This window comes from Diadema setosum, chromosome 3, assembly GCF_964275005.1.
Source record: "Diadema setosum chromosome 3, eeDiaSeto1, whole genome shotgun sequence".
Taxonomy (NCBI): Eukaryota; Metazoa; Echinodermata; class Echinoidea; order Diadematoida; family Diadematidae; genus Diadema; species Diadema setosum.
The window spans coordinates 34,955,861-35,027,949 of record NC_092687.1 but is presented as its reverse complement, the minus strand read 5'-3'; the positions used below and the strand labels follow the sequence as shown (position 1 = coordinate 35,027,949).

The 72,089-nt window shown below is 38.1% G+C and overlaps 2 protein-coding genes and 1 long non-coding RNA gene across 3 annotated transcripts; 1 reads left to right on the top strand and 2 right to left on the bottom strand.

The window, feature by feature from the left end:
• Positions 1 to 27,720: 27,720 nt before the first annotated feature.
• Positions 27,721 to 34,744, bottom strand: LOC140226352 (uncharacterized). The gene is made up of 4 exons (XR_011900939.1): positions 34,469 to 34,744; positions 33,440 to 33,515; positions 28,811 to 29,004; positions 27,721 to 28,224 (listed from the first exon to the last, which is right to left on the bottom strand). It is a non-coding gene; the product is annotated as an uncharacterized lncRNA (long non-coding RNA).
• A 55-nt stretch (positions 34,745 to 34,799) lies between these two features.
• Positions 34,800 to 61,676, bottom strand: LOC140246813 (uncharacterized). Its single transcript, XM_072326144.1, has 35 exons — positions 61,598 to 61,676; positions 60,426 to 60,713; positions 59,772 to 60,050; positions 59,139 to 59,441; positions 58,487 to 58,789; positions 57,835 to 58,137; positions 57,212 to 57,490; positions 56,560 to 56,862; positions 55,924 to 56,202; positions 55,272 to 55,574; positions 54,636 to 54,914; positions 53,984 to 54,286; positions 53,350 to 53,628; positions 52,698 to 53,000; positions 52,065 to 52,343; positions 51,413 to 51,715; positions 50,780 to 51,058; positions 50,128 to 50,430; positions 49,513 to 49,809; positions 48,861 to 49,163; positions 48,198 to 48,500; positions 47,578 to 47,880; positions 46,926 to 47,204; positions 46,311 to 46,613; positions 45,659 to 45,961; positions 45,045 to 45,328; positions 44,453 to 44,744; positions 42,719 to 42,994; positions 41,848 to 42,150; positions 41,033 to 41,308; positions 40,163 to 40,465; positions 39,341 to 39,616; positions 38,472 to 38,774; positions 36,957 to 37,067; positions 34,800 to 35,062 (listed from the first exon to the last, which is right to left on the bottom strand). The coding sequence occupies exons 1-35, from the start codon at positions 61,674 to 61,676 to the stop codon at positions 34,800 to 34,802; spliced, it is 9,825 nt and encodes a 3,274-aa protein (XP_072182245.1).
• A 2,445-nt stretch (positions 61,677 to 64,121) lies between these two features.
• Positions 64,122 to 64,679, top strand: LOC140246812 (uncharacterized). The gene has a single exon (XM_072326143.1). The coding sequence runs from the start codon at positions 64,122 to 64,124 to the stop codon at positions 64,677 to 64,679; it is 558 nt and encodes a 185-aa protein (XP_072182244.1).
• Positions 64,680 to 72,089: the final 7,410 nt, after the last annotated feature.

Sequence of the window (72,089 nt, the reverse complement as noted above, 5' to 3'; positions counted from 1 at the left end):
GGCGTCTATTTGGGTAAAACATATCACTGGAGGTCCGAAGGTCATAATCATGTCAGGAGGTGATGTGATAAGCCAAAAATTGAACGTTCGATTCTTTCAAAGGAATAGTCTTATTAGTCTGATCTGTGAGAGTACCCATGCGCACAGTGTATACACGTTTGTAACTGTTCTTTCGTGTGTGTGTGTGTGTGCTGTGTGTGTGTGCGCTCGCGCCCGCGCGTCGGTGTTGTGACACCTATTTCAGACGCGGTATTCGCAGGAACCCCCCCCCCCCCTCCTTCGCCGTACATTATACACTCCGATTGAAAATGACTCGACACGCACGTCCGACAAGGCTGACTTGTTTATGCGCGATCGCTGAACCGACTCCAGGACATGTTTGTCACGTTTGTTGCTGTTGTATCCTCTTTTTTCTTTACTTAGTCATGCTTATGTGAAACTGGAAAAAAAAAAAGTCGTATCTTTAATGACAAGCAGACATTAGTAAAGATTGCCTGTAAAGGTGTTTCCTGTTTACGCGTATAGGTGATGCTGCTGCTGTGCATTGAGTGCTATTTTCTTGCTCAGCGTAAGGATATGTATTGTCATGATTGCTTCAACTTTGAACGGGATAATGGCGGGGGTAGCAGGAGATTTCCGAAAAGAAAAAAAAAAAAGAACAAGTCCTTTTTTTTTTCTTTTTCTTTTTTTTTTACCGACAACTTCCTGATATGCACTACATAGCCATTCCCACAATGCAGGTAGCAGGTTCGGATCAATCAAAGTTATCAACCCTGAACAGCTATTAATGCTTTAAATCCAAGCTATTTTGACCTCCTTCCAGGCCCTTCAGCCCCCTATATAGCTTCATTTGATGAAATATCACTGTCATCCTTGGCACATGGTTAGATCAACTTATACTCTACATGACACAGCATTTGACATAACTCTCCAGGTTACCCATGAAGGGCGTTTTTCACCAAAATAATAAAAGGAAAATACACAGGAAAGGTCAGTATGATTTTGTCATAGGTCTATGAATTTCCTTACATCCCGTATATATGTTTTTGACCAATTACTATTTAATTTGCTAGAAAAATTATGCGAGTCAAATGTCATTATTTTGTTGCGATCAATTTGTTTCAAGGTCAACACATAGAGACGCTATTCGTAACAATATAGAGAAATATTATGACAGCTATGATGCATTGCTTTGGACATGTCCATAATGTAGTTGTTACCTTTCATATTTACATTATTTTAGAATTTTGAGTTTGGAGATCGATAATAAGATGAATGAAATATATTAGAGTCATAACTTTTGTGAAAGATTCAAAATGACACAACAGAAGGCAGTCTTCGAGCATACTGTATTTTCAATTGCGTATCTGAATATAAGAACGACCCAAGTCCATGGAAGAGCATTTCGTGTGATGGACTTTTGTCGTTCTTTGAATCATATACATGACATTCTGCTATAGAGATGAGAGGATGACAGAGGGCGCTGTAATATGAATGTAAGAATGACCCAAGTCCTTCATTCTTACATTCATATAACATTTAACTCATTCATTTCAGGCACTTCCGGGGGTAATTAGGATTTAGCATTTATACACAAGATGAGTCCATGCATACGCTACAATTTCCCATGTCAAACATAATTTGGTCAAAAATTGGACTTGGGTCGTTCTTATATTCAGGTCTTCAATTATTTTCTCTTTGGTACCTATTGTTACATGCCTATGTCACACGAAAAATGAAGTGAATGATAAGACCACCATTTCGAGGTCAATCGCAACCGCAATTACTTAATATATGGTTCTTCAGCAAATTACGACCAGGAATATCTTATTTTCCAAACTACATACATATATGAAATTGGACTGAAAAAAAAAATACACAAAACATTATGCTTGAAAAAGTTATAAGTTTGTGGTTGCATCGGGCATAATTAGATATGTCAAAATGTTCGCGATCAAAAAAACAAAACAAAACAAAACAAAAACGGAAAAGTCACCACCAGACTTCTTTGAAAAGAAGTGGTACAATAGAAAAGTGACCGTGCAGCACAAAACCAACAAAAAGTAGCAAGCTTTAATTTTGTGAGAGGACTGAACATAGGTGAAGTCAGTCAACCTAGTCAATCTTTCATGATAATGAGAAAGTCTTCTTCGACATTATATGCTCAAGGTTAGGATCCTAAAAATGAACAACAAATTGCTTTTAGTACTTTTTCTCGAACACTTTTTTTTTTCGTAGAATAGTGTGATTGGGTGTTTTATTTTTTCATAACCCCTTTTACACTCTCGTCAGGTTCAACTCTAATAACTTGAAGAAGGATGATGCTACTGCTTTAAAAGTTAGCATTAATCATGGAAAGAATTTGTAATAAAGCATGCTTAATTCCACCTTAATCCAATAACCCCTTCATTGCTGTTTCTCCAGTGGTTTACATTTTTTTCTTGTCCTATCATTACATAAGTATAGCTCGGCTCTATATGGAAAGATTAAGCCCTTGAAAAGACTTTGTACTTCAGAGCATTTTTTCTAACTTTACACTTTTTGCGGAATGTGTGCATTCTTCCAAATATTTAGATAGGTTAGGATATTCCATTTGAATTGAATTATATATCATTTTAAAACTTATAGTCTGTTCTTTCATAATCTGCCAAAAACTAAAATTCCACGTCTGCCGACTTTTTGTTGGTTTTGTGATGCAGGATTATAGGTAGTATAATGTGTCCCACCCCCTTTGGGTTGCGTATGGTTAAACCCCAAACACCGCCTTCCCAATATTATAGATTGTAACAAGTGTAGCTCCTTGTTTGTTTGTTTGTTTGTTTGTTTGTTTGTTTTTGTTGTTGTTGTTGTTTTTTGTGTTTTTTTTGGGGGGGGGGGGAATATCGATGATCAGCAACAGTTGTATACAAATTTACGGATTTTTTTTTTTTTTTTAGATTCCTTTTTGTTTTGCTTCTTCTTATGTGACCAAATCTTGAGATGTGGAAAGAGTTGAAAGAACAATATAAATAATAATAACATTGATAATTCGATATTTCATATTTTCATATAAAAAACAATGTATGATTATTATACTAGTAATAACAGTAATGTTAATACTACTACTACTACTACTACTAATAATAATAAGATTTAAAATATGATAATATCATAACTCTGTTTCCATAAATAGAAAAGGGAAACGTAAAGAGGACAACTTTTAAACTTCATTTACTTTCAATTTTCAATTGAAGTTCTATTGAGGTACCATGCATTAATGATATTGGCTTTTGTCATATATTAGTTTTAACAAATTATTACAGGTAAGTATAATTAATTGAAGTTCAATATCTTTGTACTTACGTGGTGTGTCGATGTTCCGGATTTTCAGTTCAGATAACGCCTGTCCATCATCTGATTTTGATCACGAAAATATGCGACTGTTTATATGCGAAGTACAAGTATGTATTGGTTAACTTAATGTCTCCAGCTAGAAGGTAAACTAATAGATTTCCAGGCTATCCCCACTTTAGACGTAATTACGATTGAAAACGAAGTGTACGGACTTTTAGCATATTTCATCCGTTCTATAAAGTGCCTGATACATGTAAGGAACACAATTCTATGGCATATATGTACCATACAACTTTCGGGAATGATTCTCTTTCATGAAAGAAAACTCCTCTCCTTGCTTGAATTTGGCTTCTTTTCCTTCAAGTTTGCGGAAAGAAAATGTTGAACATAAATTGTTGTCGTGAAGAGAGGCACATCCTTATAAATAAACGCAGGAGTACTGTGACACGGTACGCAGCAGAAACGGGCATTTTATCACGAATGTTGACAACGTGTTACATTGATATGTAGCTTTTATTCGAGTTTTTTTGAGGTGAGGTTAGAATTGATTATTCTAAAGCTCGTTAATCACACAATAAATTACGGTTCGCTGTTCCAAATATACGTCAACCCGAAAATGAAATGCAGTTCGTTTTCCGACGGTTCGTTAAACTCGAAAATAAAAACAAAAATAAAGTTTATTTCCGTAAGGTTCGTGAATATTAAACGAAACGAGGAAGGCCTACTTATTTATTTCGCATATTTCTCAGTATATCTATATTCAACTCTTCAAATGAAGAAAAAAAAATGAAACTCTGAATATGATGTAAAAAAGCAACAAGATTAAGACTAGAAGTCAATGGTAAACATATGCTATAGTATTACAAAAGAGACCGAGTATAAGGAGCATAATTATGATATAATTCAAATGAAAATTCAGAGATTAACACTTTGCAATCAGTCAATCTAAAATGTACTAAGACTAACGGAAAAGGACCGAACGGAGGAGGGGGCATCACCCTCCCATGCGAGAGAAATGTTGCATTTGTAAAATTGAAATTCAACAGTAAGGAACTCACTTTAGGTGAAATATTTGGACATTTTTTTTTTATCAAAAAAGGCAAGTAAATTTGCACTTTTCTGGAGTTATGAAGAGGGAGGGATAAATAATATGTTGAATATCTATATTATCATGTGGGGTGGGGAGGCAATACCTCTTGCCCCGAGGGAGGGGGTTACCCTCTTCAAGAGAGATTTTGTTTGTTTGTTTGTTTGTTTTTTCAGATCTGGCATTTAGAGATCTTGTACACACATTTTTTCTCTATCAAAAATAAGCAAAATAATTATTTACAGATATGTAAAGTATAAGTGTACGAATGATGACGGGGGAGGGGGGTTGAGGACTAGTTTTTGAGAGGCATAGTCCACTTCCACACGACGGAATCTTTGCAGTTTTAGACTAAAATAGAAATACGACGATCGGATGCACACTTTTGTGGAATGTTAAGAAAATTGTCAATCCCGAAGTGGTGTAAGGTTTAATCATATGAATAGAAACGGAGTAGGGAAATGGTAAATTTAAATAGAACGAGGAAACATTTGAATTTATTAGAATTTACGTTACAGATTACTGATGCACACTTTTTGATGAAATATCACCTGTTGCCCAACTCTCCAAAGTGTATTCGGCGACGAAATTGAGGGAGGATGTGGGAAGGAGTATTCACCTACCACGCGAGGAAAAACAAAATGCATTTTCAGAATTGAAAGACAAGGATCTGGAAAATGATATGGGTGAAATATTTGGACAGTTTTCTATTCAAAAAGCACGAAAATTTTCCTGATTTTGGGAATAATTGGGGGCAAAATGACATGTGACGTCGCCTAGCCTTCCAAGATGGACATGACTGCGTACGAGGAAGCTTTTGTATTTTTAGAATTAAGATAACAATATTTCGTAAGCTCATTTATGATGGCATCTGGGAAAATTTCAATCCATGAAGTGTACTAAATCTATGGGGGGGGGGGACCCTCCGTTGATTGAAAATATCTATAGATAATAGTAATTACCTTCCCCATCCACCCGACGGACCTTTTGCAATTTTTGACCGACCTGACCTGCTGCAGAGTTTAGATGAAACATTTCAAAATTTGCCTATCCCCCTCTCATTCGAGGGAGATTTTGTATTTTCAGAATTGAAATTCAGCCAGTTTGCTATAGAAAAATAGAAAATGTCACATATCGTTAATTACAAGGAAGAGTAAAATGAATTGCTTCCTCCCAATACTTGTTGGTTTGGTTTTTTTTTTTTCTTATGGGGAAACCATCGTCCACCCCCCCCCCCCATCGATGCCTCTGTATATGAGGGAACTTTTGCAAGTGAAAAATGTCTTGTACACTCTTTGATAACACATATTAGGAAATACCAGTACGTCGATCTCAAAAGTGTACAAATTCTATTGAAAGGTACCGTCTGGAGGAGGTTTTGCATAATATATGATGAGAAACATCTTATGAAATATGAAAGACCATGTATTTCTATGAGGAATTCAACATCTATTTGTGAAAATTGGTTTTGAAATGGCTGAAATATCCGAAAAAGAGCGATTGTAATAAAGTGTGGGACCCACACTTTATTGCGATCGCTCTGTTTTACTTTGTTTTTGGATGTTTCAGTCATTCCAAACCCGATTTTCATCAAATAAGCTTTGAATTCCTCTTAAAATATTATGCTCTGTACTATATCATAAGTGTTTTCTTGGCATATCGCAAAATGTTAAAAGCCCAATTCTCATCTTCACCAATACTGTATCATCCCTTTAAGCTTGTCCTCTTAACCTGCATGTAATAGTAGACGACTGAAGATTTAACCACATTCTTTTATTTCTGTAAAAATATTACTCCTTCGTTTACAGAAACTCAATACTTCGAAGTCTTAATTCACTATCCCGTACTTTCAATCTAACTCCCTAATAATAAGATGCTTTTTAAGAGGTATCTGACCTTGGTGGTCTCTATAACCCAATAAACATAGCATAGCTTTCATCACGGAGGTTCGTATATAGCTCATAGGCGTTCTCAAGAAACAAGATATTTAACAATGCAGTTCTGTGGCTCTGGAAACGCATTCTTTTCAAAACAAACATCAGGTCGACAGCAAACTCCTCTGCAAAAGTCCTTAATGATTATTAGCAATTCTCACTTCTAAAAGCTTTTATCTTTTTTTTAACGGTGAGTATTCAAAGAAAACACTTTTCACTTCCTTCTAGATGGACGTACGAACGTACGTGTAATCTCAGTGACGTAGATGAAGATACCTCGAACCATTTGCGAGATATGGAGAAGAACATGAATTTTCAACCTTTTTTTTTTTACAAAATTACCTGTGACCTTTGACCTTTGACCCCGTGACCCTAAAATCCAAACAAAGTATTATCCCCCAGGATATACCCTCATACCAAGTTTGATGTAAAACCACCACACGGTTCTTGAGATATCGACAAAAACAAAACGGGACGGACGGACGGACGGACGGACGGACGACCCGAAAACATAATGCCTCCGGCCGTTGGCGGAGGCATAAAAAGGAAAAATTGTCCTCACACATAGCTTTCATTTAATACCATCACACAAATAAAGTAGATGGTGATTTTGACATGATTAATTATGAATCGAGATTATGTCTTAAGTGAAGATCCATTATTAACCCATGTGAGAATGAAAAAAAGACATAAAAACCAGACCACATTCAGATTTCACTGATTTCAAAAATGTAACGCTCCCATGTAATCGCGATACAGTGCGCGTTCTTGGCAAGGAAGATTGTTATGAGAATTTCGTACTCACGAAATAGAGATCCATGTCCCAAATTGTTTAAAGCTAAAATTAGAAAAGGTGACGCATGAGACGTACATTAAAAGTCAGAGAACCATTGACGTGACGGCTATCGGGCTATACAGTTTTTACATCATCTTGGAGCTTCCACCTCTTGGCCAATTCTGTACCTGTGCACTTCACTTCACATGTAAACTAAGCTCCCATCAATATGCCAAGAGATCTAAGGCCAAGAGTAAGCCTTCTTCTTATTATGTTTGCTTCATGTTGCTAGACATTTGACACCACTTTCTTCATTTTGGCCCAATGTAACTTCACAAATTTCACCTTTTCTAGATTTTGTTCCTAATTGATTTTTTTTTCAGATGTTCTTTATAATGATTAACAGCCGGAGGAACGTTGATTTTCTCAAGTAAAGGTACATGATTATTGAACTCTGCCATTGTATTTGAAGAATCTGAAGTCATAGAACACTATTTTGACTGCATTCGGAATATCAATATCAGCAATACATTTTCAAGATGGGACATTGACTCAAGGTTTGAAGCAGTGTCTATTTTCTCTCAAACAGCTTCTGCGATACATCAAATCAAATTCATCACAGTCACATGACAGTACCGTGACTCATTTAAATTTCCTAATGCTATTCGAACCTTGACGTCATGGGTTTTGATTTTGATAGCTTCTACTCATTGTCTCATTGTCAACTCAAAGTGCACGCATAACTTTTAACCTGTGAATATCCAACAGTTTATCTCAGCCGATGTCCAGTTATATCGAACATACTTCACTGCCCCATGATAGCGAATCTGATTAAGGTTGCCCTGTTTACTTGTAAAACCTACAACTCGTGTATTATAGATGATGATAACTATGCATGCTTCCATAAATTTCGTTCAGATCTCTGCACTTCCTCAGTATTTACCACTATCTTACAACAGCCATGATAGTACACTAAAGGAAAATCTTGCTCGTCCGAAAGACTTGTTATCCTGTCACAGAGAGGTGAGAAGTCCCCCCCCCCCAAGAAGATGATGGTCGTTCCGACCGTGAAACATATGACGCATTTTGCTTTTTTTTTTCTGATGTGCCTCTTACATTTTCACCTGAAACACGACATTTCCATGCTAAGTTCAGGAGACTAATAGCAAAGTAGTTAGAATTTTTCAGAATTCAATATGGAACAGGCAAAGATGCATTCTAGTGGACAATCCACGAGTAGCCTCTGGATTTGTACCTCCTTATTTTGATGGTAACGTTACCATAGACAGTCCTGATGTGACTCGTGGTAGCATCTGAAGGACATTCAAATACTAATTCAAGCTGTCTTTTAAATCGGGGTAACTTTATTTTCCCGGTGAAACAGTTACATTACTGGCAGGAACTGTAATGTCGTTTTGTTCTGAATATAAAAAAAACAATGCTAACTCTGTACTTTCTAGTTTCTTTTTCAATCAAAAGTTTTGTATTTTTTTATTCTACGTAAACGAGAAAAGGTCCTAAAGCAATGGCATATTTTAGAGCACAAAAATGATAAATCTAACTTGTTTTTTTTTTTAATAATACATTTCTGCATTAGTACACGAGCCAACAGTTTATGAGTATGTAATTGTTCCGCGCAATCTGTGTGCGCCACTGCAAGGTAACTGAACTTCAGTTACTGAAGAAACATACCTCAAGAGAGTCATTTTTTTACGGCGGTTTATACGTCTTTCTCCAGTGTTGTGACGCCTATCTGTTAAACGTTACATTGTGTTTCGTCACCGGAAAACGTCCGAATAATGTCCAGCCAAAGTACATTTCACAAGGGGTATACCACTCAGCCTGCCAGTTTGCATTCCGATTTGAAATGTCTCGACACAATAGTCATACCAGACAAGTAGGGGGGGTCTTGAATAATGGAGACACATACAATAAAATGCCTCCAGCGCATTTTCTTTCTTTATGAGTATGTTTATGAGTATGTAATTGTTCCGCGCAATCTGTGTGCGCCACTGCAAGGTAACTGAACTTCAGTTACTGAAGAAACATACCTCAAGAGAGTCATTTTTTTACGGCGGTTTATACGTCTTTCTCCAGTGTTGTGACGCCTATCTGTTAAACGTTACATTGTGTTTCGTCACCGGAAAACGTCCGAATAATGTCCAGCCAAAGTACATTTCACAAGGGGTATACCACTCAGCCTGCCAGTTTGCATTCCGATTTGAAATGTCTCGACACAATAGTCATACCAGACAAGTAGGGGGTGTCTTGAATAATGGAGACACATACAATAAAATGCCTCCAGCGCATTTTCTTTCTTTTTCGCGTTGCTTTAGTTTGCTTGTCGTCAATGCTTGACTGAACTTGAAAAAAACAAATTGTATCAGCAGTACCAACGCAGACATCGAAAAAGATAGCATAATTTGTTTTGATATTAATTCTGTTAACGAGTGGGAACTGCTGCTGTGCATTGAGTGTTATTTTCTGTTTAACATAATGATTCGTGTTGTCATGATTATTTGGCATTATTATGATGGATTTTTAGTCAAGGGCAGATCCTGAAAGGGAAGACTCTGTACTTTAAAATGATGTATAACTCAGATCAAATGGACACCCCTAAGCTATCTAAATATTGGAAAGAAAGCACACACTCTGAAAACGTATGAACTGAGAATAGAGACTCTGAAGTACATGGTCTATTCGAGCGCTTAATCTTTACCAAGGTTGCTGGCTGCACAATGAATGTGAAAAAAAAACCAACAGGATATCAACCATCGGAACAACAACAATGATGGAATAATCAGATTAAGTTGAAATTGACCATGCTTATGTTACTCTCTTTGTCCATGATTACTGCCAACTTTCAAAACAGTAGCATTACCTTTTCTTAAGTTATTAAAGTAGAAATTTAATAATGCGGAAAGGGTTTTGGAGAAATGAAAAGGGACTTTTAAAGACACACCTTATCACAGTACTCTACAAAAAAGTGCTCAAGAAAAACTGCTAGAATATTTTTTTTTGTCTGTTGTATGATCTCAAAGTAAAGCACAATAAATGAGAAGATTTGCTCCTTCAGAATATATGAAAAACTCAAAATTGGCTAGGTTGACCCATTTCACCTATTTTCAGTTCTCACAAAATATCAGCACGTGCGACTTTTTGTTCGTTTTATAATGCTCGGTCACATAATATCTATATACGAGACCGTGCACGGCAAAACGAACAAAAAGTCGAAGACAGTGAGTTTGTGTGAGGATTGAAAATAGGTGAAATAGGTCAACCTCACCAATCTTGAGTTTTTTCATATTTTCTGAAAGAGCAAGTCTTTTTCTATATTATATTAAAATTTGGAATCAAAAAAACAAACAGGTACTTGCGTCTTCAGCAGTTTTTCTCGAACACTTTTTGGTGGAATAGTATGATTATTTGTTTTTCATAGAACCCTCTTCCCATTTCTAAAAAAAAAAAAAAAAAAAATTCCATTCACTTCACTTTCAAGTCCAATAACTTTGGAGAGAATAAAGCTACTGCATTAAAAGTTGGTATTAATCATGTACAGAATGTGTTTTTGAGGCATGCTTAATTTCAGCTTAATTTGATAATCTCTTCATTGTTGTTGCTCCAGTGGTCAACATCCTGTTTTTGTTCAATTCATCCCACAGCTGTCATAGCGTGGTAAAGATTAAGCGCTTGAATACACTCTGCACTACAGAGCCTGTTTTCTCAGTTCTCACTTTCCAGAGCGTGTCCTTTCTTTCCAATATTTAGAAAGGTTAGGAGGGTTCATTTTAATTGAGTTATACATCATTTTTAAGCTTTGATTCTGCTCTTTCAGAATCTACTCTTACCTAAAAATCCATGTCTGGCGACTTTTTGTTTGTTTTGTGATGCAGGGGTTTCATATTTACCGGGTGTCCCAAAAAAGCGGAACGGTGGATTTTCAGTATCTTGCGTTCTAACAGTGATATATTTTTTGACATCATTAGAAAGAACATCTTCTACAGAAGAAAATGATACCCAAATCATTGAATTTGGTTTTGTACTTTTTATTCTATGTCAATTTCTGTAAATGCAGTCATTTTCAAATTTCGCCGGATTTTTGCGACTTATCAGATAATAATTTGGGTGCGACACGCGATCCATACGGTAATAAATATTGTGTAAGTTCGCTGATCCATGTCAACAAAAGATACAGCTTCCACATTGGCCGCGCACACAGACACACACGCACATACACACACACACACACACACTTTTTTTTTCCTGGCCCGCGCCCAATGTGAAAGCTGTATCTTTTGTTGACATGGATCACAGAGCTTACACAATGTTCACTGTATGGATCGGTTGTCGCGCCCAAATTATTATCTTATAAGTCGCAAAATCCGGCGAAATTTGAAAGTGACTGCATTTACAGAAATTGGCATAGAATAAAAAGTAATGAACCAAATTTCATGATTTTGGTATCATTGTCTTCTGCGAAAGATGTTCTTTCTAATGATGTCAAAAATACATCACTTATAGAATGCAAGGTACTGAAAATCCGCCGTTCCGCTTCTTTTGGGGACACCCGGTATATATATATATATATATATATATATATATATATATATACCATATCGAAGGTGGTAGCAATATTCATTACAGGGATTTTTTTTTTCTTTTCAACTGGCAACCGACGCTAAAACGGTTTTCTCCTTTCAAGGCTATGTTCAAATGACCGATCCCCCATGATTTGTTCTTTTTTGGAACAACAAGTACTGTACAAGCGGATGATCTTAAACATCTGTGAGAATTATAAAATGTCAGCAAATAAACATTGTACTCTGGAGCAGATCCGTGTATGCAATATAGAAAAAACAGTAATAATTGAAATACAAAGCGAGATTCAACGGATATCCAATGCAATGACGACACAACAGGGGGGGGGATATGAGTATTTCTTCTGGTACGGTTAACAATACGAGCTGCTGAATTTTTGCTGAAATCTTTGCTGCTGACGATATCAGAACATGAACTATTTTTGTGTGTGTGTGTGACTGAGCGAATTAAATACTTGCGAATAATGCCTAAATTGCGTAACCGATACCTCACGAATTTAAAGACAGCAGAGATCTGAACAGACATGGACATTGTAGAATCAATAATACTCAATGATTTCTACGTGATTTAGATAGATCAATAACCACATCATTGTCAACTGTTAGAGAAGGAAGACTGGCCTTGTCAAGTAGAACTTTGGAACTGATGAATAACAACTCTTACTTTTCCTGATTTAACTTCAATGAATGAGAGCTCATCCACTTTTTGACATCATGGATACAAGCCTCAAGTGTCTGAATGATGTCAACGATATTGGTTTAGGTAGGTAGAAATGATGTATTATATCATATTTGGATATAATCAGCATAACAATGATAGTTAAAAGAGTGACAGTGAAGAATCTCTTTCAAACCAGTCGGATAAATGGAGAAATGAGTTGGGCCAGATCCTTGTGGGCAGGATCAGATTTTGGATTATTAACACAAAAAAACCTGAAACCTTTCAGATAAGTACAACTCCAACCACTCAAGAGCTTTACCATCAACACCTAATGACTTCAAAGTATTCACCAGAATCATTTTATGATTAACAGTATCAAATGCTTTCACTTTATGATATGGTCGATTTGTTTTCCACCTTATTCAATCCGGTCTATATATTGTCAGGCTATCGCTACTGGAACAGAGAAAATGGCGCACACACCGGGTGCTTCCCGCCTATGACCATACACGCAGCTGGCCCACTTGGTATGGTGATCGTATTGCTTCCTTGCTCACCTTTTGCTTGGCTTTCGCTTTCCTCGCTTTATGTCAATCATAGGAAAATGTGATTTCGGAAATATTTAAAACTCTGACCGCTCTGGCAGTCTCGGTAGTGTGTATACTGTGAGAAATCCTTGCGAAACATATTTACCTACAAGCTGTTCCATTTAGGGTTCTAGGGAGGGGGTGGGGTCAGTGATGTTGTTTTTGTGTTTTTATCTGCATCCCCTAGTAGTTATGGTTTATCCCTGTGCACTTAATACCAGACATACATTCTCTTTCCATCCCCCTGAAGCATGAAATATATACGCTGCCGTGACAGCATTTTTTATTTTTTTGGGTTGAAGGCCAAGGAGGAATCGTGTATGGAATGTAGTTTAAGTGAGAACCATCTTTACAGTTCGGAAAGTGTGCCCCGGGCTGGTACGGGAACGAAATCCCTTCGGTTACCAACAACTTTGAGATTGCGTTTTGTCTGTGTTCTGATATTATAGATGCGTATCTCCACGGTGCTGAAGGTTGTTTTCTTAGTCACTTAGTAATGATTTGATACTGTGACTAAAATTTATTTCATAATTGAAGGGGTCGGTGCAATATAGTACTAACCCACACTGTTGGGGAAATGAGATACATGCATTTACTCCAATCTGAATCACTGCTGTGCAGTTCATAATAATGCCATCTTGAAATTCAATCAATACGTGGGTCTACTAATGCAGGCACCTTTTTGCCCTGAAAAATGATCACATCTTATAAGCAGGAGTATAGTGCCAAGTCATGGCGACAACCATGGTAGCAGACAGAAAGGTTCCTAAAAAAAAAGAAGAACTAATTGAGAACAGTGAGCAGACCTTTTTCATCTAATAAATGAGCGATTCTGATTCCTCATAATTATAACCCCAGGCTTTCAGGTGATCCTACTTTTCCTTTTTTCCTTTCTTGTTAATGTTTGCCCCTATTTTTCCTATATTTTTGTGCTTAAAATCCTACTTTTACTACTTTTTTGGTTTGAAAACTTCACAAAAACAACGTGCAAGGCCAGTTGAATAGTTAATATTCAGAAATAATGAGTAGACTCTAGTTGAAGGATCCTACTGAAGAGGGATAACACAGAGCATCTACCGTAAGACTGACGCCAGCGTCAGCTTTTCCTCCTGTGCAGATGTGATTGATCCCACTGATATTACAGCCTATGCGATTACCTGGAATAATGTTCAACCAGCTCGCATCATCGCTCAAAATTACAAGGTATAAGCTTGCCATACTCTTAAAAGAAAAATTTGATATGTAACTTCCAGTGAATACAACTGAGGAAAAAATCCCGCCTACAGCCAATTTTACTGAATTAAGAGTTTAAGCATATCATGTCCATTGCATTTGCGGGCATGCAAATCCTCAGAAGCCAGAAATTTCCTTTGCTCAAATATATTTTATAAAAGGGTCATATCAAAGCAAAAAATAACACCTTCAGATCCCCATTGCCTGAAACCCTTCAATTGTTTTTGATAATGATAAACAATGATTTCAAAGTGTCAAACGTAATGTGAAAGTAAGTTTTTCCTCACAGAAAGTATATCTTGTTGATGTGAAGATGAATAATGCCAAGGAAAGCATGGATTTTAGGGACCCATTTGAATGAAACTTGCATATTACTGAGGCTAAATGGCAAGCACTTGGGTTACATCAGGGTTTGTTTGTTTGTTTGTTTGTTTGTTTGTTTGTTTTGGCAAGAGTTCCAGAAAAGAAAAGGTAAGTTACCAAATTTGTCATAAGTTAAAACTTTGAAAACTCATTAGATTTGACGTGAGGCATATGGGTTGTGAGATCCATTTCATGGGATGGTAGTAGATATGACTACTAGAAATCTTCCTTAATCCATTTGAAGTTAAAAAATCAATGAAAGTTCGTTGCGAAAAAATCAGGAGGACAAGAAGAAATGTTTTCTTAAAGTATGTGAACGAGAAAAAAAAGGACGATATTCATATACAAGGTGATTTATACATTTCTGGAAAGCTTAAGTCTCTAGGAATATGAATAATTATTTTGTCAGAAGGTAAAAACGTCTCCAGCACGATGGCGATATGGTGTTTTGAGACCCTTTTGAATCCACCTGAACCCGATCTGTAGGCGAAATTTTGGTGACCAAAATTATGACGTCACGAAATATGCGCACTCCATCCACACAGTGGGCTCCGTCTATGGAGGGCCGTTGCGGATGTGGTTCGTGTGGGGCATACGTATGGAGAGGCAGTTTCTTTATTAATACGTATGCTCGTTTCCATATATGCCCTCAGCGGCCTTCCATATCCGCCGCCTCTCCCTCGCTTCTTCCACCACCCCGATTTGTCACTGTCACTATCAGTGTCATTGTCACTGTCATCACTCAATTCACTCTCGATGTCAAACTCAAAGTCTTTCCGTACAATATAAGGTAAAAATTGAACGCTTTAATGTCGCAGCCGAGGAAGCAGATGCAACTAAAGACAGGCCAGATATTGCATCCGCTCACCAAGAAATACGTGCTTTATGAATGGTGGCCTCAATATTCCGTTGCACTCGTAAAGGGTTTTGTTTATTTCGTGACGTCATATTTTAGGGCTCGAAAAAGACGGCTGTTTCGGAGCGAATATCGGTGAAGCAAATCAGTCAGTTTTAGCTCACGATTTCTAAGTGGCGCGAATATCTTTTAACAAGTCACATTCAAAATCTGTTTTAGGAGACATTTCCCTCTGCTTTGACACCTTCTTTTATATGATTTTCTTGATTTTAATGCCTCGTTCACCATACTTTAACAGATCCCTAAATTGTTAACAAGGTGTGAGAACAGCAGTAATTACTTAGCCACGTTTAAAGATAAAGGCTCATAGGAGAGCGGAACCTTAACTTCTAATGGGCAATCTTAAACGTTCATGGCTTATTACATCTGGCAATTATTGTTTAGAATAGAATGTGTCTTGATATGAAAATGTTGAACTCATTATAATTATATTCTGTACGTGGTTTAGGAACAAAAAGGGGAGTGTTTGCAGCATATCTTGTATCATAATAATTATATCGGTCTATTGGAAATGACTTTCCTTATAATTTTAAACATCATTATACAAAATTGAATTTAATTCGTTGTTCACCTGATTGCCAATTAAGTGACCTTAACAAAATGTCAGTAGGTGTATATCTATCAGTATTTAATATCCTTCTAGCGTATTCTGTTCTTAGCACGTTGTTATCCCATTACATTACATTACATTACATTACATTACATTACATTACATTACATTACAATACATTACATTACATTGTGTCGTATTACCCCAGATAATTCTACAGTAATCCAAATGAGGAACAAAGATAGTACAATATTAATCATATTCTTCTGATTCACATATGGCTTAATTCTACGTTTATTTACTGTTATCCAGGAAGTTTACTTGCAAGGTTATCAGCATGTTTTGTCCAATTCATATCAGGATAAGAAACAACCCCAAAAAATTACAAAAAGTGACTTCAAGAATCCCTTTTAGATTATTTTTATGCTGAACAGCACTATCCGTAATCACAAAACAAGAAATTCTGTAGACTGTCATCTATACCACATGGGCACATCATTTCTTAAAAATTCAACTATATATCAGGGTCCTTATACATGGTATTCTATCCCTAGAGAAATTAAAACATTAAAATCTATAAATAATTTCAAAATTAAATATAAACAATCTTTATTGAAAACTTACGCACAAAGCTAATTCAAGGCGTATTTTGTTGTTGCTGTTTTCTCTGTTTTTATCGTCCATACTTCCGTAGTTTTGTTTTGTAATGATTGCATTTTTTTTGGCTTGTTTTGTTTTGTGAACTTAATAGACATTTTTGGGTTAATCTGTCAAAGATATGTCTGTTAAAGTACATGGGTCATCTACTCACAAGGGCTTTTTCCTTTCTTGCTGCTTCCCCTACCAGTGGCATTGTCTTTGCGTGTTTGCATACCGCCACATATTTCTAATTGTATGTTGTATGTCCTATGAATTTTCTCTAATTGTATCTCATTTTGAACTTTCATGTTTTTTTTTTTTTATTCTCTGTATGTTTTTAAGGCTTGGTGCAAAAAAAAATTAAACTAAACTAAACTGAAACTCCCAAATATTTTATTTTGTCTACAATTCCCAATTTCAAATTATTACATATGATATCAATGTCACAATTTCTTACTTTTTTTAATACAGTCAAATATCCTACCCTTCGTGTTGTCCACATTGATATACATTTGTGTCCCGCTACAACAAAAGGATCCTAAGGTCGCTGACGGGTGAGCCGAGCATGGCCCAGAAAAAAAAAAAAAAAGCTATTTTCAGGCCTTTCCTTTGATCATTTAGCTTCGAAATTTCGGCAGATGATAGAAGATACATTAGACTACAAAATTATGTTAAAACAGAAATCCGAACGTTTTGACAGATTTTGGTGATCTGACTTCAAACTCGATTTTCTCGGCTCACCCGTCAACGACTTTAGGATCCTTTTGTTGTAGCGGGTCACATTTCATTTCTATCCATGCAATCAACTATCATATCAAACTGAGATTGTAATAGTCTGTAATTCTTCCTTGGTTTTTGCCTTGAAAAAAAAAAGATGCAGTATATCAACATTTATTGTGAGTTTGGTCAATGGTTTATACTTCATTTTACAGATATCATCAACATTCATACTAAAAATTAATGGCCCAAGGGTGGAACCTTGTGCGATTCCTGTTTTCACGACAAATGACTCACTCAAAATACCTTCGACTGAAACACACTTAGATTTGCCTGTAATATGTGACTCGAACCATCCATACTTTGTACCCTTTATACCATATAACCACATTTTCTTTAACAGTTTATCAAGTGGTAGGAAATCAAAAGCTTTCTGAAGATCGAAAGATAGGCTATCTGTTATATATTTTGAATTCATGTTTTCTAAAATATGTTCAGTTATATTAGAAATGCAAGAATTTGTATAATGTAAAGGTCGAAACCCGTTTTGATTTTTGGCAAGTAACGAATGTTCATTCATTATCCATAGAACTGTTTATAAATTTCTTTTTCTAAAATGTTACTTACTATTTACAAAATAGATATAGGTCTATAATTCAAATGTTATGTTTTATCACGGCTATTATATTTAGGAATTATTTTGTCAAATTTAAGATCTTTTAGAATACTTCCCGTTTTAAGGGAACAATTGAATATATAAGTAAGTGGTTTTACAACACTTTCCGCAGCTACTTTGAGTAATAATGGGTGCACTCCGCCAAGGCCGGGTGTTTTACATACGTCAATACTCTTCACTTCTTTTAGTACAAATTTTTCTGTGATATCCGTAAAAGATAAAATGCCGTCAGTTACAGGTACATCTTGAAGACAGCTGTCCTCGTCATATTGATTTCGGTTTCGTGTGGTTAATCTATTCATTCTATTCATCTATTCAATTGCATATACCAAATAAGAATTAATCTCACATCCGCATCTTGGAATATACACCCTACAAGCAATGCTTCTATGTAGATTCCTCATATTTCACATGTTTTATTGTCTTATAAGCTGTACTTGACGATTCATCCATGCTTTTGTATTGTGATGTTAATGTTTTATGTATTAGTTGAAATATTGAATATGGAACAATAAAAAAGAACAAAACAAAAAATTCTATCCGATACTGTGTTGAATATCTGATGAAAAATATTACTAATGTCATATTTGTTGTCTATTACTTTTCCTTCATATTCTAGCTTTCTCCGCAAGGTTGATGTCAAGCTTCTCCTGGACGACCTTTTCGTTCGCCTGCTGTGGGATTTAATAGAATCGGAGACAATTTATCCGGCTGTAGTGTTCCTTCGTTTCACACGTACTCTTCGTCCTCTCACTTTCTATAGTTGAGATCATTTACTTTTTTTTTGAGTGAAGTAACTTCATCCTCTCGTTGGTCTAGATCAAGCCGTACTGCTTCGTACACCGATTATGTAACACTTTCCAAGATGACTTCAACAATAGCTTCAACTAGCCTTTTGTGTGTGTGTGTGTGTGTGTGTGTGTGTGTGTCCATCGCAGAGAGTTTGTACAATAGACTTTGGAGGAAGAAGATCCGGGGACATTGAACCTCCTTTGCCTAGGACTGATGAGTCACTCGGGTGACAAACATTATTAATTATTATTTTTTCTTCTGACGGTACATGAGAATCCAGGTCCCCTGCTCCGTCCCACGAAGAATTTGGGTTTCTTCTGATGTACCTGGACAGTTTGCTCCTGGTGTGTACCATCCTTGCTCGAATATCTGTTGAAATACTTGCCAGTTCGGATAAAAAATGAGTCTGATGTCAGACAAGTGGTGGTAGAAGTGCTTTTTCTATGTGATGCTAGAACGCAGAGTTCTTTTTCAGAATTCAATTCAAGTTTCAGGTGAATTTGGAATTGATTTTAGGAAGCGTAGCAAATATGTTTTTGCTTTTCGCTTCTTTGTTTTTATTTTGAGAGACTGATTCTGGATCACCTTGTCCGTACACACACTACGTGACGCACATTTACTATTGGTGAGAGGATTTGTGACAGAGTAATCGAAGTATATTAAAGACAATCCCAAGCCACGAGTAATTAGGTAACAGTAAGACATAACAAAGAAAAAAAGAATAATCATATGTCCAAAAGTACTTATTAGCATTTTTTTATTAAGTATAATGGTTATAGGCCTAATTGCGTGTTGAGTGATGAAGTGATGATAAAAGTAGCACGAGGCTGAGATCAATGTGAATAACGCAGATATACTCAGGAAATAAAAACAACAAAATCCTGATGACAAATCTGTAATTTCTGTTATGTTTGTTTGTTGGTGTTTTTTTTTTCTAATATGGGGAGGTTAACATCTCAGTGCATATATTTTTACACAAGACACACGTGAGATTCTTGGGAGATGTTTCACGTGTGAAATATAATCTCATTCTCTTTTCCACTTTCTTTTTCTCAATTTTTGGTTTCTTTTGAAGGTATAACTCAGTTGACTCAGTCATCATACTCGGCAAGCTTGAGGTTGGAAAGTGGTACTATATTTAAAGTATGGTGAACGAGAGAAAAAGGACGATATTCATAAACAAGGTGATTTATACATTTCTGGAAAGCTTAAGTCTCTAGGAATATGAATAATTTACTTTCAGTAGGTAAAAACATCTCCAGAACGACGAAGAGGTGGTGTTTTGAGACCATTTTTAGACCACCAGAATCCGATCTGACGGCGAAATTTTGGTGACCAAAATTATGACGTCACGAAATGTGCGCTGTGCTACCACTCCATCCACACAGTGGGCTCCGTCTATGGAGGGCCGTTGCGGACGTCGTTCGTTTGGGGCATACGTATGGAGAGGCAGTGTGCTCATTTCCATGTATGCCCCAAACGAGTTGTGTCCGCAGCGGCCTTCCATATCCGTCGCCTCTCCCTCGCTTCTTCTACCACTCCGACTTTGCCACTGTCACTATCAGTGTCATTGTCACTGTCATCACTCAATTCACTCTCGATGTCAAACTCAAAGTCTTTCCATACAATATTATATTTTATCTACATTCTGCTAAACAAGATATGAAGACGCATATGTTTCCTAGGCTGCCACGTGTTCAAGCATCCGCTTATAGTGACAGTCCTTCTTCACAATTTTTATTTGCTAATTTGGTTATACAATATATCTCGGTAATAGAGTCAACGCACATATCTGTCTTTTCTCCTTTGAATCGACATGTGTATTGTAATTTATGTATTGATGTTTTCTGGTATTACAGTGCACTGAAAAGAATTCTGATACATGTATGAAATTACTTTGAAAAAAAATAAGGCAATCAAACAGACAAACAAGCATTTGTGGTATTGCCTTTAACAACCCTGCCTAGGTTAAAGATCCAGTCTACTTTTGGGAGCAGTGATTAAAAAAAAAAAAAAATCATGATATCACATTTGATGGATATGTGTAGGTCTGTTGTATCACAAAACATCATACCATGTAAAATTTTCGCAATAAAGCCTAAAATATAAAGAGATTTCAGTATTTTTCTCAATAAACCGTAACTGTAGACGGTTTAGTCTGGAAGCATTCTTACTGTAACTATTGTTTAGACTGTACTTAACATCGATTGTATGGATTCAAATTATTACAGTCATGGCTGTTTCTATCCCTAACTCACATTCTAGAACTATTTTACAGCACTAATGCTTGGTTTTTGTTTCATTTTCAAATGGTAGATGATGCCTTTAATGTTGGTAATGAAATCCTATTGGCTGCCAAGTAATCCACACCGACAAGGAAAGATTCTACAGGGATTTCGCCTTTCCTGGTTTCTACCTACTCAATAACTCCTTGGCTATGGATTTTGAAGTCAGCACCAAGTTCGACGCGCATCTCGTCTTCTCTGGGGAGATCTCTGGTGTACCCGATATGTATCGCATCGGTAAACTATTTAAAACATCAACTAACTTCCTATGCGGGAGGGGGTGATACTTTATACCTTATGACAATAATAATCCAAATTATGCTAAGGGTGTAGTTTTTGTTTTTGTTTTCTGTTCTGTTTATTGTTATTGTTGTTTTCTTTCTTCCTCTTTTTTTTCTATAAGCCATGCCCATTGACAAAAGAGGGCAGCATTTTCCCTCACTTACTTTCATGAATTATTCAAAGTCCAACCATGCACCCAGCTACTCCGTGTTGTATGCCATGGAAATAGATTTTGCATAGAAATTACCACAGAGGACTTAGACTAGTGCTATATATGTCGTGTGAAGTTTGGTGGCAGTGTAAAGAAGATGAACGTGAACGTATGTTCTGATCTCGGGGCCTGTTGCATAAACTGTTTGGGTTGCAAGCAGCTGCACCTCGGTTGTAACGCAAAATGAAACATAACTTGCTGAAAATGTGTAGGGTTTGATTCTTTGTCCTTTACAACAACATAAAGCATCTACAAAAGTACTGAATCAATAGAACATCGTATCCTTTGCATTCGAATTGAACAACGACCTCCTACTGGAGAATTTACATCATAATTATGTCTGACTATGCATGAGAGCAAGTTATAATCAAACATAAGACAACATATTTAAATGTTTTGTTTTTTTTTTTTTCACCTTGTATTTCCTATCTCTGCACGGAACCAGGAGTATCTTCTGACATCCCGGATGGAGTCGCCAGGATACAGCGAAATTGCTCAGGGGCGACAAGCAAGGGACATTTGTGCAATGTGAACATCATCGAGCACACATCCGCTGCCAAGCTATCTGGTATTCCAGAGTACGATCACTTCTGGTTAACATTTTACAAGGGTCATTTCAGGATGGGTCGCCATGGTAACCGTTCCCCCTTCATAGAATGGACCGATCCCGACCCTCTACAGGTCAAGTATATCGGCGTATGGACTAGGCATAATTCGGTTGGAAGGTGGAAATTTCACTCTTTTTGTTAAATCTTGAAATAATGCTTTGTGCGACTACCAACGCACACACACTCAACAATAGTTGAGTGCGGACACGCGCTTAGAAGCGTAAGCTCTTTAGGAACGGCCGACTTCAGTCGAGAAAATATTGCGGCTACGTGACTCTGTACACTAACATAAAGATCAGTGACAATGCTGTGCATAATTCGCTTTGAGGATTTTGGAATATATCCAAATCGGACCAGCTTTCCTATCCCGTGAATCCAATCGCTCTCAGGTCTTTAACTGTAACAACAGCAACAACAACAAAAACAAAAAGCAAAAACAATGTTTTTCGGATTTTCTTATCTCGAAGATTGGTTTACAATAATTGTCATATCTTGGGTTTTTTGATGTCATCATTTGCCTTAAGTGTTGGTGTCGCACAGAAACAAAGGGACAATAAAGTGTGATATTACTTAATTATATGGCATTACAAAGCGGCAGCTCAGCGTCTTGTAGCGTGACATTATTTGATTTTTTTTTTATAATTAGTATTGTCATAATTGATCTTTCTCGTATACAAGATAAATGTCATGGGCCTTACTTATATACATTCAAATTGTAGCTTTCGGATTAAAAAAAAAAAAATGTTTTACACGAAGTGGTACCTGTATGTCCATTTGACTTTCATTTAAAGGTAGAATTTCGCCATGGTACACCACACATACATTGATTTTAAGCATTGTGCCAAAATGAACGTAATTTTGTTTCGTGAGAAATATTACTCTTTTAACTTATGGTCATCTTGATGGGATCGTGCAAATAATAAGAGAATCTTAACTCTGAATTCATTGTATAGGAGCAGACTACAATATATTTCAGCAGATGCCTTATGGCAAGTTGAGGGTATCATTGTCGTCGGAGTACTTAGAATAATAAATGCAGGGCCTCATAGAACATAAATGAACCTTAATTCCCGTCAGCATAACAGAGTCAAGATATTGAAGCCTCGGCTCCCTCCATTCCGGAAAAGTTGTTAGTCCGCTAGGAGAATCACAAGACCAAAAAAAAAAAAAAAAAAAAAAAAACAGGATAAAATGTCATATCGAAATTATACACTCTTGTATTCTATATGTATGAACACGTAGTTACCCAAGATGAAATTAATCTCATATTTCACCTTTGCACAGCTGCTCAATTCTGCTCATTTAGTTGTTGTTGCTGTGGTTGCCGTTGTTTTTCACTACGAAACTCAAAAGTGCAACTGACACGTTGATCAAATGCATTTTGTATAGAAGTTGCCGTAAAAAAAAAAAAAAAAAAAATTAAGATAGTGGTCTCCTGCACTTACTTGTCATGATTTGATTTAATAATTATCAATGATCTTGCATTTATGATCAATACTATTAGTTTCTGGATTTGCTGTCGAAATGTAAACGAAAATAAATAATACAACAAAGTAAAAGCACTTAAAATGAAAAGACTGGAAGCTGATGTAAATACACATAGTTCTGATTTTTAAAAAAAGAAGAAATAACCTTCTGATTCAAAACCGATTTTATACATTGGAATGGATTTCAAAGTAGGAAATCCGCATGCATTTCCTACACGTGGGTTTTCATCTTTTATCCACATGAGTTGTAATATGGCATGTTTGTTTGAAATGAAACAAAAATTATATCACTGGATATTTAGAAATGTAACTAACATGACGGTAATATGTCCCCCCCCCCTTGTCATTTTCAAGACGACAATGACCACTGAAATACTCACCAACGAAGATATAACCCATATGATCGGCTTAAACCATTGCGTATAGGCCCTATTTGTGTCAACGTTAGACGGACATATTACAAGAGTCTAAAAGCACCAATTCTTGCCATAGAGGCATTAGTTAATTTTGCGATGGCAGTGTTTAGTATATTGAAGTGAAATTTTGAGGTAAATAAAATATATTATAAATATTGAGGTAATTCAGGAATGAATGGATGTGGTGATGGTAAGTGTCCATAGTATTTGCAATGATTATGTAACTGAGAGAAGAAAAAATAAATCTTGCTTAGATCAATAAGGTGTTGTCAAATTTCATCGCTATAATAGTCACCTTGACAAGATCATTCTCTCTCTCTCTCTCTCTCTCTCTTGCTACATTTTTCTTTCTCTATCACTGGCGTCTCTCTAATCACGCACACAATCACATGCAGGCCCATAAAAGACGAACACAATTCATGCGAACACATGCGCACAAAAGCGCGTATATTATGTCTGTCTGCACGAATATGCAATTAGATTAGGTTCATGATTACGATTAAGGTTAAAGGGGATGGCTAGTGACTGACCAGTGGGAATCAGTTGGAATGCTGGGGGATGATTGTTCTAATTCTTGTTGGATTCATTTAAGAGTACATTATATATCTATTGTTGTGTGAAAACTATTTGCTTCAGAACGGTCTCATATTCAAGTAATGTGCAGTTTTTATGCCCCGTCACTGTACAGGCATGCTAGCCTGGAACCATTAAACTGCACATTACTTGAATATGAGACGGTTCTGAAGCAAATAATTTTCACACAAAAATAGATATATAATGTACTCTTAAATAAATCCCACAAGAATTGGAACAATCATCCCCTAGCATTCCCAATGATTCCCACTTATCAGTTACTCGGCAGAGGAACGGTGCAGGGTAATTGTCCATAGGAAGTAATTTCCCTAGACCGTAAAACACACATACACACACACATGCATTTCAATCGACAGCAAATACACATTTTGTTTACAATGTAAATGTTTATCGCCATCCATGCATCAGAACTATGGTCAAGTATGTAAATTTATGTTACAAACAAATACAACTGATATTTATACGTATGTGTGTCTGCGCAGGTCCCAACAGATGTCTAGAATGAAGAGCATATAAAAAAAAACAGTAACCTTGTAGGATAGATTATATTGGGAAAAATAACACAATGATATTCGGAAGTATAGAAAAGCTTTCACAAATACAAGTGCAGGCGAACAAACGAACTAGATGCTAAAAACAGTGTTGCAGTTTTGCAGGGTTTTTTTGTTTGTTTGTTTGTTGTTGTTGTTTTTTTTTGTGTGTGTGTGTGTGTGATAGCAGCATTGCCAGAGGTGTACTACAGTGATTGTTACAGGTGTGATAGTGCGATTGTTACATATTCAAATTGTCCCCTAGTGGAATACAAGGGAAGTATCGTGGAAGCGAGGAGGGGGGGGGGGGGCACTGGCAGGTATTCAAATAAAGGGAAAAACGTGTTTTTTGTTGTTTATTTTGCTAAAAGGTCAATTTTATTCTTTAAGGAATTATATAATAAAAAAGTGGGCAAAAATTAAAATCATCTCTCGGACAAAAATATTTGATATAATATGCAGATTTGAAGTAATGAGATAAACACCTTTTCTATTCGTAATTAGTTTGCTGAGTGAATATATCTGTTTACAGATTGCATTCTTCTAGCATTATCAAAGCATTATTAAATACACACAGATCGTCATGCAAATACTAAATCTACACACAATGGGTTAAAAATAAAATCATTTTCATTTTAATAACATCACAGCCAAGATTTTCCAGGGTCGTATATTAGGTTTAGTGTCACATTTATTGAACTGTAATAAACATGGTATACAGCATTTCCCCCGTAGTCATGAACCTTACATTCCAGTAAGTAATGTAAAAAATCATTTCGGGTATGAATCACGATGAAACATCCCCTCCATATTCGATATGATGCACTATGTTACATTCTTGTGCTTGACAAACAACCAATGGTTATTGTCATTCAAGTTTGTTCAATGTCGGGTTGTTTAGAAAATTGCAACCCTCATTTGCTTCTCCATTTTTATATTGATTACAGCATCAACATAGAAGTAGTTGTAGTTGTAGTAGTAGTAATAGTAGTAATAATAATAATACCAATAATAATGATAGCAGTAATGCAATTAAATTGAGGTGAACTGAACGCAAGGAATGTTATATTAGGCTATATAGCCTCGTAAGTCTTGCAGATCCAAAAGAATATTAATTGTAATTAAAGTCGTCTCATAAATAGTGACCTCGTCTCATCGGTAACTAAGCAGTCGATATGCAATCAACCAAAGTACGATTCCAAAGCATGAGAATGCCCATGGAGATGGGAAATCAAAGAAGAAATGAAATCTACATATGAATAGTATGGAGTACCTTTTAAAGGACACATCTCGTCAGCTTAAACCTGTTTTGTTTTGTTTTGTTGTTGTTTTTAGGCGTGAGTTGTTCATCTTTTTTTTTTCTTCTTACATAGGTAAATCGAAAAAGATCAATTTTGGAAAAGAATCAGTCTATACAATTAAGCTGGAGGAGAAATACAGTCTCAAGATCAAGGCTGCCATTGCAAACATAATAATATATTATGTAATTATATATTCATATATATTAGTCATCATTCTGTTAATCATTAATTATCACTTGTATTTTCGGAGTTCAACACATTCTGCAACAGAGATGATATCTACTAAGGTATTGTATTTCTATCAATGGTACTCCATTTCATTCACTCCCTCTCTCCATCTCTCCCCCCCCCCTCCTCTCTCTCTCTCTCTCTCTCATTATTTAGGTCTCTTCTCTTGAACATTGGTTGAGACAGCCAAGAGTTTGATTTTACAAAATGTAATGGAAGCCAATGATTATCATCCATGCTTTGTTACAATTTCATTATCACAAGAAAAAGTAATCTCAGTTCTTCCTAATTTTGCAACTAATATTGTTAAAGTCAAAGAAATGGTACCGTCACAATGCCTTGAATATAATAACATGATAGAGAAATCTCACATACTACAGGCAAGAGAAAAGGAACAACATCTTATGTTGAAGGTCGTTTGATTTTTTTTTTTTTTTTGTGAGGGGATGTTCTGTTACTGGGTTATTACAACATTTTGAGAGCTTGCGAAAGCGATACATTTGACGAAGACTGACGATTAGAGCTCCAACTATATCAAGAACGTGTGCAGTAGGAAATACGGCCAGTTATTATCTAATGACCTTTTTTTTTAAAGGAAAGCAAAACCCAAAGAGCAATGTGGATTGAGTGAAAGCAGTAATAGTAGTAGAACACATCAGTAAAAGTTTGAGGAAAATCGGACAATCGATGCAACAGTTATGAATTTCAAAGTTTTGGTGTTCGGAACCACTGGAGTAGGAGACTGCTAGAGTTCCTGACGTCATGTGTGGACAACAATAAGAGAAAATAGAAAGAGAATTACCCCCCCCCCCCAAAAAAAAAAAATAAATAAATAAATAAATAAATAAATAAATAAAATAAAATAAAAATAAAGAAAATCAATTTTCATGAAAATTACACATTCCATAAAAAAAGATAGTTATAATCCCCCTGCTAACTGAAAGCTGTAAGTCAAGTGCTCCTAGTTTTCATGAAGCTAGAAAAGTGAAAGCATGTTGAATTTTCTTTATGTGTTAAATACGGCAGCATTTAAACAATCTTCTCTTTTCTATGTGATGATGACCTAACTTTAGAAACATTTAAAATGACGTTCATCTGTTTTGTATTGGATTTTTTTTACGTTAATAACTGTTCAGTTTTAAAGTCTCTTAGATCTTTTGTAACCTATGCATGTGTATATTTATGATTGATATTAAGCATTTCCCAGCAGTCAGTGAAATAACTCAACATTTACCGACATCAGGAACAACAAGAGAAGGTTATTCCTCCTCTTCCCTCCTTTTCTCCTTTTCCATTCTTTCTTTTTCGTCTCCCGGGAAGTCTAGCCTTCTCAGAGCGCGAATTATTTCATCACGCAGCTCGACTCGACGGCGTTCGTCATCTTCGTCGCTTACCAACTTCAGCCACTCCCGAAGAGGAATCTGGGAGCAAAATAGAAAGAGGGCATTGCTGTAACACAGTCTTTATGTTACATTTTTGCTATTGTTCTTGTTCTTTTTCTAAACCATGGAATATCTACTTGATGTGTGACAGTGAATGTGATTGCGTCATCTACACAATTTACCACATTTACGTACAGAAATAATCTCAGTCGTGCAGATATTTCATGGTAGCAATTGTCGACACAGCAGACGTCGCAGATCCGACATTTCTGTACATAGCAATATGTCATATCGTTTTCGTATTTATTAACTGAGCACGAGCATGAAAATGCCTAATTTATATCAAAACATATAAAACATGTAGGTTTATCAATTTCTATTATACCATACATGTATATCGATATATGTGGAGAGTTACATCGATTATATTGATATACTTAGACATTCTAATAAAGATATTTTCCATCTTATGTACTTCATTGCGAGTGTGTGTTGTCTGCGAACGTGTGTGTGCATGAAATCGAATTCGTAGCTATTCAATGTACTTAAAAACGTCAACAAAACAAAACAAACAAAGAGTCTGCAACAGCGACAGCACCTAATGTCAAATCGGCTGCATGCTTACATGGTCATGGCTAGCTTGAGCTGAAGGACGTCGACCACTTAAGCACATTCCGTCGCTCTCTTCCTGCTCTTCCTGCGCTCTTTTCCACTTCTTGAAGATGTGCCAACCGATCCCCATAATAGATAGCTCAGCAGACAGCCCTGCTACAACTATGCCTGTTATTTCACCAACCAGCGAAATTGGTCCAGATTCAGCTGCAACGATGGGGGGGGGGGGGGGGGGGTATGACAATAAAGAAACAAGCAAAGCAGCTTTTGAGATGTAAACTAAATCTAAGACATTCTGGCACAAATGATTTCTGATAATGATTTTAGGCAGTAACCCTTCTTTACAACAACTAATATCCATCGTTTTATGGCGCAGAAAATAGCAGGATTTCTTTGACTTCAAACATTGGATTTGTATTAAGCGTCACAGACATCTTCAATCCCCTATGCGAGCATCTTCAAATATTCCCACGGTATACGGCGTGTGATTTCGAACAACAGCATCGCTTGCTATATGATCGTTGATTTGACCTTTAACAAGATACAGTTCACTATGGAAACTTCAGGTTTTCATTCTCTTTCTTTCCTGTTGCATCTTCAGAGGCGCTCCATACTCCGTTCATTTATTTTCTCGAGCATAATTATTCAGGTGACAGTACAAAAGGCGGGGGAGATAAGTTTTTTGGTGTGTTTGTCACGATATTTTTTTTTTCTTCTCAGGTCAATATTCTTCACACATTCGAAGAGGATTCTTTCTTTGTTTGGATATTTAATATTCTCCTCGTGTTGGTCTAACTTCTTCTCTCTAATCTCAAGATGGTTGCAAAGAAGGGCTACTACCTTGTAAGTGCAATTGGCGGACTGACATGAACGCGTCCGTGTCATTTTCTTTTTAACTCCTTCATAAGTAGTAAAGAATAGCTGTTGGTAGGGATCGGCGATACGTGGAGCCTCACACACGGGAGGTGAAGTTCGGTGTGCTTAATTTGGCCGACACCTGTGACATATGATAGTAATACAAAGAAAACGCATTTGATAGAGAGAATAAGCTGCATGTGTAAAACGAGCAATCACTGAACTCCTTCGCATTATGAAGAAGATCTTATCAATTTTATTTATGCCATCATGCTATAAAAATGTATTTACCTTAAGCCCCTTTTACACCTTCACGGATCGCATCACGGATGACCAGGGATCGTCGATCCGGGATCATTCGTACTGTTTCCGGCATGACCGTATTGACTCCGTGAAGTCATCCGGCATTATCCTTGATCATCCGGCATGTCCGCGGAAAAAATTAAGCTTGCTTAATTTTTCATCCCGGACATCACGGATGAAAATCAATACAAACTCTTCCTTGTTGGCAACGTCTACTCCGTGCTGCCTCCGTATTCCTTCCTCGTTTGCTCGTAGGCATCGGCTACTCCGTGTTGCCTCCGTACTCATTCTAGGACAATCCGTGAAGACATCGGGACGTCCGCATTAGCATCGGCGCCATCCGGGATGAAATATTCGTGTATTTTGCCAATACAAGCTCATAAAGTCCGTGAAATTTACTCACATCTTCCCCCATCAGTACAGCCAACCCCTCATAGGCCTACCGTTCGTTTAGTGGTCGCCGGAGAAGCTTAAGTGACCCACACATACCTCCTTGCTGTTTTTTCTTCTTTCTGTGTGTTTTGATTTTTGTTTTGCTTTATTTATGTCTTGATTTTCCAGAAAAATGAGAGTTTGAAACAAAGAGATATGCCTTAATGGTGTCGACAAACAGAGAAGTATGTACGCTGCTGCAGATTTCTGGTGTGCTTGTTATATTTAGCTCTGGAGATATGTCGTCCGAGAAAGATAGAGTATCAAAAGCAAAAGCAAATGTCATCTGTCAACATTTTAGGGATATCTGTGTAATGACCTCGAAGGGACCCAGTTGCATCCGTGCTCTTCTTTGATATCCTTGTTGCCTCCGTATCGTTTCCGCTGTGGTCCGCGTACATTCCTTGTCTGTCCGTGTACGCACCGTACTTGTCCGTGTAGCCTCCGTACTTGTCCGTGTAGACACCCAGTTGGTATCGTGTTCACACCGTCATTGAGATGAAAATCGATATTTTGCATGCCGGAACACCACGGACGACGATCCGTGGTCATCCGTGTAGCAATCCGTGAAAGTGTAAAAGGGGCTTTACAAAGCCTTTAAAAGGGCATTGTACCGGTTTTTTACTTTTTTATATGTTGTTCGTTTACTTCTAAAAGACCCAGCGGTGCAAACAGAATCAAAATTTCATAACGATTAAGTCCGTAATTTAATGTTAAAAATTGAACTTTTTAGGTGAGAATTATGCTAATGAGCTGACGAGCCCGGATGTTATGATGTCACAGGTGCTCTCACTATTACTGATTACAAGTGCTCGCATACGCGTGCGTTCATTGGTATCGAGTAGCAGACGACGCTTAGGCCTAATTTAGCTAGCAGGCGGCGCTTGTGTACTGTTCTATCCATGTAGATATCTCAAATTTCACTAAACCAAATCGCACCAAGATTACAGGATATACTTCATAGCATATTTCTAAGTATTCTCTTATATTTGAACGAAATCAGTAATCGAGAAGTATCAATGTTGACGTCGAATTTCAAGTCGTCACTCAAAAAAAAAAAAAAAAAAAAACTCACTCTTCGCGAGAGATCTTGGCAAACGCAAGATGCACAATCTAGAACTGAAGTCAGCCGACTAGTACTGTGCGAACGGGGAATTTACGCGAGAACTAAACTCAAAAGTGTAGTGATTTTTGCGACTTGTTTGATAACAGGAACTACATTTTTCATTCAACTTACCACAAATAATTAGTAAATTTATTTATTGCCCCCGATTACTTGAAAGACTTCAGTTTGTGCGTGCGCAGCTGAGGTAGGTAGGGCCTGGCCGCAATCACTCGTGTTAGTCGTAGAGCAGATTATTTTTAGCGACGCCGACAGGAAAGTCGACATCTACACTTACGCTTCCCGACGTGTGATTTGTTTCCAATTAACGTGAGCTGTTGGATATGAATCATAAAGTATTTCCTGTGAGCTTGGTGCCATTTGGCAAGGTGAATTTTGAGATATCTACATGGATACGGAAGTACGCTAGCACTATACCTACACCAGCGCTGGGATCGCGAAGCGGCGACACTGTGTTAGAATCTACGTGGTCAGGCCACTCTTCCGAGATATGGGTCCTAGTAGGCCTCCTGAAACAAACTGTTAGATCTAACATTAGTCCTTGGTGTAAATAACACCACTATGAGATTTATCTCGACTATAAAACATCGGAAATCCATAAAGCAGATACCTTACCTGAAAAATCCAGCACAGGAACAACAGTGCCTGCAGGACAAGGGTCCAGATCTAGATCTGGAGTCTGGACTTTTGTCTGGACTTTCTTCAAGTTCTGGCAGCAGGGGTATGCAACGTTACGCTGTGCCTTATTAGCGCTGTGCACATAGGGCCTACAGCTGCAATGTCGACGGTGAGTGGGTGTAGGGCCTACTCATCAAAACTTGGACTGCCACGTAGAACCTACTCCTTGACTGCTCAGTAGTCCTAGTCCTAGTTCTAGTATTTCAGAGTCTATGTGTACTGGGTACCGTTTTCATCTTACTAAGCGTAAATCGTGCGTGCCGTTGAAGAGAGTCTATCTACATTTGGATTTAGATTCACTCAGCCCTCATCTACGTTAGATAGTTTGAACTGGCGAACAACCATCGCTCGATCATGATCACCAATGCGTAACGTTACTTACACACAGTTTTAGAAGAACTATGGGCAGCACGTTCGGATAACGATGCCAATTTCATTTTGCATATTATCTGGAATTTCCCCACAAGTTTTATCTAAATGAAAAGCTGTTGAAGAGATTGCTTTTAAAGATTAATAGATATTGTTTAACATGTTTATTATAGCTCCATATTGCAATTATATTAAATAACAGCTTTTGCAGTACTTCGTGTGAGATTTCATCAGTAAATTGGCATTATGTAGTTCGTCTTGCTAATGTCGGAGTTGTGCACCAAGAGCACCTGTGACGTAGGCCAAATTGTGTGGATCGTTCCATGGCTTGCTTGTTTTCATTTTTTTTTTTTTTTTTCAAAAAATCATTACAGGCTTATCCTGGGTTTTACAATCGTCTCTTTCCAGTAGTAGGCATCGAAAAATGTAGATTAGAATTATCAGACAATTAGAAAATTTCAGTACCGTTTTCTTTTAAGTACTGAACAGACGTGTGCTTTTAAAGGCTCTTGGCAGCATCCATGGCATCAATATCATTAAAATGATTATTCACTTTTATTTGGACGCTAATTAGAATATAAAATCGGTTCTTTCAGGAAAAGGTATTGCACAGGAATACTGTGTCATCAATATTGCATTACTAGTTGTCAGCCTCTTTATTGTTAACATTCATTGTTACATTGTTACAGAATTTTGTACTGCAGTAAATTAACACGTTCATGTAACCTGTTCCATACTCAATTCTGTAATCTCGATAGACATAATACACAGGCAGGACAGGTTGCCAGGTTCCCCTAAGTAACAGCTTAATGTCACCTCTCTGATACGTTTTGAAAAAGCACAGTGGCTGAATATAGTGACCATAACGAAGACAAAACTCACGTTGTGGCGCCTTATCCGTCTGATACAGAGCTGACATGCGTCTTACGTAGTACCCTGCCGTCGTCTTCTATTCGGTCTGCTGGCAAGTCAAAATGTGTAAGGAAGGAAAATAGTATACAGTTGGCAGAAGATGACCCGGACATTAATTATTTATATTAATTAATCTTATGTATTACTTTACATTGTTACTGATGGATGTTGTAAACACAACACTGTGTGATTTGTGTGGAAACCTAATAAATGAAATGAAATGAAATTAAAATACCTCCCAAAAGAGAGCAAATGAGGAAATATCAATACATGATTTCATGCGAAACACTTGACTATATTGTGCATTATTTGTTAATAAAATAATAGCTCATAGAAAAAAAGACCAGACACTTCTACCAACGACATAACGTTATTACGTTACAGAATAAGTTATAAAGCAACATTTAATTTCTGAAAGTGACATATTATTAATCCGACAGCAGGGGGAAAAACAACGTCATCATGTTTAGTAATTTGCAACATCAGGACCAAGATCCAACCATTACAACACACATATTAGCGAAGAGAAAAACAGAAAGCAAAGTCTTTAGAAACAGGTTATAATGATTGTCTAGCATAAAGTCAGGTCAGTTTGACTACAACATGTCTAACTGTATCTATCGCGTATCACTGGGTTCAACATCAACTATGATATGATTTGAAGAGATTATTTGCAAATCTACTTGCCTGCTATTTCAAAGGCAATCAACCCAAAGGGCAAAATATTATCTTTCCTACGATACCTCACTTGTAACATTATAAGGGATATTTTTAATGATAACCTGTGATGACAAATTTTCTATATTCTCTTAAGACATTTCTTGTTTTTTACCTCTGCTTGCCACATTAGTATCCTGTGCATAGATTTGTGTGTAAAATTTGTGAACATTTGTCACACTGGCACAGAAAGGGTCATTTAAGCAGCTTTCTAGTTGACAGATAAAATGGAGATATGTCGTTTTGCGATCAAACTCTCCATTAATTACATAATCTACCAACCTCTTTCATCTTATCCACGTAATCGGAAGATGAGATCCTGGCAGTTAAATCGCGGTGGCTGTGGACGAATGGGGGAAACTGGTCCAGGCAGAAACTCCACTGTCCAGCTGTGAAAGCCACGTCCTTTAGGTTCCCCATCGACGCATTTTCACCCATCGAAGCTCCCGGTAGAATATCTGATATTTTTCTGGGTGTCCCCTTGGTTGGGGACCCCTTTTGGCACTACTCAACAAGTTGAAATATTCACTACACATGCCTTTTACACAAACGACGCTATTAAGCATGTTTTCATGGTTCCAAAAGAGAACACAGAGTGTCACGAATGCACTGCCTAGACCCTACTGCTGTACGTTGTAACTGAGCGAGTAGTTTTTGGACATGTAAAACAGCTTACAGTATTAACACCATAGGTGTATATACATGTATGTTGACGCGTGTAGGCCTGTGGAGAGATGAACTTTGAGACGTTAGGAGTTAATCGGGGCAAAACATACTTACCCTCCTCGCAGAATGTACCGAAGAACCCAGGCGGACAGACACAGGCGCTTTCCTGACAGGTGCCTCCATTTTGACAGGCATCCTGCCCACAGTCCACTAAGAAATCGGTAGCAGAAAGGAGGTTAGAGGTAATTGACCAGAAAATGCACATTGCATTACACTCGAGGGGAAAATACTGGTAGGAACAGAACTGTAGAAACTATCAACATTATTTAGAAATGCATGAAATATGCTGTCAGTAAAAATTAGAATATCAGTGTGTGTGAGAATTTTTATTAGTAAAGTTATAAAGCTTCAATGGCCACTGATGAGTATTCACACGGGAATTTCCTTCAAATTGGTAAGATGGACATTGAAGATGTAAAACGTTCTTAAGTTCGAAAACATCCATTTCTATTCCTCATGCACATTTTTTTTTTTTTGGGGGGGGGATCAAAATAAAATCTGTGCTATCCTGATCTAAGATATTTTCCTTGTTTTGCCTATGAATATACAGATATATATGATGAAGCGTTTGCGGTGGGGGCTTGTTGGTTTCCCTATTTTTTTAATTTCACTGGTGGTGCTAGTTAATTGTTCCGGGTCTTTCGGTTCAGTCAATCTCACAGATCGTATGAAATTGTAAAATGAACTATCGTCTTGGCAAATGTATTTACTTTTTGTTTATATACAAAGTCTTTCAAGAAATCTTCTTATGTCAATGAAAGATGGAGTATTTAGGGCCTGCAGTCTATTCCCAAAATGATGTCCGGAAGTCAGGCAATATTACATACCAATGTTGTTTTAATAGTGACTGCAATCAACTGCATTATTTTACAGCATAAAGTCGTAGTAAGCAGGACAAATGTTACTGGCTTTGATTCCCCTGTTTTCATTTCTTAACCCTCTGCTTACCACGTTAATTACCAGTCTAAACGTTTATGTGTAAAATGAATGCAGAGACGACTCACTGAAACAGAAAGGGTTAATTGGAAGACAGCGGTGTCTTCTTTGTGGTATTGTAACCATTTGCATTGCTATGCTTCGCTGTCAGATGGCTAAAGATTTGATATCACCAAGGAGCTATTCAATGCAAGCCTTACATAATTATGATTTCCCTCTACCGTACCATTGTTTTATGGAGGCTTTATGTTGCATAGACTGCTCCTATGAAGCATTCAGATTTTATGCATGATTTGGTCACAAAAGTTACCCCATTCCACAGAGATTTTTTTCCCCTCATTGGTCACTCATCAGACGTAAAGACTGTTCTTTCCGGCCACCCACCGAAGTGTAGTGGATCGCAGTCTGAGATATCCGACTTGGTTGGTCGAGTATCACGTGAGTGTCATACAATGTCGCGCGCGATCCTCATCGGACAACCTTGTCTCATCAGGTCACCGCCTGACATGTCTGTCAACTGACCTGATTGTCGACTAACAGAAGTCGGATTCATCGGACTGCGATCCGACACACTTCGGTGGGTGGCCGGAAGCGATAGATTTAGCTTCCGATGAGTGGCCGATGGCGGAAGCGATACACTTAGCTTCCGATGAGTGAACGATGAGAGAAAATCTCTGTAGAATGGGAGGTTTTGCCCAACTTAGAAACAACAAAGCGAATTCGTGCCGATGGAAATTAATTGGAAGGAGCAAGTACATGACATGCTTCGTTACTTAGCTGTTGGAAAATAAACATCCATAAAAAAAAAACTGTGATAAATTACAGAAACGATATATTTGATTTCGTAGAATAGCCGCCGCTTCAAAATGTAAACATCTCACCATAATTATGATTCCCTTTCAGAATTATCCTAAAAACCCCACTAAATTCGATTCCCCCCCCCCCAAAAAAAAAAAAATAAAAAATCGGGCTATAACACGGTGATGGTCAATGAATCTCTGTGATTAATGTTTACCCTTTGGAACTCAAAGTTTTATGACTTGACAAAAAAAGAAAATACTTTTAATCTGAAAAAGGTGGTAATTCATAGCCCTAAACCTAGACACACCTCGTTCGCAGAATGATCCGCCGAATCCATACGGACAAGTGCATGCCTGGTTGAGACACGTTCCTCCGTTCAAGCAGGGACTCTGCTCACAAGTTATCAACGGTGTTGCTTCTGGAGACAAATATTAATATGAATTGCTTATATTGATTAATTGATATGATTTTTGTTTTCAAATGATATCCCTACAGCATGAGGAAATCCACCGGTTTGGGCAACACAGGGAAATAAACCTCAGGAGTATGACGGCTGTCATCATTGGTATCTTCAGGTTTTTCAAGGCACAGAGAATTGCAAAGGGATGTTTACCAACAATGACCGCTTCTTGTCAAATTATTATTTTTTTTTGGGGGGGGGGAGGGGGCGCAAGCTATTCTTAAAAGCAAGCAAGCAAGCAAACAAACAAACGAACAAATTACAAAGAATCTTGTAGCTGAGCAAAGACATTACTATTTTAGTGAAAAAGTTAGGCAACAATTTATTCTCCCTCACTTAGAAAGAAAGATAACAACACTACATGACCATGCGATCAGTGTTTCTTTTTTGTTGTTTTTTTATTTCTTTTTATTTTACAGATCTTTAGTTTGACATTCAGCTGAAGGAAATCGAAGAAAGCAACAATCTTCCCTGGATCATTTGATAAGGAAAATAAGTGCGAAATGCGCAGAATCCCCTTTACGTCCAATGCATGCGTACCTTCACCACAGACAACCTCTGTGCTCGCATACATCTACTTTCTCCGTTCAACTATCCTATCTCTGTGCAAGTCATCCCTCCTTTTCTCCTTCCGATGTGTATTTTATGTACTTACGGGGGCTGCACGCAAATCAAGCCACGCTCATGCTGTAGCCCCACTTTATTATTCATTGTTGTATGTTTGTTCTACGTTTTGCTGTACATTGTGCAAAAGCAATGAAGAAATATATTCATGTTTGTACATGAATGTGCATGTACAATGATGATACAGAAACCAATAAATCAAATCAAAATCTACAAATCATCAGAAAGTCTACCTTCAATCGATTACTAAAAAAAAAAGAAACAACCTACGAGAAAAAAAAAAAGTGAGGAGTTGAAATTCTAATTCGCGGGAACAATTAAGCAATTATGTTCTAAAAGGATAAATCGATTGTTGTCATAACTTACGTAATAGATATAGTCGATGTATGTGTTTCTGATAACCGTTGAGTAACGTAATTCATTTTAATCTCATTTAGCTACGAGGTGAACATTTACGAAAATGACACAGTTGACTTGGATTGACTTCGACATGGCTTGGTACTTCATCAGGAGTTAGGTATAAACAGACTCAAGGGTACAAAGCCGCAATGTAATTATTAAATACATGCAAATGTAAATATGCTGAACTCTAACAAATAAAAACGGCATGGTTTCAATGACGGTCTCTTACTCTTATGTCACCAGATATGGTCATACACACTATTGAAAACTTTTAAAGGTTTTCTTCTTCTTTTGTTTTCAGATAAAACAAGAAGTCACAATAACAGGAAATCCTACCAGACGTAGAGGTGACCACAGCTTGACAAGTGGCCCGTGCTTCACCAATATCACAGTACTCCCATCTTCTGTTTGTATCTGTTGTGAAGCACCAGGCCGAGATCGCATTAGAAGGGTTGCGGCAGTAGTTGTGATCTCCCAACCCTGCGTGTGGGTAATTTGAAGGAATCCTGTTGTGTCGGTGAGGAGCCTGAAGGGTCCATCGCTGGCAAGTTCGACCACTGCGGGTCACATTGACCAAACCTCTGTAGTCTCTTGCTCTTGGCTGGGTGTAACATTCTCCAGGACCAACCTCCTCGGGACCTAGTTATCCAGCACGATAATCATTCACTCTCTTTAAATTTTGTCCAGTACCAATAAACTGTCATATTTCTTTCTGGCAATTTTCAATGAACTTGTCACCTATTTTGTCATTTTATACCTCTTTTTTTTTCTAACTGTTCTAAACACACACACAATATCTTTAATGCTCTGAAGTAAAATAGAAGCAATCGCATGAATAGAAAACATTATAGCTAAAGATGAGCTGATATACACTCGAATCAAATGACTTAGGCAGACTGGCAGAGTGTTACCTGTTATCTTGTTGACAGGAAAAAGGAGTAAGACACTGTTGATACAAAACTTACCAGCCGCTGGGGTGACTACAACTTGATAGGTTCTACATTTTCTCATCCTATACAATATTCCTGTTAAGGCTATGACGCTTTGCAAAATATTCTTTACTCATTTAATTCTTATGACACCATATATGGTCAAACACACTATCGAAAACTTTTTAAGGTTTTCTTCTTCTTTTGTTTTCAGATAAAACAAGAAGTCGCAATAACAGGAAATCCTACCAGACGTAGGGGTGACCACAGCTTGACAGGTGGTCTGTGCTTCACCAATATCACAGTACTCCCATCTTCTGTTTGTATCTGTTGTGAAGCACCAGGCCGAGATCGCATTAGAAGGGTTGCGGCAGTAGTTGTGATCTCCCAACCCTGCGTGTGGGTAATTTGATGGAATCCTGTTGTGTCGGTGAGGAGCCTGAAGGGTCCATCGCTGGCAAGTTCGACCACTGCGGGTCACATTGACCAAACCTCTGTAGTCTCTTGCTCTTGGCTGGGTGTAACATTCTCCAGGACCAACCTCCTCGGGACCTAGTTATCCAGCACGATAACCATTCACTCTCTTTAAATTTTGTCCAGTACTAATGAACTGTCTTATTTCTTTCTTGCATTTCTCAATGAATTTGTCACCTATTTTGTCATTTTATACCTCTTTTTTTCTAACTGTTCTAAACACACACACACACACACATTGTCTTTAATGCTCTGAAGTAAAATAGAAGCAATCGCATAAATAGAAAACATTATAGCTAAAGATGAGCTGATATACACTCGAATCAAATGACTTAGGCAGACTGGCAGAGTGTTATCTGTTATCTTGTTGACAGGAAAAAGGAGTAAGACACTGTTGATACAAAACTTACCAGGCGCTGGGGTGAATGCAACTTGATAGGTTCTACATTTTCTCATCCTATACGATATTTCTGTTAAGGCTATGACGCTTTGCAAAATAATCTTTACTCATTTAATTCTTATGACACCAGACAATGGTCAAACACACTATTGAAAACTTTTAAAGGTTTTCTTCTTCTTTTGTTTTCAGATAAAACAAGAAGTCACAATAACAGGAAATCCTACCAGACGTAGGGGTGACCACAGCTTGACAAGAGGCTCGTGCTTCACCAATATCACAGTACTCCCATCTTCTGTTTGTATCTGTTGTGAAGCACCAGGCCGAGATTGCATTAGAAGGGTTGCGGCAGTAGTTGTGATCTCCCAACCCTGCGTGTGGGTAATTTGAAGGAATCCTGTTGTGTCGGTGAGGAGCCTGAAGGGTCCATCGCTGGCAAGTTCGACCACTGCGGGTCACATTGACCAAACCTCTGTAGTCTCTTGCTCTTGGCTGGGTGTAACATTCTCCAGGACCAACCTCCTCGGGACCTAGTTATCCAGCACGATAATCATTCACTCTCTTTAAATTTTGTCCATTACCAATGAACTGTCATATTTCTTTCTGGCATTTTTCAATGAACTTGTCACCTATTTTGTCATTTTATACCTCTTTTTTTCTAACTGTTCTAAACACACACACACACATTGTCTTTAATGCTCTGAAGTAGAATAGAAGCAATCGCATAAATAGAAAACATTATAGCTAAAGATGAGCTGATATACACTCGAATCAAATGACTTAGGCAGACTGGCAGAGTGTTATCTGTTATCTTGTTGACAGGAAAAAGGAGTAAGACACTGTTGATACAAAACTTACCAGGCGCTGGGGTGACTGCAACTTGATAGGTTCTACATTTTCTCATCCTATACGAAATTCCTGTTAAGGCTATGACGCTTTGCAAAATATTCTTTACTCATTTAATTCTTATGACACCAGATATGGTCAAACACACTATTGAAAACATTTAAAGGTTTTCTTCTTCTTTTGTTTTCAGATTAAACAAAAGTCACAATAACAGGAAATCCTACCAGACGTAGGGGTGACCACAGCTTGACAAGAGGCCCGTGCTTCACCAATATCACAGTACTCCCATCTTCTGTTTGTATCTGTTGTGAAGCACCAGGCCGAGATCGCATTGGAAGGGTTGCGGCAGTAGTTGTGATCTCCCAACCCTGCGTGTGGGTAATTTGAAGGAATCCTGTTGTGTCGGTGAGGAGCCTGAAGGGTCCATCGCTGGCAAGTTCGACCACTGCGGGTCACATTGACCAAACCTCTGTAGTCTCTTGCTCTTGGCTGGGTGTAACATTCTCCAGACCCAACCTCCTCGGGACCTAGTTATCCAGCACGATAACTATTCACTCTCTTTAAATTTTGTCCAGTACTAATGAACTGTCTTATTTCTTTCTTGCATTTCTCAATGAATTTGTCACCTATTTTGTCATTTTATACCTCTTTTTTTCTAACTGTTTTAAAACACACACACATTGTCTTTAATGCTCTGAAGTAAAATAGAAGCAATCGCATAAATAGAAAACATTATAGCTAAAGATGAGCTGATATACACTCGAATCAAATGACTTAGGCAGACTGGCAGAGTGTTATCTGTTATCTTGTTGACAGGAAAAAGGAGTAAGACACTGTTGATACAAAACTTACCAGGCGCTGGGGTGAATGCAACTTGATAGGTTCTACATTTTCTCATCCTATACGATATTCCTGTTAAGGCTATGACGCTTTGCAAAATAATCTTTACTCATTTAATTCTTATGACACCAGACAATGGTCAAACACACTATTGAAAACTTTTAAAGGTTTTCTTCTTCTTTTGTTTTCAGATAAAACAAGAAGTCACAATAACAGGAAATCCTACCAGACGTAGGGGTGACCACAGCTTGACAAGAGGCTCGTGCTTCACCAATATCACAGTACTCCCATCTTCTGTTTGTATCTGTTGTGAAGCACCAGGCCGAGATTGCATTAGAAGGGTTGCGGCAGTAGTTGTGATCTCCCAACCCTGCGTGTGGGTAATTTGAAGGAATCCTGTTGTGTCGGTGAGGAGCCTGAAGGGTCCATCGCTGGCAAGTTCGACCACTGCGGGTCACATTGACCAAACCTCTGTAGTCTCTTGCTCTTGGCTGGGTGTAACATTCTCCAGGACCAACCTCCTCGGGACCTAGTTATCCAGCACGATAATCATTCACTCTCTTTAAATTTTGTCCATTACCAATGAACTGTCATATTTCTTTCTGGCATTTTTCAATGAACTTGTCACCTATTTTGTCATTTTATACCTCTTTTTTTTCTAACTGTTCTAAACACACACACACACATTGTCTTTAATGCTCTGAAGTAGAATAGAAGCAATCGCATAAATAGAAAACATTATAGCTAAAGATGAGCTGATATACACTCGAATCAAATGACTTAGGCAGACTGGCAGAGTGTTATCTGTTATCTTGTTGACAGGAAAAAGGAGTAAGACACTGTTGATACAAAACTTACCAGGCGCTGGGGTGACTGCAACTTGATAGGTTCTACATTTTCTCATCCTATACGAAATTCCTGTTAAGGCTATGACGCTTTGCAAAATATTCTTTACTCATTTAATTCTTATGACACTAGATATGGTCAAACACACTATTGAAAACTTTTAAAGGTTTTCTTCTTCTTTTGTTTTCAGATTAAACAAAAGTCACAATAACAGGAAATCCTACCAGACGTAGGGGTGACCACAGCTTGACAAGAGGCCCGTGCTTCACCAATATCACAGTACTCCCATCTTCTGTTTGTATCTGTTGTGAAGCACCAGGCCGAGATCGCATTGGAAGGGTTGCGGCAGTAGTTGTGATCTCCCAACCCTGCGTGTGGGTAATTTGAAGGAATCCTGTTGTGTCGGTGAGGAGCCTGAAGGGTCCATCGCTGGCAAGTTCGACCACTGCGGGTCACATTGACCAACCCTCTGTAGTCTCTTGCTCTTGGCTGGGCGTAACATTCTCCAGGACCAACCTCCTCGGGACCTAGTTATCCAACACGATAATCATTCACTCTCTTTAAATTTTGTCCATTACCAATGAACTGTCTTATTTATTTCTTGCATTTCTCAATGAATTTGTCACCTATTTTGTCATTTTATACCTCTTTTTTTTCTAACTGTTCTAAAAACACACACACAATATCTTTAATGCTCTGAAGTAAAATAGAAGCAATCGCATAAAAAGAAATCATTATGGCTAAAGATGAGCTGATATACACTCGAATCGAATGACTTAGGCAGACTGGCAGAGTGTTATCTGTTATCTTGTTGACAGGAAAAAGGAGTAAGACACTGTTGATACAAAACTTACCAGGCGCTGGGGTGACTACAACTTGATAGGTTCTACACTTTCTCATCCTATACCATATTCCTGTTAAGGCTATGACGCTTTGCAAAATATTCTTTACTCATTTAATTCTTATGACACCAGATATGGTCATACACACTATGAAAACTTTTAAAGGTTTTCTTCTTGTTTTGTTTTCAGATAAAACAAGAAGTCACAATAGTAAGAAATCCTACCAGGTGTAGAAGTGACCACAGCTTGACAAGTGGCCCGTGCTGCACCAAAATCTCATTAACCGATTTTCTTCGAGACGGTCGGGTTCATTACCATATTCCCATTAACGGGGAAAAAAGAAAACGCTTCGGAAACATTCTCAGATCATTAGTGCTAGGACGTACGTGAAATGGTACGCACTTCCGGATTTTCTTTTCTTACCCATTCAACATAAGGCCCCGGGATAGTTATTTAACTTTAACTCTTTTTTTTGGGGGGGGGGGGTTGCTTCAATTATACAGCTTATTATCATTATTTGTTGTTTTTGTGGTTTTCTTCAACACTTTTTCGTCCTTTACCATATTCTTGTTAAGGCTACATTGCTTTGGAAACATTCTCAGCTCATTCAGGCTCATACGCACTTGAAATCTTTTGAGTGATGTTGGGCCCTGTTGGGTCCATAGCTGGCAAATTAGACCACTCCGGGTCCCAGTGACCAAGCCTTGGTAGCTCTTTCTAGCTCTTTTAGCTGAGTGCAGTGTTCTCTTCAACACCAACCTCGTCTGGACTTAGAAAAAATGAATGGTACGCAATTCCCGTGCATGTGTTTTTAATTTTCTTACCCATTCAATACTAGGCCCCTGCGTGGTTACTTGAATCAAAGATTATTATGTTTGTTTGTTTGTTGATTTTTTTTTTCATCTATTTTATAGCCATTTCTTACTCTTCTTTTTTTCTTGACGACTTTTTGGTCCTTTGCAATATTCTCATTAAGGCTCACTGCTTAGGAAACATTATCCTCTCACTGACGTCGAAAAAAGTGTTATTAGGGCAGATATGCTCATACACACTATTGAAATATTTTCAGTGCTTTATTTTTCTTTCTTTTAAAGACAAATCTTAAATCTTAACAGAAAATTAAAACATTTTAGGAAATCTTACCAGGAGTAGAGGTGACCTCAGCTTGACAAGTGGTCTGTGCTTCACCAATATCACAGTACTCCCATCTTCTGTTTCTATCGATTGTGTAACACCAAGCCGTGTTCACATTGTCAGGGTTGCGACAGTAGTTGTGATCGCCCAACCCTGCGTTCGGGTAATTGGCAGGAGTCCTGGAGTGTTGGTGAGGAGCCTGAAGGGTCCATCGCTGGCAAGTTCGACCATTGCGGGTCACACTGACCAAGCCTCTGTAGTCTCTCGCTCTTGGCTGGATGTAGCATTCTCCAGGACCAACCTCCGCTGGACCTAGTTAACATAGTACGCAATTCCCGAGTATACTTTCTTTTCTTTTCCTTTCAGTATAATCCCCATGCAGGGATGGTTATTTCCTTCAACGCTTTAACCTTTTTAAAATAATATTAAGGCCTTTTCTTTTTAACAGATTTTCCACAAGATGGTCATGTCCATTACCATATCATTATTAACTAGAAAAAAAAGAAACATTCTCAATTCATTCAGAGCTAGGACATTTTAGATAACACCTAACAAAAAATTATAATATGTACGCAATCTTAACAGGCGTAGAGGTGACCACAGCTTGACAGGTGGTTTGTGCTTCACCAATATCACAGTACACCCATCTTCTGCTTCTATCAGTTGTGTAACACCAGGCCGTGTTTACATTATCAGGATTGCGACAGTAGTTATGATCTCCCAACCCTACGTTCGGGTAATTGGCAGGTGTCCTGGAGTGTTGGTGGGGAGCCTGAACGGACCATCGCTGGCAAGTTCGACCACTGCGCGTGACACTGATCAAGCCTCTGTAGTCTCTCGCTCTTTGCTGGGTGTAGCATTCTGCAGGACCAACCTCCGCTGGACCTAGTTAATATAGTACGCAATTGCCGAGTATGCTTTCTTTTCTTTCCTTTCAGTATAAACCCCAGGGATGCTTATTTGATTCAACGCTTTAACTTAAAAAAAAAAATGAAATAAAAATTGAAGCCACGGTCGGGTTCATTACCATATTCCTATTTACGACAAAAAAAAAAAAAAAAAAAAGCTTTCGAAACATTTTCAGTTCATTTAGTGCTAGGACATTTCTATTTCAGCCGAAATGGTCGTGCACACGTGAAACCTTTATCAAGAGTGCTTTCTTCTTATGTTTTAAGATAAAACCTAACAAAAATTAAAATATGTACGCAATCTTACCAGGCGTAGAGGTGACCACAGCTTGACAGGTGGTCTGTGCTTCACCAATATCACAGTACTCCCATCTTCTGTTTCTATTGGTTGTGTAACACCAAGCCGTGTTCATATTGTCAGGGTTGCGACAGTAGTTGTGATCTCCCAACCCTGCGTTTGGGTAATTGGCAGGAGTCCTGGAGTGTTGATGAGGAGCCTGAAGGGTCCATCGCTGGCAAGTTCGACCGTTGCGGGTGACATTGACCAAACCTCTGTAGTCTCTCGCTCTTGGCTGGGTGTAGCATTCTCCAGGACCAACCTCCTCGGGACCTAGTGAAACATGGTAGACAATATTGTTCCCGAGTATGTTTTCTTAATCACTCAATGGAAGGCCCTTGGATGGTTGCTTGGTTAAATGCTGTTTCTTCTTTTCCGCATTTTATAGCCATTTCGCATCATTCTTTTCGTCTTAACTGCGTTATAGTCCTTTGCAAAATTCTTGTTATGACTACACTGATTTGGAAACATCAGCTCATTGAATGTGAGGACACTCTTATAACCTCAGATATGCTCATACACACTATTGAAATATTTTCAGTGCTTTCTTCTTCTTTCTTTTAAAGATAAATCTCAAATCTTAAAGCGTAACAAAAAATCACAATATTTTTAGAAATCTTACTAGGTGTAATGGTGACTTGAGCGTGACAGGTGGTTTGTGCTTCACCAATATCACAGTACTCCCATCTTCTGCTTCTATCGGTTGTGTAACACCAGGCCGTGTTTACATTATCAGGATTGCGACAGTAGTTATGATCTCCCAACCCTGCGTTCGGGTAATTGGCAGGTGTCCTGGAGTGTTGGTGAGGAGCCTGAACGGTCCATCGCTGGCAAGTTCGACCACTGCGCGTGACACTGATCAAGCCTCTGTAGTCTCTCGCTCTTGGCTGGGTGTAGCATTCTGCAGGACCAACCCCCGCTGGACCTAGTTAATATAGTACGCAATTGCCGAGTATGCTTTCATTTCTTTCCTTTCAGTATAAACCCCAGGGATGCTTATTTGATTCAACGCTTTAACTTAAAAAAAAAAATTAAAGCTACGATCGGGTTCATTACCATATTCCTATTTACGACAACAAGAAAAAAGCTCTCGAAACATTTTCAGTTCATTTAGTGCTAGGACATTTCTATTTCAGCCGACATGGTCGTGCACACGTGAAACCTTTATCAAGAGTGCTTTCTTCTTATGTTTTAAGATAAAACCTAACAAAAAATTGAAATATGTACGCAATCTTACCAGGCGTAGAGGTGACCACAGCTTGACAGGTGGTCTGTGCTTCACCAATATCACAGTACTCCCATCTTCTGTTTCTATTGGTTGTGTAACACCAAGCCGTGTTCACATTGTCAGGGTTGCGACAGTAGTTGTGATCTCCCAACCCTGCGTTTGGGTAATTGGCAGGAGTCCTGGAGTGTTGATGAGGAGCCTGAAGGGTCCATCGTTGGCAAGTTCGACCATTGCGGGTCACATTGACCAAACCTCTGTAGTCTCTCGCTCTTGGCTGGGTGTAGCATTCTCCAGGACCAACCTCCTCGGGACCTAGTGAAACATGGTAGACAATATTGTTCCCGAGTATGTTTTCTTAATCACTCAATGGAAGGCCCTGGGATGGTTACTTGGTTAAATGCTGTTTCTTCTTTTTCGCATTTTATAGCCATTTCGCATTATTCTTTTCGTCTTAACTGCGTTATAGTCCTTTGCAAAATTCTTGTTATGACTACACTGATTTGGAAACATCAGCTCATTGAATGTGAGGACACTCTTATAACCACAGATATTCTCATACACACTATTGAAATATTTTCAGTGCTTTCTTCTTCTTTCTTTTAAAGAAAAATCTCAAATCTTAAAGCGTAACAAAAAATCACAATATTTTTAGAAATCTTACTAGGTGTAATGGTGACTTGAGCTTGACAGGTGGTTTGTGCTTCACCAATATCACAGTACTCCCATCTTCTGCTTCTATCGGTTGTGTAACACCAGGCCGTGTTTACATTATCAGGATTGCGACAGTAGTTATGATCTCCCAACCCTGCGTTCGGGTAATTGGCAGGTGTCCTGGAGTGTTGGTGAGGAGCCTGAACGGTCCATCGCTGGCAAGTTCGACCACTGCGCGTGACACTGATCAAGCCTCTGTAGTCTCTCGCTCTTGGCTGGGTGTAGCATTCTGCAGGACCAACCTCCGCTGGACCTAGTTAATATAGTACGCAATTGCCGAGTATGCTTTCTTTTCTTTCCTTTCAGTATAAACCCCAGGGATGCTTATTTGATTCAACGCTTTAACTTAAAAAAAAAATATTAAAGCCACGATCGGGTTCATTACCATATTCCTATTTAGGACAAAAAAAAAAAAAAAAGCTTTCGAAACATTTTCAGTTCATTTAGTGCTAGGACATTTCTATTTCAGCCGACATGGTCGTGCACACGTGAAACCTTCATCAAGAGTGCTTTCTTCTTATGTTTTAAGATAAAACCTAACAAAAAATTAAAATATGTACGCAATCTTACCAGGCGTAGAGGTGACCACAGCTTGACAGGTGGTCTGTGCTTCACCAATATCACAGTACTCCCATCTTCTGTTTCTATTGGTTGTGTAACACCAAGCCGTGTTCACATTGTCAGGGTTGCGACAGTAGTTGTGATCTCCCAACCCTGCGTTTGGGTAATTGGCAGGAGTCCTGGAGTGTTGGTGAGGAGCCTGAAGGGTCCATCGCTGGCAAGTTCGACCATTGCGGGTCACATTGACCAAACCTCTGTAGTCTCTCGCTCTTGGCTGGGTGTAGCATTCTCCAGGACCAACCTCTTCGGGACCTAGTGAAACATGGTAGACAATATTGTTCCCGAGTATGTTTTCTTAATCACTCAATGGAAGGCCCTGGGATGGTTACTTGGTTAAATACTTTTTCTTCTTTTTCGTATTTTATAGCCATTTCGCATTATTCTTTTCGTCTTAACTACTTTATCTGTTTATAGTCCTTTGCAAAGTTCTTGTTATGACTACACTGATTTGGAAACATTATCAGCTCATTGAATGTGAGGACACTCTTATAACCACAGATACTATGCTCATACGCACTATTGAAATATTTTCAGTGCTTTCTTCTTTCTTTTAAAGATAAATCTCAAATCTTAAAGCGTAACAAAAAATCACAATATTTTTAGAAATCTTACTAGGTGTAATGGTGACTTGAGCTTGACAGGTGGTTTGTGCTTCACCAATATCACAGTACTCCCATCTTCTGCTTCTATCGGTTGTGTAACACCAGGCCGTGTTTACATTATCAGGATTGCGACAGTAGTTATGATCTCCCAACCCTGCGTTCGGGTAATTGGCAGGTGTCCTGGAGTGTTGGTGAGGAGCCTGAACGGTCCATCGCTGGCAAGTTCGACCACTGCGCGTGACACTGATCAAGCCTCTGTAGTCTCTCGCTCTTGGCTGGGTGTAGCATTCTCCAGGACCAACCTCCTCGGGACCTAGTGAAACATGGTAAACAATATTGTTCCCGAGTATGTTTTCTTAATCACTCAATGGAAGGCCCTGCGATGGTTACTTGGTTAAATACTGTTTCTTCTTTCTCGCATTTTATAGCCATTTCGCATCATTCTTTTCGTCTGAACTGCGTTATAGTCCTTTGCAAAATTCTTGTTATGACTACACTGATTTGGAAACATCAGCTCATTGAATGTGAGGACATTCTTATAACCACAGATATGCTCATACACACTATTGAAATATTTTCAGTGCTTTCTTCTTCTTTCTTTTAAAGAAAAATCTCAAATCTTAAAGCGTAACAAAAAATCACAATATTTTTAGAAATCTTACTAGGTGTAATGGTGACTTGAGCTTGACAGGTGGTTTGTGCTTCACCAATATCACAGTACTCCCATCTTCTGCTTCTATCGGTTGTGTAACACCAGGCCGTGTTTACATTATCAGGATTGCGACAGTAGTTATGATCTCCCAACCCTGCGTTCGGGTAATTGGCAGGTGTCCTGGAGTGTTGGTGAGGAGCCTGAACGGTCCATCGCTGGCAAGTTCGACCACTGCGCGTGACACTGATCAAGCCTCTGTAGTCTCTCGCTCTTGGCTGGGTGTAGCATTCTGCAGGACCAACCCCCGCTGGACCTAGTTAATATAGTACGCAATTGCCGAGTATGCTTTCATTTCTTTCCTTTCAGTATAAACCCCAGGGATGCTTATTTGATTCAACGCTTTAACTTAAAAAAAAAAATTAAAGCTACGATCGGGTTCATTACCATATTCCTATTTACGACAACAAGAAAAAAGCTCTCGAAACATTTTCAGTTCATTTAGTGCTAGGACATTTCTATTTCAGCCGACATGGTCGTGCACACGTGAAACCTTTATCAAGAGTGCTTTCTTCTTATGTTTTAAGATAAAACCTAACAAAAAATTGAAATATGTACGCAATCTTACCAGGCGTAGAGGTGACCACAGCTTGACAGGTGGTCTGTGCTTCACCAATATCACAGTACTCCCATCTTCTGTTTCTATTGGTTGTGTAACACCAAGCCGTGTTCACATTGTCAGGGTTGCGACAGTAGTTGTGATCTCCCAACCCTGCGTTTGGGTAATTGGCAGGAGTCCTGGAGTGTTGATGAGGAGCCTGAAGGGTCCATCGTTGGCAAGTTCGACCATTGCGGGTCACATTGACCAAACCTCTGTAGTCTCTCGCTCTTGGCTGGGTGTAGCATTCTCCAGGACCAACCTCCTCGGGACCTAGTGAAACATGGTAGACAATATTGTTCCCGAGTATGTTTTCTTAATCACTCAATGGAAGGCCCTGGGATGGTTACTTGGTTAAATGCTGTTTCTTCTTTTTCGCATTTTATAGCCATTTCGCATTATTCTTTTCGTCTTAACTGCGTTATAGTCCTTTGCAAAATTCTTGTTATGACTACACTGATTTGGAAACATCAGCTCATTGAATGTGAGGACACTCTTATAACCACAGATATTCTCATACACACTATTGAAATATTTTCAGTGCTTTCTTCTTCTTTCTTTTAAAGAAAAATCTCAAATCTTAAAGCGTAACAAAAAATCACAATATTTTTAGAAATCTTACTAGGTGTAATGGTGACTTGAGCTTGACAGGTGGTTTGTGCTTCACCAATATCACAGTACTCCCATCTTCTGCTTCTATCGGTTGTGTAACACCAGGCCGTGTTTACATTATCAGGATTGCGACAGTAGTTATGATCTCCCAACCCTGCGTTCGGGTAATTGGCAGGTGTCCTGGAGTGTTGGTGAGGAGCCTGAACGGTCCATCGCTGGCAAGTTCGACCACTGCGCGTGACACTGATCAAGCCTCTGTAGTCTCTCGCTCTTGGCTGGGTGTAGCATTCTGCAGGACCAACCTCCGCTGGACCTAGTTAATATAGTACGCAATTGCCGAGTATGCTTTCTTTTCTTTCCTTTCAGTATAAACCCCAGGGATGCTTATTTGATTCAACGCTTTAACTTAAAAAAAAAAAAAAAATGAAGCCACGGTGGGGTTCATTACCATATTCCTATTTACGACATAAAAAAAAAAGAAAAAAGAAAAAGCTTTCGAAACTTTTTCAGTTCATTTAGTGCTAGGACATTTCTATTTCAGCCGACATGGTCGTGCACACGTGAAACCTTTATCAAGAGTGCTTTCTTCTTATGTTTTTAAGATAAAACCTAACAAAAAATTAAAATATGTACGCAATCTTACCAGGCGTAGAGGTGACCACAGCTTGACAGGTGGTCTGTGCTTCACCAATATCACAGTACTCCCATCTTCTGTTTCTATTGGTTGTGTAACACCAAGCCGTGTTCACATTGTCAGGGTTGCGACAGTAGTTGTGATCTCCCAACCCTGCGTTTTGGTAATTGGCAGGAGTCCTGGAGTGTTGATGAGGAGCCTGAAGGGTCCATCGCTGGCAAGCTCGACCATTGCGGGTCACATTGACCAAACCTCTGTAGTCTCTCGCTCTTGGCTGGGTGTAGCATTCTCCAGGACCAACCTCCTCGGGACCTAATGAAACATGGTAGACAATATTGTTCCCGAGTATGTTTTCTTAATCACTCAATGGAAGGCCCTGGGATGGTTGCTTGGTTAAATACTTTTTCTTCTTTTTCGCATTTTATAGCAATTTCGCATTATTCTTTTCGTCTTAACTACTTTATAGTCCTTTGCAAAATTCTTGCTATGACTACACTGATTTGGAAACATCAGCTCATTGAATGTGAGGACACTCTTATAACCACAGATATGCTCATACACACTATTGAAATATTTTCAGTGCTTTCTTCTTCTTTCTTTTAAAGATAAATCTCAAATCTTAAAGCGTAACAAAAAATCACAATATTTTTCGAAATCTTACTAGGTGTAATGGTGACTTGAGCTTGACAGGTGGTTTGTGCTTCACCAATATCACAGTACTCCCATCTTCTGCTTCTATCGGTTGTGTAACACCAGGCCGTGTTTACATTATCAGGATTGCGACAGTAGTTATGATCTCCCAACCCTGCGTTCGGGTAATTGGCAGGTGTCCTGGAGTGTTGGTGAGGAGCCTGAACGGTCCATCGCTGGCAAGTTCGACCACTGCGCGTGACACTGATCAAGCCTCTGTAGTCTCTCGCTCTTGGCTGGGTGTAGCATTCTGCAGGACCAACCTCCGCTGGACCTAGTTAATATAGTACGCAATTGCCGAGTATGCTTTCTTTTCTTTCCTTTCAGTATAAACCCCAGGGATGCTTATTTGATTCAACGCTTTAACTTAAAAAAAAAAAAAAAATGAAGCCACGGTGGGGTTCATTACCATATTCCTATTTACGACATAAAAAAAAAAGAAAAAAGAAAAAGCTTTCGAAACTTTTTCAGTTCATTTAGTGCTAGGACATTTCTATTTCAGCCGACATGGTCGTGCACACGTGAAACCTTTATCAAGAGTGCTTTCTTCTTATGTTTTTAAGATAAAACCTAACAAAAAATTAAAATATGTACGCAATCTTACCAGGCGTAGAGGTGACCACAGCTTGACAGGTGGTCTGTGCTTCACCAATATCACAGTACTCCCATCTTCTGTTTCTATTGGTTGTGTAACACCAAGCCGTGTTCACATTGTCAGGGTTGCGACAGTAGTTGTGATCTCCCAACCCTGCGTTTTGGTAATTGGCAGGAGTCCTGGAGTGTTGATGAGGAGCCTGAAGGGTCCATCGCTGGCAAGCTCGACCATTGCGGGTCACATTGACCAAACCTCTGTAGTCTCTCGCTCTTGGCTGGGTGTAGCATTCTCCAGGACCAACCTCCTCGGGACCTAATGAAACATGGTAGACAATATTGTTCCCGAGTATGTTTTCTTAATCACTCAATGGAAGGCCCTGGGATGGTTGCTTGGTTAAATACTTTTTCTTCTTTTTCGCATTTTATAGCAATTTCGCATTATTCTTTTCGTCTTAACTACTTTATAGTCCTTTGCAAAATTCTTGCTATGACTACACTGATTTGGAAACATCAGCTCATTGAATGTGAGGACACTCTTATAACCACAGATATGCTCATACACACTATTGAAATATTTTCAGTGCTTTCTTCTTCTTTCTTTTAAAGATAAATCTCAAATCTTAAAGCGTAACAAAAAATCACAATATTTTTCGAAATCTTACTAGGTGTAATGGTGACTTGAGCTTGACAGGTGGTTTGTGCTTCACCAATATCACAGTACTCCCATCTTCTGCTTCTATCGGTTGTGTAACACCAGGCCGTGTTTACATTATCAGGATTGCGACAGTAGTTATGATCTCCCAACCCTGCGTTCGGGTAATTGGCAGGTGTCCTGGAGTGTTGGTGAGGAGCCTGAACGGTCCATCGCTGGCAAGTTCGACCACTGCGCGTGACACTGATCAAGCCTCTGTAGTCTCTCGCTCTTGGCTGGGTGTAGCATTCTGCAGGACCAACCTCCGCTGGACCTAGTTAATATAGTACGCAATTGCCGAGTATGCTTTCTTTTCTTTCCTTTCAGTATAAACCCCAGGGATGCTTATTTGATTCAACGCTTTAACTTAAAAAAAAAAAATTGAAGCCACGGTGGGGTTCATTACCATATTCCGATTTACGACCAAAAAAAAAAAAAAAGAAAAAAGAAAAAGCTTTCGAAACTTTTTCAGTTCATTTAGTGCTAGGACATTTCTATTTCAGCCGACATGGTCGTGCACACGTGAAACCTTTATCAAGAGTGCTTTCTTCTTATGTTTTTAAGATAAAACCTAACAAAAAATTAAAATATGTACGCAATCTTACCAGGCGTAGAGGTGACCACAGCTTGACAGGTGGTCTGTGCTTCACCAATATCACAGTACTCCCATCTTCTGTTTCTATTGGTTGTGTAACACCAAGCCGTGTTCACATTGTCAGGGTTGCGACAGTAGTTGTGATCTCCCAACCCTGCGTTTGGGTAATTGGCAGGAGTCCTGGAGTGTTGATGAGGAGCCTGAAGGGTCCATCGCTGGCAAGTTCGACCATTGCGGGTCACATTGACCAAACCTCTGTAGTCTCTCGCTCTTGGCTGGGTGTAGCATTCTCCAGGACCAACCTCCTCGGGACCTAGTGAAACATGGTAGACAATATTGTTCCCGAGTATGTTTTCTTAATCACTCAATGGAAGGCCCTGGGATGGTTACTTGGTTAAATACTTTTTCTTCTTTTTCGCATTTTATAGCCATTTCGCATTATTCTTTTCGTCTTAACTGCGTTATAGTCCTTTGCAAAATTCTTGCTATGACTACACTGATTTGGAAACATCAGCTCATTGAATGTGAGGACACTCTTATAACCACAGATATGCTCATACACACTATTGAAATATTTTCAGTGCTTTCTTCTTCTTTCTTTTAAAGATAAATCTCAAATCTTAAAGTGTAACAAAAAATCACAATATTTTTCGAAATCTTACTAGGTGTAATGGTGACTTGAGCTTGACAGGTGGTTTGTGCTTCACCAATATCACAGTACTCCCATCTTCTGCTTCTATCGGTTGTGTAACACCAGGCCGTGTTTACATTATCAGGGTTGCGACAGTAGTTATGATCTCCCAACCCTGCGTTCGGGTAATTGGCAGGTGTCCTGGAGTGTTGGTGAGGAGCCTGAACGGTCCATCGCTGGCAAGTTCGACCACTGCGCGTGACACTGATCAAGCCTCTGTAGTCTCTCGCTCTTGGCTGGGTGTAGCATTCTGCAGGACCAACCTCCGCTGGACCTAGTTAATATAGTACGCAATTGCCGAGTATGCTTTCTTTTCTTTCCTTTCAGTATAAACCCCAGGGATGCTTATTTGATTCAACGCTTTAACTTAAAAAAAAAAAATTGAAGCCACGGTGGGGTTCATTACCATATTCCGATTTACGACCAAAAAAAAAAAAAAAAAGAAAAAAGAAAAAGCTTTCGAAACTTTTTCAGTTCATTTAGTGCTAGGACATTTCTATTTCAGCCGACATGGTCGTGCACACGTGAAACCTTTATCAAGAGTGCTTTCTTCTTATGTTTTTAAGATAAAACCTAACAAAAAATTAAAATATGTACGCAATCTTACCAGGCGTAGAGGTGACCACAGCTTGACAGGTGGTCTGTGCTTCACCAATATCACAGTACTCCCATCTTCTGTTTCTATTGGTTGTGTAACACCAAGCCGTGTTCACATTGTCAGGGTTGCGACAGTAGTTGTGATCTCCCAACCCTGCGTTTGGGTAATTGGCAGGAGTCCTGGAGTGTTGATGAGGAGCCTGAAGGGTCCATCGCTGGCAAGTTCGACCATTGCGGGTCACATTGACCAAACCTCTGTAGTCTCTCGCTCTTGGCTGGGTGTAGCATTCTCCAGGACCAACCTCCTCGGGACCTAGTGAAACATGGTAGACAATATTGTTCCCGAGTATGTTTTCTTAATCACTCAATGGAAGGCCCTGGGATGGTTACTTGGTTAAATACTTTTTCTTCTTTTTCGCATTTTATAGCCATTTCGCATTATTCTTTTCGTCTTAACTGCGTTATAGTCCTTTGCAAAATTCTTGCTATGACTACACTGATTTGGAAACATCAGCTCATTGAATGTGAGGACACTCTTATAACCACAGATATGCTCATACACACTATTTAAATATTTTCAGTGCTTTCTTCTTCTTTCTTTTAAAGATAAATCTCAAAACTTAAAGCGTAACAAAAAATCACAATATTTTTCGAAATCTTACTAGGTGTAATGGTGACTTGAGCTTGACAGGTGGTTTGTGCTTCACCAATATCACAGTACTCCCATCTTCTGCTTCTATCGGTTGTGTAACACCAGGCCGTGTTTACATTATCAGGATTGCGACAGTAGTTATGATCTCCCAACCCTGCGTTCGGGTAATTGGCAGGTGTCCTGGAGTGTTGGTGAGGAGCCTGAACGGTCCATCGCTGGCAAGTTCGACCACTGCGCGTGACACTGATCAAGCCTCTGTAGTCTCTCGCTCTTGGCTGGGTGTAGCATTCTGCAGGACCAACCTCCGCTGGACCTAGTTAATATAGTACGCAATTGCCGAGTATGCTTTCTTTTCTTTCCTTTCAGTATAAACCCCAGGGATGCTTATTTGATTCAACGCTTTAACTTAAAAAAAAAAAATTGAAGCCACGGTGGGGTTCATTACCATATTCCGATTTACGACCAAAAAAAAAAAAAAAAAGAAAAAAGAAAAAGCTTTCGAAACTTTTTCAGTTCATTTAGTGCTAGGACATTTCTATTTCAGCCGACATGGTCGTGCACACGTGAAACCTTTATCAAGAGTGCTTTCTTCTTATGTTTTTAAGATAAAACCTAACAAAAAATTAAAATATGTACGCAATCTTACCAGGCGTAGAGGTGACCACAGCTTGACAGGTGGTCTGTGCTTCACCAATATCACAGTACTCCCATCTTCTGTTTCTATTGGTTGTGTAACACCAAGCCGTGTTCACATTGTCAGGGTTGCGACAGTAGTTGTGATCTCCCAACCCTGCGTTTGGGTAATTGGCAGGAGTCCTGGAGTGTTGATGAGGAGCCTGAAGGGTCCATCGCTGGCAAGTTCGACCATTGCGGGTCACATTGACCAAACCTCTGTAGTCTCTCGCTCTTGGCTGGGTGTAGCATTCTCCAGGACCAACCTCCTCGGGACCTAGTGAAACATGGTAGACAATATTGTTCCCGAGTATGTTTTCTTAATCACTCAATGGAAGGCCCTGGGATGGTTACTTGGTTAAATACTTTTTCTTCTTTTTCGCATTTTATAGCCATTTCGCATTATTCTTTTCGTCTTAACTGCGTTATAGTCCTTTGCAAAATTCTTGCTATGACTACACTGATTTGGAAACATCAGCTCATTGAATGTGAGGACACTCTTATAACCACAGATATGCTCATACACACTATTTAAATATTTTCAGTGCTTTCTTCTTCTTTCTTTTAAAGATAAATCTCAAAACTTAAAGCGTAACAAAAAATCACAATATTTTTCGAAATCTTACTAGGTGTAATGGTGACTTGAGCTTGACAGGTGGTTTGTGCTTCACCAATATCACAGTACTCCCATCTTCTGCTTCTATCGGTTGTGTAACACCAGGCCGTGTTTACATTATCAGGATTGCGACAGTAGTTATGATCTCCCAACCCTGCGTTCGGGTAATTGGCAGGTGTCCTGGAGTGTTGGTGAGGAGCCTGAACGGTCCATCGCTGGCAAGTTCGACCACTGCGCGTGACACTGATCAAGCCTCTGTAGTCTCTCGCTCTTGGCTGGGTGTAGCATTCTGCAGGACCAACCTCCGCTGGACCTAGTTAATATAGTACGCAATTGCCGAGTATGCTTTCTTTTCTTTCCTTTCAGTATAAACCCCAGGGATGCTTATTTGATTCAACGCTTTAACTTAAACAAAAAAAAAAATTGAAGCCACGGTGGGGTTCATTACCATATTCCTATTTACGACAAAAAAAAAAAAAAAGCTTTCGAAACTTTTTCAGTTCATTTAGTGCTAGGACATTTCTATTTCAGCCGACATGGTCGTGCACACGTGAAACCTTTATCAAGAGTGCTTTCTTCTTATGTTTTTAAGATAAAACCTAACAAAAAATTAAAATATGTACGCAATCTTACCAGGCGTAGAGGTGACCACAGCTTGACAGGTGGTCTGTGCTTCACCAATATCACAGTACTCCCATCTTCTGTTTCTATTGGTTGTGTAACACCAAGCCGTGTTCACATTGTCAGGGTTGCGACAGTAGTTGTGATCTCCCAACCCTGCGTTTGGGTAATTGGCAGGTGTCCTGGAGTGTTGATGAGGAGCCTGAAGGGTCCATCGCTGGCAAGCTCGACCATTGCGGGTCACATTGACCAAACCTCTGTAGTCTCTCGCTCTTGGCTGGGTGTAGCATTCTCCAGGACCAACCTCCTCGGGACCTAATGAAACATGGTAGACAATATTGTTCCCGAGTATGTTTTCTTAATCACTCAATGGAAGGCCCTGGGATGGTTGCTTGGTTAAATACTTTTTCTTCTTTTTCGCATTTTATAGCAATTTCGCATTATTCTTTTCGTCTTAACTACTTCATAGTCCTTTGCAAAATTCTTGCTATGACTACACTGATTTGGAAACATCAGCTCATTGAATGTGAGGACACTCTTATAACCACAGATATGCTCATACACACTATTGAAATATTTTCAGTGCTTTCTTCTTCTTTCTTTTAAAGAAAAATCTCAAATCTTAAAGCGTAACAAAAAATCACAATATTTTTCGAAATCTTACTAGGTGTAATGGTGACTTGAGCTTGACAGGTGGTTTGTGCTTCACCAATATCACAGTACTCCCATCTTCTGTTTCTATTGGTTGTGTAACACCAAGCCGTGTTCATATTGTCAGGGTTGCGACAGTAGTTGTGATCTCCCAACCCTGCGTTTGGGTAATTGGCAGGAGTCCTGGAGTGTTGATGAGGAGCCTGAAGGGTCCATCGCTGGCAAGTTCGACCGTTGCGGGTGACATTGACCAAACCTCTGTAGTCTCTCGCTCTTGGCTGGGTGTAGCATTCTCCAGGACCAACCTCCTCGGGACCTAGTGAAACATGGTAGACAATATTGTTCCCGAGTATGTTTTCTTAATCACTCAATGGAAGGCCCTGGGATGGTTGCTTGGTTAAATGCTGTTTCTTCTTTTCCGCATTTTATAGCCATTTCGCATCATTCTTTTCGTCTTAACTGCGTTATAGTCCTTTGCAAAATTCTTGTTATGACTACACTGATTTGGAAACATCAGCTCATTGAATGTGAGGACACTCTTATAACCTCAGATATGCTCATACACACTATTGAAATATTTTCAGTGCTTTCTTCTTCTTTCTTTTAAAGATAAATCTCAAATCTTAAAGCGTAACAAAAAATCACAATATTTTTAGAAATCTTACTAGGTGTAATGGTGACTTGAGCTTGACAGGTGGTTTGTGCTTCACCAATATCACAGTACTCCCATCTTCTGCTTCTATCGGTTGTGTAACACCAGGCCGTGTTTACATTATCAGGATTGCGACAGTAGTTATGATCTCCCAACCCTGCGTTCGGGTAATTGGCAGGTGTCCTGGAGTGTTGGTGAGGAGCCTGAACGGTCCATCGCTGGCAAGTTCGACCACTGCGCGTGACACTGATCAAGCCTCTGTAGTCTCTCGCTCTTGGCTGGGTGTAGCATTCTGCAGGACCAACCTCCGCTGGACCTAGTTAATATAGTACGCAATTGCCGAGTATGCTTTCTTTTCTTTCCTTTCAGTATAAACCCCAGGGATGCTTATTTGATTCAACGCTTTAACTTAAAAAAAAAAAAATTGAAGCCACGGTGGGGTTCATTACCATATTCCTATTTACGACCAAAAAAAAAAAAAGAAAAAAGAAAAAGCTTTCGAAACTTTTTCAGTTCATTTAGTGCTAGGACATTTCTATTTCAGCCGACATGGTCGTGCACACGTGAAACCTTTATCAAGAGTGCTTTCTTCTTATGTTTTTAAGATAAAACCTAACAAAAAATTAAAATATGTACGCAATCTTACCAGGCGTAGAGGTGACCACAGCTTGACAGGTGGTCTGTGCTTCACCAATATCACAGTACTCCCATCTTCTGTTTCTATTGGTTGTGTAACACCAAGCCGTGTTCACATTGTCAGGGTTGCGACAGTAGTTGTGATCTCCCAACCCTGCGTTTGGGTAATTGGCAGGAGTCCTGGAGTGTTGATGAGGAGCCTGAAGGGTCCATCGCTGGCAAGCTCGACCATTGCGGGTCACATTGACCAAACCTCTGTAGTCTCTCGCTCTTGGCTGGGTGTAGCATTCTCCAGGACCAACCTCCTCGGGACCTAGTGAAACATGGTAGACAATATTGTTCCCGAGTATGTTTTCTTAATCACTCAATGGAAGGCCCTGGGATGGTTGCTTGGTTAAATACTTTTTCTTCTTTTTCGCATTTTATAGCAGTTTCGCATTATTCTTTTCGTCTTAACTACTTTATAGTCCTTTGCAAAATTCTTGCTATGACTACACTGATTTGGAACATTATCGGCTCATTGAATGTGAGGACACTCGTATAACCACAGATATGCTCATACAACCTATTGAAATATTTTCAGTGCTCCCTTCTTCTTTCTTTTAAAGATAAATCTTAAATCTTAAAGCGTAACAACAAATCACAATATTTCTAGAAATCTTACTAGGTGTAATGGTGACTTGAGCGTGACAGGTGGTTTGTGCTTCACCAATATCACAGTACTCCCATCTTCTGCTTCTATCGGTTGTGTAACACCAGGCCGTGTTCACATTGTCAGGATTGCGACAGTAGTTATGATCTCCCAACCCTGCGTTTGGGTAATTGGCAGGTGTCCTGGAGTGTTGGTGAGGAGCCTGAAGGGTCCATCGCTGGCAAGTTCGACCACTGCGAGTCACGTTGACCAAACCTCTGTAGTCAGTCGCTCGTGACTGGGTGTAGCATTCGCCCGAACCTGGTAAAAGATTAAGACTTAAAATTATTCACACTTAAGCTTGAAATAATTATCTACAATATACAATTCATTTCGATTTATTTCATTTCATTTCATTCATTTAATTGCATTCTCTTTCCACATATAAACAAGAATTATAATTTCAGGTCAATGTAATGATCTACATTCGGATAGATGAAAAAAAAAAACCGACTCCAAATTAAATCCATATACAAGACTTGCACAACTTGAAAGTAGTTACAGAAGTCTAGTTCCTTTCTCCGGAAACCATTTCATTTGGTAGTTCGTACGAAGCATGCTTCCACCTTAAGACACAGTATGAGCTCTTACTCACACGTTTCTGTATTAATATTACGTGATCTTTTTTTTTTTTTTTTTTGTAAATTGTGGCTCTCTATATCCTGCAACATAATGAACCACGAGTAAAAATCGTTGATCTTTCTGCACCAGCACGGTGACCAGGGTATAAGAGTTTCATATATAAACGAGCTATAATAAGTGCCAGTGTTTAAAGATTTTAAAGTATGTCCATCATCAGTTAGGGCGGAATAAGACCTTTCCAGATATACCTCACTTGTAAATATTAGCGAGAACTAAGTTTTTCCTATTCTCTGATTTTTTTTATAGCAGTATTCGCAAATACATTGTATCTCAACTTAACAAGCATAGAGTTAGCTCTTTTTGCAATACAATTCTTCATTATGAAAAACAAGCCATAATTGTATTACAAGACTATCATGACGCTGTTAGTATCATTGATACCATCATCATCATCATTAATTGTGTATACATCAAGTCAAATTCGACATCGGTGTGTGCCGTTACAGAAAAAAACAGAAAGGAAATGCAGTCTCTCATATTATGAAGCACTTTTAGAGACTCACCCCATCTCGGGAACAAAGCCACTGCCAGAAAACATATGAGAAAGAAACAGATTGGAATTCGCAAGGCTACTTGGTCCATGACGCATCGCCTTACAGCTCCGCCTCGCTGCCGTGCAAACTCGACCAGTTTGATAACAAACGCTTTGCTGCAAACTCTCTTGACAAAAATCAGGACCAGTTTACCCAGGATTTGCTGAAGCTTCCTGTCTAGACAAGAGGAAATCTGAAATCTAAAGCGGGAGAGTAAGACGAGCAGGAAACAATGTCGATTCCTCAAATCTGTTGCGGCATCGGGCTAAAACCGGTCTTATATAATACCTTTCCACACACCATGATCAGTCAATATTTTTTTTTGTTTTTTACCATGCACTCCCCCTAAAGAGCCTGTGAGGGGAGAGGCGCAATCGTGCCTGGAAACACAGACGAGGGGTTAAAATGGCAAATGCAGAATTCTTCGGGTTGAAAACATTCGCGTAATGCATATTCATGTTCTCAAGTGCTTTATCGGCCGTATGCAAGCCAACCATTGCATAATTACCAGCAAGACTATGAAGCAATTAATCTGTAAAAAGATTAATTTGTCTGTTATCGCTATTAAGTGGTTTATTATACGCAGCACTCCTTCAACGTCTAGACAGACACGTTAATTGATTTTGTCTTCAGAATCATGTACAGCGGGATGATTCAGATCGAAGTCTACAATTGCTGACGAAGACAATGGGAGGTCACGAGGACCAAACTGTAAAATAAGCATAAAAATGCCATCATCTGCGCATAAAAGCCAACGGAGTATGATACGTCGAATATTCGAAAAGTTAGTTGAAAAAGAAAACAAAAAGCAAGCAAACAATAAAATCATAAATGAAGAATTTAAATGGAAAATCATGCAGATATATAGATCTTTTATTAAAATGAGATATTCCAGCTTAAAACTGCACTGACTGAATGTGAAAACAAAGAAAATATAATTTTGTATACACGAATCTTCAGAAATATTTCTAAGTCTTGTTACGTAACTAGTACAGAAAATATTGCTCAACTCGATTGTAAACTATTATATATATATATATATATATATATATATATATATACATTGTATATATCATGTCAAAGTATCACGACAAAAGAATACTTTGTCTGGAGGGCAGCGTCAAGAGTTTCATCCGGGATATCCGTGACACGATAAGGTTAAGTACATTGCCTGCCTTTATGATAATGATCTTTAAAAGTTGTCGCCGTGCCGAAAGACAAAATAGTCCATTTCTTTGTCTTCTATTCCATGCTCATGGTTTGTAGTAAACAAACAGACATGACAGAGTTAAGAGTCACTCTATGTTTAAAGGCATAATTCACCATTTGCAGACGAAACAAAAACCAAGGATTAGTGCTTTGAAATAGTTCTAGAATGTGAGTTAGGGATAGAAGCATCCACTGTAAAAATTTGAATCCTTATAATTGATGTTAAATATATTGAAATACACAAAATGTGTACAATACAAAATCCATAAAAAAGATGTTTCCAGACAAAACAATCTACAGTAGTGGTTTAATGAGAAAAATACTGATTCCAAGTATCTCCTTATAATTTAGGCTTTATTGAGAAAAATCTATATGATAGGGTATTTTATCATACAGCAGACCAACACGTATGCATCAAATGTGATATCTTGATTTATTTTTTTTTTTAATCACTGCTCCCAAAGACAAACAGTAACTTTAATATTCAGGTAGGTCTCTTGGCATTGGTTCAGTGTGGGTGTTTGGAGTTAATTTGGTTTTCATTGATTTGAGAAAAATTAGTGAAATTCTGTATGAAATGAAAAGGAAAGTACTAGAAATACAACGTCATTACAAAAGAGTTCCACCTTATTTGTTATGTATCAAAGAACAAAAATGCAGAATTGATTTGTGTGTCTATAGGTATGACTCCAAACAGCTTCTTTTCTCCATATGGCATTTACGACAAGAAATTAATGGCACCTTCTTACAGTCTGCGAAAGATCAGCAGTCTATTCTGCTCATATTGTGACATCAGTAATGATTGGAAGATTGATGATACGTTGATGACATCGCTGTCTCTAGCAACAATATCACGAGCAACTCTTCAGGTGTATCCATCCATATTGATTATAAAGTCAAAGAACATATTAATGATAATAATGATTGAGTGAGATGTTGAAGTCTGTTAGTTCATTCGTGCAGATGGTAATTGAAATAGTGAAAGGAACTCGTGGGGAATAACATCTGCTCAGAGTTTGTTCACCTCAGTTGCAGGGATAAGATAGAAAAGAAAAAGTTCAGTGTACTTCAAACATACTACTCCCTAAGATAGATTCAACTTTGCCCCGTAGTGACGTGTTACAGTAGTCCACATTTACACAGACATACTCTATTACATAGTTTTTACACATAGACATACATATTCAATCAATTGCAATTATATCTTTAAATTAAACAAGAAAACAAAATACAAACACTTACATAAAGCATGTAAGCATGTTTTCTCAATGAAAAGTTCGAAGAGATGAAAGTGAAGACGGAAAAGCTGGAGAAGCAGAACAAGGAGCTTCAGGCCCGGAACAGTTTGCTGAAGGAGAGCGTGACTCAGCTGGAGAACCGAGTGACCGACCTAGATCAGTACCACAGACGGGTCAACCTAGAATTTGTCGGCATTCCCGAGACAGAGGGGGAAAACGTTAAAAAGATCGTTGTAGAAGTTACGAAGCACGCTGATCCCAACTTGGCCGAGCAGGACGTGGACGTGACACACCGTCTCGGGCCGAAAAAAGAGAAAGGCGAACCTCCAAGGCCCATAATATTACGATTCACGACACGACGTGCCGGGGATGCTTTGTATAACGGACAAAAGAACCTGCGGGGCAAAACCAAGAATCAGAGGGTCTTCATAAACGAGAATCTCCTGCCAGCCACCAGGCAGCTACTTGCGAAGGCCAACGTGGAGAGAAGGAAGGCCAATTACAGGTACCTCTGGACATTGAACGCCAGAATCTTTGTAAGGAAAAACTCTGACTCTCCGGCGATTGTCATTTGCTGTGAGGAGGATCTTCGGAAGATTAAGTAGATTATAGGCTACTTGTGGCTTTACATTGAATAATATTATGATAATATTATGATTGTATATATAGTGTAAATATTCAAAGATGAATACACGACGCTTTCAGAACGATTTAGTTGATAATTTATTGTCGGTAAATCATTTCAATCTAAGCCCGAATGATCTACTTACATTTCCATGTGAAATGAAATCCACACTCAGCGTATCACATATTAATATTCGATCCATTAATGCAAACTTCGACGAATGTTGTTTGAAACAGCGCTACAATCTAAATTCAAGATCATTGGAATTTCAGAAATATAGCATGTCGATAACCCGAATCTGTATAAATTGTTTGATTATAACTTTGAAAACCAAAGTCGAAATAATGGTAGAGGAGGTGGTGTAGCAATGTACTTACACTCCGAGTTGCGTTACACGCGCATGCGTGATATCGCTATACCGAATACGGAATCGCTCTGGATGAAAGTAGAACATGGTAACACGCATATTATTGTTGGTACTGTATACAGAAAACCAGGTGGAAAAATTGATGATTTCTGTAACAGTTTAAACGATGTATTGCATCAAATGAGTTTAGATAGAAACGAGTGCATTATTCTTGGTGATTTCAACATCAATTTACTTTCGGAACTCGGAAGATGACAAAACTAGTGAGTATATATCAATGATGGAATGCTATGGTATACAGCAACTTGTTAAAACACCTACACGAATAGCTAGACATAGTAGCTCTTTGATTGACCATATATATTCAAATATCAGTTCGTGTCAAATTTCAGCTGGAACCATATTAGCTGATATCAGTGTCAGATCACTTACCTGTTTTTGCTTTGTTTGAGTGTTATTTCCAAAAAACAAGATTGAAACCTCATGCCTCCGAAAAAAGGTTCCGCAACTATGCAACCTATTCTCCAGTAGCATTAGGGAATGACTTAGATTGTATTTCGTGGGAAAATGTTTATGACTGTACCGATGTAAATGATGCGTACGATTCATTTCTTTTGATCTTATCGAGTCTTTGTGACAAACATATTCCCTTTAAAACACCAAAAATAAGAAAACATCGTGTGAAGAAGCCATGGATTACACCTGCAATAGCAAAATCAATTTCAAAAAAGTATGAATTGTATAAACAGGTACTTGCGTCTAAACACGATATTGATTTAATCGTGAAATACAAACGCTATAGAAATACCTTAACAAAGGTTTTACGGAAAGCAAAGTCGATGCATTATGAACTTTTTGATAGAGATAAGAAGGATATACGGAAAACGTGGAACCACATTAATGAAATAATAAACAAAAAGAAAGATAAAACAGAATTATTGATTGTAGAGAAACTTCAGGCTTCTGACAATGGTGTTAGAAAGGAATGCAAAACACCTCGAGAAATAAGTGAAGGGTTCAATCATTTTTTTTTTTTTTTTGCTGAAATCGGGGAAAATTTAGCTAAGAAAATAGAAATTAGTGAAAACGATGCTTACACTTTCATGAAAGGAGAAGTTGATAAATCATTTTTCATGTTACCTGTGACGATGATTGAAGTAAATCGTATTATTCTCTCTTTGAACGCAAATAAATGATGTGGATATGATGACATCCCTGCAGTAAGATTTATACTTGATGCTGCTCGGTACATAGCTCATCCTTTAGCATAATAAAATATCATTAATTTATCAATATCATCTGGCGTATTTCCTGATGCGCTTAAGATTGCTAAGGTACTACCTGTTTATAAAAAGGGAGCTAAAGATGCGCCTTCGAACTATCGGCCTATCTTGGTCCTTCCGGTAAGATAATCGAAAAACTGGTAAACAGTCGTCTGATGAAATTTTTTGAGGAAAATAAAATATCATACAAACATCAGTATGGTTTCAGACAAGGGCACAGTACAAAACTATCGCTGATTAATCTAAGTGATGAATTAACTAAACAAATGGACGAGGGCATGCAAGGTTACTGTTGGATTATTTCTATACTTTGCAAAAGCTTTCGATACGATAAATCATGACATTTTGCTATACAAATTACAACACTATGGTATACGTGGGTTACCGTTAGAGTGGATGCGCAGCTATTTATCAAATCGATTTCAGTTTGTATGTTATGGAAATGAAAAGTCTGCACAACTACCGATTACATGTGGTGTACCACAAGGATCTGTATTGGGACCCACTCTGTTCTTGATCTATATCAACGATTTGCCACAATCCACAGATTATTTCAATTTTCGATTATTTGCGGATGATTCGAGTTTATTTCATTCTTTTCCATCTGGAACTAAGAATATTGACTTAAAGGAAGTTGAACATAATTTCTTAGAAGTTATGAAATTGTGTAATGCTAACAAATTAACAATCAACACGTCCAAAACAAAGTATATAGTTTTTTAAAAGTAAACGTAGACATGTGGAGATATATGGAAATATTATGGTGCGCACAGTCATTATATGTAGAGCAGGTACATTCGACTTTGTTTCTAGGAGTTAATATGGACGAAAACTTATCATGGCGAAAACATATTGAATGTGTCTCTTCCTTAATGAGGAAAACAATTGGAATCATATTTAGAATTAGACAACTTGTGCCTAGACAAATCTTACAATTATTACATAACACCCTTATCCTTCCGCGTATGTCTTATGGACTAGAAGTTTGGGGATGTACATACCACTCATATTTTAAATCTATATTTTTGTTGCAAATGAAGTTAGTGCGTGTAATCTGTTTCAAAGGACCTAGGGAGCATACTGGCCCTTTATTTCATCGTTTACAAATGCTAGATGTTTACAGACTATACCAATTTGTAATTGGAACTGTAATGTTTGACCTAATCCATCATACTTTACCGCACGATATGTCTGATTATTGTCTTGAAATTGACCATAATCATGATACACGGTTTAAAAATGATATGAATTATAAATCAATAAGAATCAGATCTGAAACAGGTAAACACGCCTTGTCATATGCAGGCAGTATAATTTGGAGAGGATTTCCTCATTATGTCAAAAAGATAAACACCCGTAATGCTTTTCGGATATCATTGCGAAAGTATCTGTTATCAATATAATAATGATCCCCAATGAAAACATGTAAATAATTATGTACATATAACAATTCTTCTGTAAACATTGTAAATACGTTATATTATAATCTATATCATTGAAAGGACTGGCCTCGACTAGCCTGCACGCTATTGCCAGTTCTTTTTTGCCAAACTATATCTTAACTATTTTAAGAGTTTGTTTGCAAAAACCGATAAGTCCTTATTTGCCAAATGGAGATATTTGCGATTAAAGGTCAAGAAAAATAAAGAGAATAATAAGAAAATGTTTGCTTCTTTTGACCATAACTTCAACAATATACCTTTATATTATGTAGGGACCAATATATCATTTAAAAGGTATTATTTTGTACTTTATGACAGAGATCGTACTTCAAAATCTTCAAAAATGGACTTATCGGTTTTTGCAAACAAACCCTTCATTTACTGTTGTGACTTTGTTGACGTTGTTTGGTTGTTTGTTGGTAAATAAATATCATTTCATTTCATTTCATTTCATTTCATTTCATGTAAAGGGCTTCTTTTTTCTTTTTCTTTTTTTGAAGAGTACAAAAATAGGTCCGAAAGACAACTACAGATACAAGACTTGCAAGACAGAAATGACATGGCATCTCGACACAACAACTTACTATACAGAAAAGTCATGTAGACCAACGGGGACAGCGACCTGCTGCAATACATACCATGATATAGTATTATGTTGGTACTCGAGGCCCAGACCTATACCCTGTCTGTGGTACTATACGTACTACTATACTACTTCTACTACTACTACTACTACTACTACTACTACTACTACTACTACTATACACACACACACACATGACACGTAGTAAACATAAAGCACTAATGTATCAAGCATTATGTAATCACAGAATGAAATCATTGCATATTGCATGCTGTGCAAAACACTCATTAGAGTATTGACAAAAAAATGGGAATGTCATAAAGACAATAGTCATCTGTTCAGCTCCGAGAAAGTACTGTGAACTTTAGATATCTATCTTTTCTGGCATAGCACCTATCCAGGTGACCCTACAGTTGTTCTTTTCTATCTTTCTGTTGTTAGTAGTCACATTTCCTGTTTATTGAGTCATCTGTTCGAAATTAGAGAAAAATTAAAACAAAAATATCGGTCACATTAAAGAACACGAACACATTCGAAGATATACAACGACGACATTGTTAGAATATTCCAGTGGTTATTTGTGGGTGTGGGTGTGTATACTGTGTCTGTTTCTTTTTTCAATGATTTTAGCGGCCGTGCATCATCTTTCTTCCAGCATGGCTTGTTGTTGTTGTTCTTTTTTAAAGAAAAAGCATCATGCCTGTTTGAGGGGTTTCTTTTTTTGTTTGTTTCTTTTTTTGAGGGGGCTAATAATGTTAGTTCCTATGTATCATTTGTGTGCCAGATTATCTGTAGTAGGATTATTGTACGGTATCTAAATTTAATTGTGAGCGAAATTTCCACACTGAATTCACCTTAGATATAGATAGTGAAGATCTAGTGATCATTTCGCTGGGACGCTTTTCATGTGATGTCATGATATCCGCCAAATTTATTCGAACGCGTGTTTTCGGAATGACTGCACTGAATTGTGAAAACAATGCATGATCTTACGATTGAATCCTTTCTATGTCCGGTGAAACGTTGATCATTCTTCTTGATTTCACCTAAAAAAAGGAGGAAACGTTGCTAAAGCGAACTTGATTACTAATATTAAATGACAGCTTTACCTTTGCAAAGGAATACTTCTTGCCAACCACAATTAACACTATAGAGTTAATTTTATCAGTTTCTTTTAATTTCTATTTATTTATTTATTTTTTCATTTATTTACGTATGTACGAACTTATTTATTTATTTTTTTATTAACTCATTTATTTATTTGGGGTTTTTTTTTCCATTCGTTTGTTTATTTCTTCATTTATCTATTTCTATAGAGCTGGTAACATGTCGCTTCAACATTTTCCTCAATAGGCTGATTCTAAGGGAAAGTAATGGGGCTCGGCATATTGTATTCGCCATATGTTTAATAAGATACAATTGCGGTATGTTTAACGTGTAATAAAAATAAAGGTTAATGCACGTGACTGAAATTTTGTGATTCGCATTGATCAACCACAGTAGCGGAATGATAAGAAATGAGTAGTGAACCACATACTCCTTTTCTGACAGAAGGGTATTTATTATTTCAGACGAACAATAGTTACAGCCGCTGCAAACTTATCTACCTGGAAATGCTGCTTTTGCTGTTAATTGTGTCTTTTTGTTTTGCTTTGTTTAGTTGAGTTTTGTTTATTTGTTGTAATAGTTGTTACTTTTTATTATCAGTCGACTTATAAATAAAAAAAAAATAAAAAAAAAAAACTCACGAAAAATAAAAACACCCGTCCTTCTTAGAATGATGACTCAAAGAGTTTGTTCGCAAAAACCGATAAGTCCATTTTTGAAGATTTTGAAGTACGGTCTCTGTCATAAAGTTGTTACCTGGACCCAAGTCGTCACAAAGTCCGCTTATCCAAAAATGCGAGAGGGGCGTAGGTTATTGTTGTTGTTGTTGTTGTTGTTGTTATAAGTTTTGTGGCGTACAATTCGTGTGCCGAATATTGACGGCATCAGTCACGTGCGGGTTTCTGTATCTTTCTGGCCTTCGTTGTTGTTACTTTTCATGAGGCCTGGGGTCCCAGGTCCGGCGTCAGTGAAACTTTCCTCCCACGTCATTCTTGCGAGGGGGCAGCTGACTCCACAAACACAGTTGGCTCTGCGTGGTTTTATGTAGCGCCATCTTGGGTTTGTAACTTGTACAGTTAAATATTGTAACCGTGTTAAATGTATGATCAGACGGCCTGATTTTTTAGCGATAACATGATAATGATTATCCCAATACAAATTCTTCTTCTTTTTGTTCTTCTTCTACTAGTACTACTTCTTTTTCTTCTTCTTCTTCTTCTTCTTTCTCTTCCTTCTTCTTTTTCTTCTTCTTCCTCGGAACACAGCTTTGATGTGTTTAACCTGTAAAATGGGGGCGCTTGTCTATGGGAAATACAATCATGTTGTAGCAAAATCAGTCCGTCCTTCTTAGAATTATGACTCAAAGAGTTTGTTCGCAAAAACCAATAAGTCCATTTTTGAAGATTTTGAAGTAAGGTCTCTGTCATAAAGTACAAAATAATACCTTTTAAATGATATATTGGTCACTATTATAAAGGTACATTTTTGAAGTTGTGGTCAAAAGAAGCAAAAAATTTCTTATTATTCTCTTTATTTTTCTTGACCTTTAATCGCAAATATCTCAATTTGGCAAATATGGACTTATCGGTTTTTGCAAACAAACTCTGGCTTGTAATAATACTATTTTTGTATAATCATTGAGAGAATAATAAGAAAAAAAAAGTAAGGCAGGCTAGATCTGTGTAAGTAGCGATAGTTTAAGAATAATTTTTGATCTTTAAGATAATCATTCCATTGGTTAATGACAAAAAGGCTTCCAAAGTTACAGTGTTTTATTGGAATTCATGCATCCCTGTATCTAGGGGAAAAATAGCAATTATAGATTTCTGTTTTCTTTTTAGTAATGAACATAATCTACTGATTACGAACAGTTTTCTTTGTCATCTTTATGGAATGATGTGCCGTTACCCATGGGAGGGCAGCTCAACATTCTCATTTCGTCAATTTGTCGGCGCAGATCTCTAAAATCACGTCATTTTGTTGGCTGTGAGTTATCGCCAATTCATGGCTGAAATATAATTCCTTGCTTATTGTTATATGTACTACATTATTTTAGATCCTCATGTTTATTTACATTATACTAGCACATGTATTACCATGTCAAGCTTTGGACTCAGTGTGTTATGATGTAATAACAATGATAATAATAGTAATAATGATAATGATGATAATGCTACTAATAATAATGATAATAATACTAATAATAATTATAATGAAAATAATGATAATAATAATAATAATGATTATGATAATTATAAAAATAATAATAGTGGCTACTTGTTTAGCGCGCAGGACTGGTCCACCTTTACGGTGCTCATGGCGCTTCAAAAATGAAAAGATAGCAGTAATAATAGGCCTACACGGTACATTTTAAACATGACAACAGAGAAGAAAATGGCAAACAACAAACAACCACATACCAGATAAAGAATACAATATTATTCAAAATATTATAGATATCAATAATTATTGGCCTGGTGACATGTTACATATATTTTCAAACTAGAGCTATCTATATTGTATTATTTTACTACCTCTTTAGAAACTTTGTATTACTAGACAGGACTGGTATCAGACTTCATTAGTATTCATGATATTTTCTGGCACC

Coding starts and splice junctions, on each gene's coding strand:
- LOC140246813 (XM_072326144.1), bottom strand. CDS start 61,676: ATGGACCAAGTAGCCTTGCGAATTCCAATCTGTTTCTTTCTCATATGT. Junction 60,051..60,425: donor TCAAGTCACCATTACACCTA/GTAAGATTTCTA, acceptor TTGGTCCTGGAG/AATGCTACACCCAGCCAAGA. Junction 37,068..38,471: donor TGTGGTCACCTCTACGTCTG/GTAGGATTTCCT, acceptor ATTTGTCTCCAG/AAGCAACACCGTTGATAACT.
- LOC140246812 (XM_072326143.1), top strand. CDS start 64,122: ATGAAAGTGAAGACGGAAAAGCTGGAGAAGCAGAACAAGGAGCTTCAG.